General features: G+C 46.7%; 1 protein-coding gene across 8 annotated transcripts; it reads right to left on the reverse strand.

The window, feature by feature from the left end:
- Positions 1-2,425: 2,425 nt before the first annotated feature.
- LOC110198680 (scavenger receptor cysteine-rich type 1 protein M130-like) lies at positions 2,426-45,397 on the reverse strand. 8 transcript variants are annotated; one of them, XR_013485129.1, is made up of 18 exons: positions 45,240-45,397; positions 42,520-42,609; positions 40,280-40,600; positions 37,275-37,595; positions 36,294-36,614; positions 28,043-28,357; positions 22,422-22,736; positions 21,733-22,047; positions 21,315-21,407; positions 20,914-21,228; positions 18,648-18,968; positions 12,359-12,667; positions 12,003-12,032; positions 11,466-11,576; positions 10,675-10,767; positions 9,144-9,283; positions 7,241-7,305; positions 2,426-2,696 (listed from the first exon to the last, which is right to left on the reverse strand). XR_013485129.1 is itself a non-coding variant. In XM_078150655.1 (17 exons), exons 2-16 carry the CDS (start codon positions 42,597-42,599, stop codon positions 9,171-9,173), a joined length of 3,342 nt encoding a protein of 1,113 aa, XP_078006781.1. In that variant the 5' UTR covers positions 42,600-42,609; positions 45,240-45,397; the 3' UTR covers positions 2,426-2,696; positions 9,144-9,170. The 8 variants fall into 8 exon arrangements, 6 of the variants coding, with proteins under 6 accessions (XP_078006781.1, XP_020828745.1, XP_078006782.1 ...); XR_013485128.1 differs by having other exon boundaries at positions 7,241-7,341; XM_078150655.1 differs by lacking the exon at positions 7,241-7,305 and having other exon boundaries at positions 42,551-42,609.
- Positions 45,398-71,592: the final 26,195 nt, after the last annotated feature.

The raw sequence follows: 71,592 nt of genomic DNA on the forward strand, positions 1-71,592 counted from the left end.
CGACGTGACTCGAGCACATAACCTTTTGACCTAGAGTCAGGCGCATTACCATTGCGCCACAGCAATCTGTTTGGTGCGGGTCTTTAGGACGCTGGCTCATTCCTTGCCCCCCAGGTGGCCGCCAGTCCGCGATACTCCTGCATCCCCGGCCAAGCTCTCCTGCAAGTGAAGAGGCTGGGGGAGGAGCCCTACCGCCCCTCAGGCCCCGCATTCTCCCTCCCCTCTGGGAACCTCTCTCAGGCTCAGCCGCCTGTCTGTTAGCTCACAGTGGGGTAGGGGGGGCCGCTCCGGGGGTGCAGGCGGGGAGCAGCAACTGCCTCTGGTGTTCCTCCTGCTTTGTTCGGCGGAGACCGCAGTAACAGGCGCCTGGGAGGATGGGGCTACTTCTTTTCCCCACACACACATGCCCAGCTTCTCGTGAGCGTCCCTCTTAGACCCTGAGGGTGGAACTAGGCTCTTGGGGCCGGGGGCACCCCATAGAAGAGGCAGGGGGCCTTCTCCGCTGTCACCCTGTTGCCACAGGAAGGCTCTGCCACCCCAAGGCCACCCCCGTCTGCCCTCTGATCCTCTTGGCCCCCGAGTGCTGCAGTACCTAGGTCCATCCTGAGGCCTGATCCGGGCCTCTCGCTAGGTCCAAGGGCACCCCTTGGGATCCTCCGGCAACGAGGCCCTTCTAATAAGACTATCTGGTGCCACCATTGCTTGCCGAGTTGGAATTAGGACCACCTGAGGGACCTGACTGCAGCCCTGGTGGCTGAGCCCTACGGCACACGTGGGCAGGACCGGGCCGTCAGAGCTAGCGAGGGCCTGCTCCCCAGGCTCACTGAGGCCACCAAGGGGTCCCTTCTCTTCCAAGATTCCTTTGGCCTGGAGGCACAGCCCGGTGGTTTTCCACATTTCCCTTACCCAACAGTGCCGTGCCATAGAGGGCCCACTCCTGTTTTTTGGTTTTGTCAAGAGTCGGAGGCTTTCTCTTACGCATCTATTTTCTCCTGCTACGGGAGCTGACTCCAGTACCTTAGAGAGAGGGGGGTCCCTGCTAGGAGAGGGGCTGTCTTTGTGTGGCTCAGGAGGAAGCCAGAGATCTCTAGCCTCTTCTTTCCCTGGCCCCACCCTTTCCCAAAGACAGAAAAGCCGGAAGTTGGGACCAGTGAACACTCTGCTCTCCTCAGAGAGAGGGGGCACTGGGCTAGAATTCTATCTACGTGCTCCCATCAATATGAGGCAGGGGGACCCCATGGTTTATACCCAAGGCTTGATTACCTAAAGGCAAATTGCAGCTCCACCTCGAATACACGTCGGAAATAATACTCATCCAAAAAACCTAATTTACCCAAATTAGTAACAGAAAAGATATGAGAGAAGGTGGGTAAAGGAGAACATGGGCCCAGCAACAGAGTGAAGAGATTCTCTCAGTGTGCTCCGCCAGAGGCTTAGATCTCACCCAAGGGCAGGTTCCCCGAAGTCTCTGATGTAGCAAGCCTGGGATAAGGTATGATTTATCTATTTATTAGCAAGGCTGAAAAACCAGCAATAAATCAGTGGTCTCTCTAGGTGACCAAAGGAGCATGTTAGGCCGTTTTAAATCCACATCTCTTCCTTCGGACAGCGCCTCATCAGACCGCCCCTGGCAAACGAAGGCCAGCACTGATTGGCGGACGTTTAATGAGGAGGTGGGCTGAGTTCTCAACTCCGATTACTTCATCGCTGTGAGAAGAATAGCTGGAGAATGTGGCCTGGTCACGGGACTCAACCTGCCTCCAGCAAATCTGGGCTGGAAAACCCACCTAGCCAGGATCTCCCTGACTTCGGTTCCTCTATATAGACCGAGTCACCCCCAGCTCTGATTTGAAAGTAAGGGCACAAGGGTGGACTGGCCTTGGAAGGGGCTAGATTAGAATGGGAGAGGTCTTGCTAAACTATGCTGAAAGGTGGGGCTTCAGAAAAGGGCATGTTGTATTTTAATATTAATAATCAAAGGACACAGCATTAAAATCAATTTTCCTCAGTGGAAAAAAAGCATCCCCCCAAGGGGAAAAATGTTTACATACCGATAATGACCCCTTATGAGCAAATGAAAATGAGAATGATTCCACCAACAGAACACAGAGTGAAACAGAATAATAATAGCAAACATTTATGCAGCATTTTCTGTGTGTTTTACACCTATTATCTTACTTGATCCCCACAACAACTCTAGAAGATAAGTGCTATTCATTCCCATTTTACAAATGAGGAAACTGAAGCAAGCAGAGATTAAATGATTGCCCAGGGTCGCACAGCTAGGATGGCTGGATTTAAACTCAGGTCTTCCAGACTCCAGCCCTGGCACAGTCCTTATCCATTGTGCCAACCAGCTGCTCCCAAGGAAAGGACAGAAAAGATCTTATTTTGATTGAATTAAGACCATTTATTTACATGTAAATAGTTACCAAGGAATTTTATTTGATTGTATCTATGTTCTAGGAGGTCTAAAGCAATCCAGCCCCTTAGCTGCCCACTGGCCTATGGTCCCACCACATCTACAGATCACAAGGCAGCTGATTTTTAGAGAGTCTTAAAACAACCACTGTTGCTACTCCAAAGGTCAGCTCTGCTGCGAACTGTGTGTTCTGGTGTGTTCTTAGAAGATTGGAGCCATCCTTGGGACACGAAGGGAAATCATGGATCCTTGGAAAGATGTCTCCCAAGCCCACCTTGGAGAAGGAGACAAACAATTATATTGGCCACTTCCTCATCTCCTCCTCCAGGGTTCAAGGTGATGAGGAAAATCGAAAAGACCCAAATGAAGAGAATCACAGCTTATGCACCAACATCTGTGAGAGAAGGTACAGGAGAAAATGTGAAGATGGATTCCAACCAAGCCAGCAACATGGCAGCCATCATCACTGGGTTGTTTCTGCATTTGCCAGGCACTCCACAGATGGTGTGCTGTTCCATGGTGCTCAGTAAACCCTGATGAGAGAAGATTAACTCAGAAGCAAGGGCCAGAAGTGGCCAGAAGCCCCCTTTTCTCTCTCTGTCCCACTGTTTGTGACTAGCCCTCACAAAGGTTCTAGAAAAGCATCTTGGAAGAGCAGGGTGGATTCAGAAAATGAAAGAGGACTGTGACTCCTGCCCTTCTCTTCATTGTGAGCTGGGTGAGCAACCAACTTCAAATAGAAAAGGGGAAATGCTGTTCCCCAAAGGCAGGGCAGGACCAGTGACGTAGAACCATCTGAGACCAACATCCAAGTACCACAAACAAAAGCCAAAGTTAATAGGAAATTAGAAGTGCCTCAACTGGAGAAGGCCCTGAGCCAGGGGTGGGGAACCCGCAGCCTTCAGGCTCCCACCCTTGCCCTGAAACCGAGAGCCAAAGCTTCCCCCAAAACTTCCACCCATCAAACAACCTGCAGGAAAAGAGGGGCCAAATATTTCCCTCCATCACCGGCATTTCCTGTGGACTTAACCACCGTGAATAACAAGGCTCCTGGAAAGCCCACCATTCTTGAGGCCCACTTCTTCCTCCAAGATGACCCTCCTTCTCTCTTCGGTGGGCTTTCATTCGGCTGTTGCCAGGAATGCCATCTCCCAACGCTTGCAATCCCCAGCACTCACGATCACCAGGAGGCCTTTTCTAGTTGGCCCAACTGCTAGTTGCTCTCCCTCCCCACAGGCTCCTCTGTATTTATTGCGTTGGCTCTGCCTGGTTTACGTGGTCTCCCCTATTACAAGGGAAGTGTCCTTAAAAGCAGTTTTGAGGGGTTGGGGGGAATCTTTTACTTATTCTCTGTGTGATGTGCCCACAACTTAGTACAGTGTCGGCAATTAGTAAGCACTTAATGAATACTTACTGACTAATGTATTGATTGCTGGAACAAAGCTTTGGAAATGAACCTCAATGGTATAGCACTTTAGAGAAGAAAGACAGAAAGATAAGAGCAGTGAGCAAGGCCTGCCATCAGAATGCAATGACTGCAAAAATTATTATCATTATAATAATAAACATGTGGCCCTTAAAGCCCTTTCCATGTTACCTCATGTGGTCTTTACAACTATCCTCAGAGGCAGGTGCTGTTATTATCCTCATTTTACCAAGGAGAAAATGGAGATGAAAGGAGGGGCCGGTGGCTTGTTTAGCATCACATTGCCCTTTTGGGCTGAATTCAAACTCAGCCCTTCCAAGCTCTTAATACATACTCTATCATAGGGCTGCAGACTTAGTCCTTAAAGGGACTTCAAAAGCCACCGAGGCCTAGGTCCCCATAGTTGACTCAGCCACGCTGTCATGAGAACAAAAAGATGGAAAACACAACAAAGATTGTCATTTTCGCTACCCATGACAGCAGCGGCCACAGCCTGTGGCTGAACAATATGCTGGGCTGCATTACACCATTACACATTAAGGGGCTGTAAGCTCTAGCTCAGAAAGATGTGACCTGGGTCCCATTCTCCTTCATCTCAAGCAGGTGTTCACTGGCCACTCCCTGGCTGGGCATGGGTGTCAATAAACCTTTTACCAGATTGAGGGAAGGAGTCTTGACTCCTGAAAGGGTCTGTAAGGCAAATGATAATGCAGGATCTTGGGCACTGCTGTTGGGTCAAAAATGTGCCATTCATTTCTGCCTTCTCCAAGAAGGAGCTCAGTTGGGGGACTGGTTCTGGAGGAGCTGACCATTCCAGGCATGAGTACGTGACAATCTTTGGAGGAGGAAGTCCCTGAGAGCTTGTTGTGTCCGAGAAGATGGGAGTCAAGAAGCACATCTGGATCATCCCAAATGAACTCCCAGAAGACAACCATGTGGGAGACTGGCAGGGATGTTTCCAAAAGACTTCCAGGAGGGGAAGATGTCTACAGGAAGGAAACATTCATGGATGATAAGCTGATTTTAGGAAGGCAGTCTTCTGGCATCCCTGAAGCATGAAGCCTCTCTACAAAGGTCCCAGGTGAGCCCCAGCCTTTGCTTAATTGAAGCAAATCCAGTCTTCCCCTGAAACAAGGGGGTAGGCCAGGCCCAACTGTGAGCTGCTTCTTGGCCTCCAACACCCTGAAGTCTCTGTTCCAGTTTTTCCAGGGACAACCACACAGCTCCCATCCCTCTTTCCAAAGGAAGCAAGGATCATGACCCTTCTGTCTTCTCTTCTGCTCCTTGTCCTGCTCTTCCCCATATGATAGAACCACTGGACTCTGAGCCTTCCCCGACAGCTGCTGAGGAATGGCATCTCAGTGCCCCTTCTGGAAGGAGGAGCTCAGGCTCACAAGCTAGCTCCTGCTCATTGTTTATGCCTGTGTAGACATGGATGCCTTCTGAACTTTACTGAGCATAGGGGCTCACAGCCCAGGGTCTTCTTACCCTCATCTTAGACCTTGGAAATGCCATGCAAAACTTGATGGAGAGCCCCAGCCCTTGAACCCTGGGCCCAAAAGCCCAATAGATGTTCTACCAGCTGAGCCGGGAAGGGTTCATCACGTGGTTGGGGGGGAGGAAACTGGCCAGAGGGAAGCCCTTCATCTGACCACTGGCCACTTCTACTTTCCTACTTGAGGGCAAGTTCTTGTCCTGGACTTCTTTGTGCCCTCCCACTGCAGGCCTTGAGCCAATAAAATGGCAGCACATGGGCCTTAATGGGTCAAGGAGAGCTGGAGACTGGTCAGAAGGTCTGCCTGGAAAAAGGGCATTCCCTGACATTCTATGGTGATGATGACCAGTGGGTCTTAACACAAGATCATAGGGCACCTCCCTTACATGATGAACCCCCAGAAAAGTTGCTCTGGGAGTCTCTGAGCCTGTTCCTCTACCTCATGTATTTCTTTTCTTTAGTCAGCCAGAGGAGAACAAGCAATATAGTACAGTGGAAGGAGCTTGGGCTCTGAGTTCAAATTCCTTTTCAGATGCTTCCCACCAGCTCATTGCCCTGGTCCTCAGTTGGTACAATGGGGATGTTTGCAGGATTGAAGTACTCTTGGATTTGGAGCTAGAAGGAACCATAGAGGCTATCTTATCCAACTCCTCATTTTGTAGATGAGAAAACAGGCTTTGATCCCAGTCACATGGACTTAGCAGCGAAGTTAGAAAATCACCTAGAAAAAAAGGTCAAAGGACACTTTCCATGGACTCCTGAGAACTGAAATGAGCTTGAAGGCCTTGGAGGTCCTGGCCTCCTTGACTTTGCTACAGGATTTGAAACCCTAACTTTCCCTTTCCTAAGTTTGGCCTGACAGTTCTGTTCGGCCATAGCCAAGCTAAGAGTGGTTACACTGAAGACGCTAAGACCAAGTCTACAATGAGTGTTCTCTGTGGTTGCATCTAATTTTCAGCCCTCAGTCCAGGACAGCTCTCTGACCTGGGATCTGAAACTCACCAGTGCCTCTCTGACTGAGCCTTCAAAGTATTCTGCTCCAGAACCAAGACAAGGAAGGCAAAGCCATTGTTGCCCTCCCACCTGACCCAACTGCCTTCTTTTATTATGGGGATCCAGTCCCGGGAAGAGACCTCAACTTTTTACTGTTTTTACCCAGGAAAACCATCATTCTCTTTCTACAAGTGGATGGCTCCTAGATTTAGTGATAAGGCATCATAGCAGTTACAAAGGTCTTCTGGTACAGTGTCCTCCACCCATTTTTAAAAGATCCAAGAGTGGCTTGACCTGAATCATACAGAAAGTAAGTAGTAGAGCTGGGACATGCAAGGTGCTGTAAGCATATGTGGGAAAAGGGCCAGAGGGTTAGGGTTAGGGTTTGAGTCTGAGACGTGCATTTTAGGGTTAAAGTTTGAGTGTGAGGTATGAATCTCTGTTCTGATGAATTTAGGAGCAATGTTGGATGTGCACAGAGTGACCAGCCAGGGGGTCCTCAGAAACGTGTTTTCCTTAGAACAAAACTGAGGCAAAAAAAGAACTAAGAGACCTTTCGATTGGACATGTTTCAACTTTTGATTTAGCTGATTATACTATTATGCCAATGGAATCAGACATAGGGCTAGAGTGTCCAGATCACAGGCAAGGTAGAGGGCCATCTTCCTCCCCACCAAGGAGGGCTCTGAATCATCCTTGGGTCATGGACCACCTTTGGCAAGCTGGTAAAGCCTATGGACTCTTTCTCACCATAATGCTTTTAGAAGCATGAAATTAAATGTAGAGCATCAAAAAGGAAAACAATTAGATTGAAATACAATTATCAAAATATTCTAAAGCATAAGTTTGTGGACCCAGATGAAGAAGTTTGGCCACAGAGAAATAGTGCCGCTCAGCCCCTTACTTTCAGTATAAAGGTGGTGATGGCTCCTTCCGGTGGATAGGCCCTTGTGTGGTCGTTAAGGACACCTTCAGAAAAATACAGAGCAGTCACATGAAGGTCTTCTAGAGATGAGAAAGCAGGTCAGTGACTAGTTGTGTTCTTTCCATAACCTTTCTGTGTGGTCATCATTTCTAAAAACCATTCAGCATTTTACCCTTGGGAAAACACCTTATAAAAGCCATTCTCCCAATGGTTTCCTAATTTGTGGTCTCCATCATGAACCCCCTCTGTGCATCAGTGATCTGGCCCTGCTTCCCACTGTCAGAGATCAAGAAAGTTCATTGCTATAAAGTATTGCATTCCTCGTGGTCAGTTTGTTGGGGGCTAAGTTCATTTTTCAATGGTCCAGAGATGAACTGGCTCAGTTGACTCTCAGACCAAGCCTTCAAAATATCCATCTTCAGGGGCAGCTAGGTGGTGCGGTGGATAGAGCACCAGCCCTCGAATCAGGAGGACATGAGTTCAAATCTAGTCTCAGACACATAACACTCACTAGCTGTGTGACTCTGAGCAAGTCACTTAACCCCAATTGCCTCACCAAAAAAAAAAATCATGCAAAATAGTCATCTTCCCCTTCATCTAGAGGCCCTACTTTGCAGAGACACTGCTTGTCCTCGCCCATCATTTTCCTCCCAAATAAGTCTAACTTTTACTCGGGTGATGCTTTGACTACCTCGGAGCTGGGAGTGCCCAGTCTTTTTCTGGTCAAGAGCTTCTGTCACGCACTGACCTGCAGAGTCACCTAAAAGCCTTTGGTTCCTTTCACCCCTTTGCTGTCCCATGACTTCGTTACCATAGAAGTGAGGGCCTGTGCTTACTCTTTCTCTGTCATTTGAACCCCAGTGTCTCCCTCAGAGCCCACTCAGCCTGACAGACATTTAAATCACCAAGCAACCCAGACACAGCCGCACTGATGTGAGATGGAAGCTGGCACTGCAGGAAATGGAGCTTCACTGAAGCCAGGGATTCTAAGAGAGGAGAGAGGGGGAGGGGCATTCCAGGCATGGGGCGCAGCTGTGCAAAGACACTGAGCCTGAGATGGGAAGAAAGCAGCAGGCGTGTGGACGGCACACCAGGGAACCACAGATGAGTTGGAGAATGAAAGGTTTTTAAAGCCAACCTGAGAAATCAGTGGTGATCCTGTAGGCCAGAGATATCCTGCTCAAGGCCAAAGAATCAGGTTAAAATGGACAAGGGAAATGGTTAGCAAAATCATGACAACATTAATTTGGGTGGCCCTCAGGAATCCACTTCTTTTTGAGTCTGCCAGAATAGAAGCAGGGGCTGGGAGATCGATTGGGAGCTGAAGGGGAGCAATGGAGAAGAGCCTTGGAGAGGCTTCAGTGGGGGTGGGGAGGTTAGGATGAGACACAGTAGGGCCACACCCTGGGAATTGCATAGGAAGGAACAAGAGAAGCTGCTCAATGGCCAGAGGGTGGCCACCAAGCAGGTGAGGGACCCTGAGCTCATGCCCCACCCGGATTGCTCTGGGTCTGAGGGATCTGTGCACAATACTTCATGGAAGAGAGATTTGGTGAGGGTGGCAAAGGGATGGCGGCTGTTGTCAAGTGATTTCGTCTGACAATGGAAGAGAGAACATACTTTTTTTTCTGCTTGACTGCAGAGTGTAGAAGCCAGAGCAACGGGGACAAGCTTCAGAGACACCAGTTGAAGGGAAAGATTATAGCAATGTCCCAACCAAGCTGAGGGTCCTCAAGAAGAGGCAGGGAGCCCACTGTCTGAGATGTGGCAGAAGAATCCCTGGTATAAGTTCTGGACTCCCGAGGAGTCTGTGATTGGGATGAAGCCAGTGGGGTCTCAGTACCCTTGGGGAGTGTGGTAGGCAGGAATGGGAATTCCTCACCTGGAAAGACTTTCCATTTCTTTGGAGCTACCTCCGGAGCTGGATGTCCTTTTTGTTTCTCCAAGGAACAAGAAGAGTTTCTGACCTAGAGACGATATTGGAACTGCTCTCTGAAGTGTCATCACATCCATCAGGGACCTCTGCAAAGATTTAAAGGGTCAGATCTGTATGTTATCCTACAGCCATTTAGAGAAGGTGTGAGGAAAAGCCTTTAGCAATTGGGAAATTCCCAAGGAATGAAAACTATCCCAGAAAGGGACTGGTTCAGGCCAAGGACAATTAGCTTCAGGGGTGGTATTTGGGATTTACCCAGTGGGTTTATTGAGTTAGCAGCTGCTGACACCTAGGGAATGGGATAGGGGTTAGGGTTATGGATTACCTGCAGATCAAGCCCAGAAAGCCAGTCCTGCAGGGATCCCTGGTAGGGAGCCAGCACCCAGCATTTGGTGGGTGAGTAGAGTGAGGATGGGGGAAGGAACCAGGGAGAATAAATAAACTGAGAAGAAAGAGGAAGTGTCCCTGAGGAGCTGCCGGCCATGGGGCTGGGGATTCTGATGAGCTTGAGGCTGACGGCTTCAGTGCAACCAAAGAGAGCAGGGTGATTCCCAGCATTCCTCCAAGACCTGCCCACTGGCTTTTACTTACATTTAAGCCTTTCTCACCATACTGGTGTGGCCTTCTATGTCCCACAAAGTGATCCTGGGCCAGATTTAGGGGGAAGAAGATAAGCTATGATTTCATTAATGTGGAAAGATTCTCTACCAATACACATAGGCACATCACCTTTGGGTATCGTCTAAGGAGCATTATCTGCTACGTTAACAGGTTAAGTGACTTGCTCAGGGTCACATAATAAATTAAAACTCTCAGTTATAAAGTGCTTTAAGCTTCGTAAGGCATGTTACAAATATTATCTCATTTTATCCTTACAACAAGGCTGAGAGCTAAGTGTCATTATTATCCCCACTTTATAGATAAGGAGATTGAGGTAGGCAGAAGTGAAGTCACCTAGCTAGTAGGTGCCTGAGGCTAGATTTGAACTTGGCTCTCCCTGACTCGAGGTCCACGCATCAGAGGTGGGATTTGAAGCCTTTTTTCCTGGGAGCCCTACAGGGTGTCAGAACCCATCAAAACAGGGCAGAATCTTTCCTCCACAACCCCACCCCAATCTCTTCCACTGCCCCAGTACATGAACATTTCTAGGTGTGCTTTGTCCCTCAGTTCAATGTGAGCCCTTGGAAAGCCAGAACAGTCTCGTGTTTCCAGTTGTGTTCCCAGGGATTAACACAGGTCTTGATGTGGGGGTACTTCCTCATTCCTAGCTCTAAGGGGGTCCTCCACCCGGAGTGTCCAGGCTTTGCATCCCTCAAAAGCCAGGGCTTTCAGGCTGCACCAAGAGAGCAATTCTCCTGTTTCTGTGCTGGCCATTCATGCCTCCCCTTTTTGCTGATGGGGAGGGGGGATTTGGAAGTCCTTTCAATTGGGGGGAATTCCTTCACTTCTGAGGTAACAGCCACTGAGACCCACAGACCTGCATGGCTGAGCAAGTTTTGGTCATCCTTCCATCTGAAATCTGTTTTCTGGTACAGGGCCATGTGGTTCATGTCCCCTCCATTGGAGAAAGCTGAAAACAGAGGATCCTCCCTGAGATGGGGCTTGAGATGGGGCTCCCCCAAGCCTGGCCCTCTCATCATGCCACCTTTGTAGTTGGCCCCTTTGCCTCCTTGCTGGTGGACCCTGAGCCCCAGAGCTGCTCCCCTTGTCTCACATCTTCAGTCACCTCCATGACCTTATTTCCTGCCCAGTTCCTGTGTAGCTTTTCTGCTCTGAGAAAGTCAAATGACTGGTCAAATGAGTCGTCCCATTGGACTCAGCCTTCCACAGCACCTGTCCTACCCATAGCCTGTCTGGAGCCTGATTCTACATTCTTACAAGGCAAGGTTGTTTCCAACTGGAGACCTCAAACATTCTTCTCCCTACTCTAATTCTCCATGCTCAGTAAAGAATGAAGGGAGAAAATTAGTCAAAGATTCCTGGTATGGTATGAAGATGTTGGCAGCTTGGCACAGCTTCTCCTCCTAAGTTTCAGCTTCCCAACTCTTCCTGGCCCCTACACAGAAGCTGATACCCAGCCCCCAGCTCTGCATGATTCCTCGTTACCAGCCCAGGTGACCCCCAGCAAGGCTGATCCATTCTCTTTTCATCTCCCCATCCTGTCCATCAGTCCACCCCACTTCTAAGGGCCATCATTTCTGGGCTAAGCATCCTCCTGACTCCCAGAGACCTGACTGCCCTTCCTGCTGGTCTGGGGGTGCCCCACACCTCCAACTCGCTGTCTCCATCTTCTAGCCTGAGCCCAAAAGGACAGAGCAAAGACAAGCAGGACCAGAAGGAGGACTCCAAAGATCCAGGGCAACACAAAGCCTTTGTGTCCTGAGAAGGAAGAGAGAGAGATGAGCAACCAGGTCCCAGACTCCAGGTAAACAAAAATTCAAAGGCTCCTAGACTCCTAGGAAAGACAAAGCATTCCAATGATGAGCCTTCTTCCTCTCCTGAGGCACAGTTTGCAGATGTCACCAAGGCATTGTTTACCTAATCTGCCTTAAACCACAGCTATGGTGTGGGAGAAGGGGGTCACATCAAAGGTAGTTCTCATGCCCCACTACTAGTCAATGAAGCTGCTCAACAGTCATGGACCTTTGACTGAGGAATATCCCTGTGCCTGCTAGGAGCCAGCAGGCCTGAGACCTGGCCAAGGACAGTGGGCAATGCTAAACCTATTTTTCCCCCACTGGCTACTGGCATTATCAGCACCTCCCATCATGATTCATCACAGTGACTGGGTGGGCAAAGATGTACCTTCAGAATGTCCAGCGGCCTTGGAAACACCTGCAGGAAGAAGGAGAGGGGAAGCTGCAGTCTGGGCTCAAGGGTCAGGGTAGCCTAATTCCTGTCTGTGCCCCTAGGGTCAGTACAAGAGTACCTAAGACGTCTAGAGTCTCCAAGACTTCTAGAGTCCCCTGGTCTCCTCCCACAGGACTGAGAGGTTTAAGGAGAATACTGGCAATGGCAGCATCTCCAAAGACCAGTGGAGACCTCAGCTATGCAGGCAAAGGCCTCCTCCCCTTCCCATGACCCCAGGCCATCATGTCACAGCCTCCTTCCCCAACTGGGGGCCATTGTTCTCAGTCTCAGGCCAGCTTGTAGATCCTTACCTGAGCACTTCACACTGGCATCTTCCTTGTGCCCACACTCTACCTGCCCCCAAGGATCAGCAGGACAGTCCCACAGAGATGACTCATTTCCTTGGCAACCAACATTACTCAACAAGATGGGCCCAATCCCTTGGCCAAAGGCAGCTTCTGGTGGGGCAGCTAGAGCAGAGCCACAGCCCAGCTGCTGGCATACCACCTCTGCATCGGCCAGGTCCCAGGAGTCATCACACACTGTGCCCCAGGAGCCTTTGTACCAGACCTCCACACGTCCTGAGCACGGGGAGCTTCCTCCTTGGAGTCGGATTTTATCTGGAAGTACAGAAGCAACCCTTATTAATCCTGTGGCAGAAGAGCCCAAGAAGATGCACAGGAATGTCAGGGGTGACCTGCCTGCTTGGGTTCCAGTCATTCGGTCAGCCAGAGAATTAACCAATAATGTAAGGAAATTATTTTTCTCTAGCCAATAGCTCAGCAATGTTCAGACTCCTTAAGAGTCTGCCTAATATGATGGATGTTCTAATAAACCTTGTCTTTGGCTGAAAGAAAGCTTGGGTCAAATTCTTTCGGACAGGACCCCTGTGTTGTGATTTTGGGATCCCAACCTCCCCACACCCCTAAACCTCAACAGAAGCTAATGACTCCATGGGACACCAAGAAATAATTAGACAAAGTCAAAAGAATTAAAAATAAGAAGAAAATGTGAAATATTTCATTGGAAAAGGAATTGACATAGAAAATAGATTGAAAAGAGATAATTTAAGAATTATTAGACTACCTGAAAGCCATGATCAAAGAAAAATCCCAGACATCATATTTCAAAAACAATCAAGGAAAACTACTCTGATATCATAGAACCAGATGGTAAAACAGAAATCAAAATCCACCTGAAAGAAACCTCAAAATGAAAACTCCAGGGAGTATCACAGCCAAATTCTTGGAAAGGAGTAATATTAAGTGTATCTGTTTCATATCATAATGCAATAAAAATTGCATTCAATAAAAGACCATGAAAAGAAAAAAGGAAATTATTTTTCCTAAGATTCTTCTCCTGTTCCCCGGGTGATACCTAGAAAGGGGGAAACAGCTGCAGTCTCTGCCTCAGCATGCCTGATACTGTGAAGCCCCATCCTTTGAACATAGATAAACAGCTGTAGGTGCCTAACCAAGAATCCACACAGATTCCTCACACCAAGCCCCACCAGGATTTTCATTCTAGAAACTGATGGCTTGTGGGGAGTGGGGGCCAGGAGGGGTAACACGGAATTCCATTGCTCTCTCCTCTACTGCTGAAAGGTTTCAAAGAAGTCTGTTCAAACTGTGAAGAATTTAGGGGGTTTGCAGGGTGGGAGTGAAGAGAAGCCTAGGGAAGAGGAAAAAAGTCTTAGTGCCCAGATTTCCTGGTGTCAAGAGTGGGACCAAAAGTATCTTCCAACACACAGAGTCTAGTTAAGTGACTTAAATGGGGTGGGGGGGTGGGGGCAGGGGAAAGCATGCCAAGGGCATTTGAAATGAAATAGCAGCTCGCCAGGAGGAGTAAAACATCCCTAGCCTCAGGACCTTGGGTCCAGGATGACAGAGAATAGACAGATAAAACACACCCTAGGTCAAGAAAGAAGGTGGATTTGGTCATTATTCCAGGGAGAGTGCATTCCAGCGCAGTGGCCTCATGCCCATGGGAGGAGGGGAAGAGGTCTCTGAGTCCCAGAGATATTTTTCCTTCTTCAATCCCCTATACCAAATCAAGACAAAAGGGTGCAGCTCCTAGCTTTGGTCTACTCTTGACCCAAGATCTTTATGGCACATATGACTGTTCCCCTCCGGAGAAACCTAAGTGCCCTAAGACACTCAGATACCCTAAGTTCCCTAAAACCACAGCTGAAGGTTATCAGGAAAGGTCCATGCCAAGGGTCAGCACTCACACCCTAATACTGGGGAATAGGCTGGTCCCGGCCAATCAGTGAAAGCAGTGGAGCTGAAGCTGCTTGGACCATAAGAAATGGATCTCAGCAGATGTAGAAAAAGGGGAAGAAAACCGAGAGCTGAGCAGGGGTATTGAAGCCTCCCACACTTGATCCTGCAGCACAGATGAGGAATCTTTTTAAAAATCACATGTGGCCATTTATGCAAAGGGTGAACAAATAAAGACCCTGCCCAGAGAGGAAAAGGAAGGAGATATCCTTGTCTCCTCTCCTAGGGCTGCTAGCCATGGGTCCATTGTGTGTTGACCCTAGCTTTGCAGCTTCCTTTATCGAAAACATTTAACAGTATTTGTAAATGTCATTGAAATTCACATTTTTTTCCTCTTCAGAAGGATAATGGCTTCATATTAAGCGCTCTCTTTTTATCCATTTAAGTATTAGTGGACCAATTATTTGGGTAAGTGCTAGTCCAGTGCCTGGCACATCTTAGGTCCTTCATAAATGCCTACTTCTTTTCCTCTTCCCTGGAAGTCTAGAGGAGTCTAACCATCCTTGGTCCTCTCTGATAATGATAAAACAATTACATGAAGAGTGCTAACTTTCTCTAGGCTAATATTGGCCAGTTGGGATCATAGCCTGTTGGAGTCCCTCACCAATATGGCTATAACCTGGGCAGAGCCTGTGAATGGTGAGTAGGAATCAGAATAGAACAATATGAGAAGAGGGGGTTGTATTGCCCTTGAAGGATGCAGAACCCCTTGCTGCCCCCAAACATCTCCCTGAAATGAAGACCTGTCTTTGTCCTACCAACATTCTATCACTGTTACTGTGAGTCCTTGAAAACTCCTGTTTCTCAAGTATTAAATGTGAGACTAACAAAGATGTCAATGGGGTGAAGGATGGCATGCAATTTGGTGGGTATGAGTCAGCCATATATTTTCACTGATAAGAAATTACAAAGAAAAAACAGTATCTGGATATCAGAAAAAGTTGTGTGATTGAAAATGAATATGAGCTGATCATGTGATGGTCAAACTGTCAAAGGGCTGGTGTGATCCACTGGTGTGCGTGAAGAGTCAAGAGAAGCCCCAGCCCATTGGGAGAAGGACATATGGACAAGAGTCAGGTGGACGGGGCAGCTATCCACATTGATAATGAGATCCCAGGTCCACTGGACAGGAGGAATGTGGGAGCCAGACATTTCAGAGCTGTCCACAGATCTCTGATGGCCTGATCAGAATCCCTGGAATTGGAGACAATAGAGAAAGTGCTTCTCTGCCCTACAGCTTCTCTCTGGGTAGTGGGTGATAACTGTCCAATGCTACGCTGGCCTCTTTTCTTGAGAGCCTCACTCTCTTATCCTAGTGAGGGCCCTGTCCTGCTGAGCCACAGTCATGGGTCACTTCCACCACCTACTTGACCACTTTTGTTCCTTCTCAGGGGCTGCACAGTGAAGCCAGGGAAAATCACACAACTGTGCTGATTGGGTTCACTACAAGTTTCATGTGACACAACCTCAATTGGGGCCTCGCTACTGAGCCATCTGCTTAGAACCTCCTAATGACCTTCCTCTCCCACTCTCCACAGCAGTTCTCCCAAACCTCATCCCTCCTCAAACTTCCCATGGCTCTCCCTGCCCCTACCCTTTCAGCTGAAATCCTGGTCTCATATGTCTCTGGGGCCAGTCTCTGAGAGTCCAAAGTAGGGTTATTCCTCCTCATCTCATAGCATCCAGAGGCCTTCTGCTGCTCTCTCCTCCATGCCTGTCTCCTACAAAGAGGCAGACCTTTTCCTTCCTAAATCAACCTGCCACCTGTGAGAGTGATTCTGCTCCATCCCATCTTCTCCAGCATGCTGCCCTCCCACCCATCTGCAGTCTGTCTGCTTTCTGCTGCCCACAGACTACCTTCGTCTCCTCCATCCCTAAAAACCCATCTGTCCATCTTGCTGTGGTCTTACATGTCTCCTCCCCTTTCTCTCCTTTTCCAGACCCTAGGCAGGCTGGCTCCCCGCCTCATCACTCAAGGGAAGCAGCTCTCTCCAGTGGTCTCCTAATGGCCATATCTCCTGGCCTTTTCTCCATCCTTGCTCTCCCTCCATGACTTCTCTGCTGTCTATGACATTGGCCATCACCCTTTCTTTTTCTTATTTATTTTTTTTAATTAATTTATTTATATTTAGTTTTCAACATTCACTTCCACAAGATTTTGAGTTCCAGATTTTCTCCCCATCTCGTCCCTCCTCCCATCCCAAAATGGCATGCATTCTGAATACCCCTAATCTGCCCTCCCTTCTATCTCCCCCACCCTTTTCTTATCACCTTCCCATTTAATTTTCCTGTAGAACAGGATAGATTTATTTTTTTTAATTTTATTAATTTATTTTGATTTATCAACAATCACTTCCATATGCTTTTGAGTTTAAAATTTTTCTCCCCCTTCCTCCCCACCACCCTCCCCAAGATGGTGCACAGTCTGATATAGGCTATATATTTACATTCCTATTAAACAAATTTTCACGTTAGTGAACTTGTAAGTAAAAATTGAAACCAAGAGGAGGAACCATCAGAAAGAGGAAACAAAACTCAACAGAAGAGAAAAAAAATGATAGCGATTCAACTTGGCCATCACCCTTTGTTCAAGATACTCTCTGCTTTAGGCTTCCACACCATTATCTCCTCATTGTCCTCCATCTCCTTTGAGAGAGCTTCATCCAGTCATTCCCACCAACAGTCAGTGTCATTCAATGTTCTGTCCCAGGGCCTTTCTCCTTCTATACTCTTTTGCCTCCCCTGGATTCGGCTACCATGTCTATCCTAGTGACTCCCAGATCTACTTATCTGGACCTACTGTCTTTTGTGGCCTCTGTCTCAAATCTCTAATTGGCTACTAGATATCTCAAATTGAATGTCCTCTAGACCAGAAGTGTCACCAGCCTAAAGTGGCATTGGGAAATGTTTAACAAAATAAATAAAAATACAACCTAGATAACATGAATTTGGGGTCTTCTAAGTCCATCTGTGCTGGAATAAATCTTTTCTATTTGGGTTTCATACTCCTTGCTCTAGAAATTTTAGATTTAACACATCAGAACCTGAACTTATTCTCTTTTCCCCAAACCATCCCCTCTTCAGAATTATTTTGGATGGCCCCACCATTCTCCCAGCCCCTCATGTTCACAACTTAGGTGTCATCCTGAGCTCCTCACTCTCTCCCCCCTATATCCAATCCATTGCCAAGGCTTTCAAATACCAGCCCCCCTTGTCTCCTTTGAAGCTGCCCCCACCCTGGGGCAGACCCTTATAACCTTGACCTTGAACTATTGCAACAGCTGCTGGGAGGTGGGGGGGGTCCACCAGCCTAAAGTCTCTGCTCCCTCCAGTTCATCCTCCACTTAGCCACTGAAGTGATTTTTCTAAATTGCAGGTCTTAGCATATCACCCCCCTACTCAATAAACTTCAGAGGCTCCGTATCACCTCTAAGATCAAATACAAAATGCTTTCTTTGGCCTTCAAAGCCTTTCATAACCCAGTCTCCTCCTCCCTTTCCAGTCTTCTTCCACCTCCCTCCCCAACCTGTTTTCTGTGCCAGTGACACTGGTCTCCTGGCTGTTCCTTGAAAAAGACATTCCAACTCCCAACACTTTCCTTGACTATCCCTGTTCCTGGCTGGCTCCTACCCTCCCTATCTCCCTTCAGGTCCACCTAAAAGCTCACCTTCTCCAGGAAGCTTTTTAAGCATGCACACACACACACACACATACACACACACACACACACACATACACACACACACACACACACACACACACACACACACACACAAGCACACCCCCTGCTCCTCCCCCAATGCTAAATGCCTTCTCTCTGCTGACCCTCCCATCTCTATCTTGTTTCTATGTCATTGTTTGCACATTTCCCCCTTAAGACTATGAGCTCCTTCAAAACAGGGACTGTTTGTTCTTCTAAGCGCTTGGATCCTCAGTGCTTAGCAAAGTGCCTGGCCTATAGGAGTTAATGATTGATCGATTTTATTGACAGTAAATTTAATTATCTTAATAAAATTTTATTGACTGACTTACTGGATGATAGAAAACTTGAGTTGCCTTGCATTATTATAATATAACTAAACTAGAAATTCTCATTTTAAAGAAGAGGAAACTGAGACCCAGAGAGCATCAGTGACTTTGCCAATTCAAATATTGTGCGTCTGATTAAGAGAGAGAATTAGGGTCAGATGCCTAGTTGTCTGATCTTGGGATGTTCTCAAAGGTAAGTGAACCTGGCCAGGCTGAAAGGTGGGCAGAATCACTCTGTTCCCAGGCCTCCTGAGCCTCCCCTGAGCCTTCACCTGGCTACGAGGACACTCACCTGTGCAGGTGATCCAGGTCTCTTCCGCTGGGCTCATGTATTTCTTCCCCCACGATGCAGATGGGCATTGCCAGAGGGAGGCAGGCCCATCAGGGCACTGAATGTCATTAACCCAGGCAAACCCGGAGATTGCCTTGTGGGAAGGGGCATCTTGCACAGTCCCATTGTCCCCGCAGCCCAACTGACCACACACCAGCCCGGGGGTGACTGCAGTCATTCTACTTTTGCCAACACTTCCCCAGCTCCCATTGTAAAAGACCTCCAGGCGTCCAGCACAGTCCTGAGTACTGGTATCACTGTGCAACCTCAAAGCCAGGACCCCTAGAAAGAAAAGGCATTAGTGATGAAAGAGGTTTCCTGAATAATATCTGGGCGTAAGATTCCCTCCTTCTGCTCTGGTCGGTTCCCCAGGAGCTGAGACAACTGCAGCATGTGTCCCTGCATCATGATGCCTCCTGAAGGAGTTGGGGCTTTCACCATAGAAGGTCACTTCCATAGTCAGCTAAGCCAGCTTCCATACCCCTGACTTTACAATGACCTCATCCAGGCATCTTCTAAGAAACCTCTCCTTTTTCACAAACGTGAGGACAACTGAGTTTTGGAAAGACCTTGTTGCCTCACCCCTCACCCTGCTCGCCTTGGAAAATTATATGTTATTTGTTATACAGTTATTTCATAGAGAATTATTATACATGAAGACAGCAGTAAAACTCACATGAACTACATTGTAATGCTTTGCTACATGTAGCCTTATTAAGATAGCACACGTAGGTTTCATTTTTTTTTAAAAATAATCAATAACTGGTCTGGACATTTCCAAGTACAATCCTTTACAATGACTAGTCTGGGTCCATTTATTTTTTTACCCTGCTCTGGGGGTAGGGGCTGGTTGCTACTTTCTTTGATTCTGTATTAACCAGTGGGGATTCTTTCTTTTTTTTTAATGGCAGTTATAAGTGTTCTAGGAAATCATCAACTACAAGAACCTTTTTCCAAATGAAGAGACTAAAACTCAGAGAGTTAAGTCCAGAGTGATCCAGGGTTGTCCTCATTACAACTCTGCACCTCTTCAGATTCAGTCCAATGTCGTCTCACAAACACATACTAAGGACCTGGTTGGGGGGTGGGGAGGCTGACCAGGAATGATAGGAGGGCATTTCTCCCCATTGAAGTACTTGGTGATACCAGTTGGACAGATAGACTTCCTATTGAAAGAAGGCTGCATGGGAGGAACTGAGGAAAGAGAAAGAAAAGTGGGCAAAGGCATTGTGACCATGATCCAGACATCTTGGGGAACAGATTCCACTGGAGGAAGGGAACTGTAGCTGGACTTGGAGAGCTACAGAGAGAGCCAGAAAAATGAAAGGAAAACTCTCTCCCATCCAGCTCCTGCCTTCATGCTAGGGCATTTCCACATGCCAGCTGAGGCTCCCTCGAATAGCCAGCTTCCCAGTTCTTCTCCTCAGCCCCTTGACTCACTCCCCCAGTTCTCTCAGCCACATACAGAGATGGCCCCATCCTGGATCCAAGTCCGTGAACTCTGGAATTCCTTTATCTGACCACAAGTTTTGATCATTCCAGCTTTCCCAATGCCTTCAATCCTTAACGTTATTCTTCCTCTTCCTTGGGACCTCCATGTCCTCCACCTCTCAGGCAATCAATGGTTACTCTACTCATTTTTTTCAATTCAGCCCTTTGGGGAACCAGGGCTACTCTATACCATGCTCTACTCTCTAATCCCAAATTTCCCCTTGTCCAGTCACCCTTCACACCTTGCTAAACACCAGTCCTTAACCAGTCCCATCATCTGCCTCTTTCACTCCTATTCACGTGCACATATATAACCTATAACAGATGGCTTACCATGTTAGATGGTGGAGGGAAGGGAGGGAGGGAGGGATAGAACTGGAACTCAACATTTTAAAAAGAACAAATGTTAAAAATTGTTTTAACATATAATTTGGGGGGAAATAAAATATTACTTAAAAAACCAACAGAACACCTGCTCACGACTTGCTGCTGAGAAGGTAAACTTCTAGGGGGCTCTTTGTGTAAGGGCTAGAGCCACCCCCACTCGTCCCCATCCTGCCCAATCCCGGTGCTGTCAATCAGACTTTGCCCATGACTTCAGGGCTGAGGGGCTGCAGGGGGGCTAGGGTCCCAGAAACCCCGCCCCCAAGGTCAGGATTAAGTATAGGGCTTCTCCCTCTGCAGTGAGCCGTTCTCTTCCTCCCTCCCTCTGCCCTTCCTCCTTTCATTGACAGACCTGAGCAGATAACTCCTGCGTCTTCTTTATGACGGCAGTTATGGCGACCCCAGCCTCGAAAAGGACATTGCCACACCTGGGATTCATCCCCAGAGCACTTCAGATCATCGAGCCAGATGGGCCCTGATCCTCCTCCAAAGTGGGCCGAAACGGTGGCATTCAAGGCCCCTCCACAGCCCAGCTGTCGGCACACTACCTGGGCATCATTCAGGTCCCAGGAGTCGTCACAGACGGTGCCCCAGGAGCCTTCGTGGTAGAGTTCCACTCTGCCAGCGCAGCGGTCTCCTCCGTCCACGAGGCGGATCTCACGGATCTCTGCAAGGAACGATGCTTGGTGAGACTCAGCGCTGGCTTGTAGGGCCTCACACTCACTGGTTCTGAGGAGTTCTCCCAGTTCTCACCTGAGCATTCCGTAGAATTCCTCGAGCGATAAGTAGCCCCGGCTGGGCTGTGCAGGGAGTCGCTGCATGGGGCCCATGTTTGAGTCCGGTTTCCTACAAACATGTATCTGTTCAGCCCTCTGTCGGACATACATGTGGAGGGTGAACAGGTTGGCCAGTTGAGGGGAGTAGGAAGGGGGAGGGTTGAGTGGAGGATGTTGTCCAGCCCAAGCAAGAGCATTCTTGTTCTTCGTGGTCCGTCTGAATCTTTCCCTGCCACAGGGAAAGCCCCCTGCTCCTGGGAGCGACTCCCTGCCCTCCCGTTCCCTTCGCCTGTGATTCCCTGAGGCTCAGGCTCAGGCCACCCTTTCACCCTTTCTTCCAAAGGTGAGTCCTCTGCCCCTGGATTATGGCCCTCCAGTCAATTCCCTTTTGTTACCTGAACATATCACTGAGGCAGTGTCTCCACTGGTACACGCAGGAGCCCCCAGAGCAGTCACAGGACAATCCCCCAGGTGGTGCTCCATTCCTGAGCAGTGAAATATGTGACCCCAGATCTGGCCTCTTTCTTCTCCCAAATGGGCTCCTTTGGGAATTGAGAGAGCAACTCCACAGTCAAGCTGATTGCAAAGGACATTGGCATTAGCCAAATCCCAGGAAGAGTCACACAGGGCTCCCCAGCCCTCTTGGATCTGAATTTCCACTCGACCATCACACCTAGAGCTTCCAGCAGTCAGCCGGGAGTCCATGTACCCTGCAAAGGAGACAGTGTCTTGGACTAGAGCCCGGAGCCAAGTTCTGTTGAATGGGGCTGGGCCAGTAGTTCAGAGGGAGGTCTAAGCATAGGTACGGTTAATCTGAGTCAGTGGGGCTACCTAGAGAGTAAACCCCTCGTTCCCAAAGGGTCTGCGGAAGAAGGGAAGCCCTAGAAGGGGGCATCCCAGTGAGGGTACACTGGGGACGATGACCCAAAGCAAGCCGGCGGAGAATCACGAGACAAGACAAAACAGATATGGGAAGGACGGCGCACAGCAGTCCCAGATATCAGCGCCTGGGCCAACCAAGAACGAAGCAGAGGTGAAAGAGAAGAGGAGGGGAGAGAGAGGCAATGCGCTCTCTGATTCTCACGAGAGCAGATGACTCCGATGTCCCTGCCGTCAGTACAGCTGTCCTCTGGGAGGAGCACCCTGGGACACAGCGACAGGTGGGACTCGTTGCCTTTGCACCTGAGTTCTTCATCCAGTATCTGTCCGTTTCTTTCTCCAAAACGAGCTGCCTCCACTACGGAGACAAGGGCACCACACTGAAGCTCGCTGCACAGCACTTTGGCAGTGGGGAGAGGGAAGTCATGTGCACAGATGGAGCCCCAGGTGTCTTTGTGTTTCACCAGAACTCTTCCTGAGCAGGGAAAGTGCCCTCCAACCAGCTTCGGCTTCATGTGCTCTAGGGAACAAACAGGCTTCATTCAGAATTGGTCCTTGAGATTCCAGGGCCAAGAAAGCAAGATGGACAATTCCACTGGAGACATTATATGACCATAGGCAAGTCCCTGATATCTTTCTTTAAATATTTTATTTTTCCCCAATTACACATAAAAACCATTTCTAACATTCGCTGTAACGTTTGGAGTTCCAAATTCTATCCCTCCTTCCCTCCCCATCTCCTTCCTCAGGTGGAAAGCAATCTGATATAGGTTATATGTGTGTAATCATGTAAAACATTTCCATGTTAGTCACTGTATCACCTAATACCTTAGTCTCTGCGTTTGACCAAGCACCGGGGGTCCTTAGGACAATAGGTGGGAAAGATGAACCATAGCTAGAAATGTAAGTCACTCTCATTATCCTCCTGCACCTCCCCCACCCCATTGCTCCTGTTCCCTGCCAGGCCATGCAAGCTGAATTTGAGAAAGAAGGAATTGTGGGCCCTGCTGCCCTGTGTGATCACCTTCACTTGGTGCCATTTCATCAACAAGCATTTACTGAATAACCCCTCTGTGTGCAAGATTTTGAGGAGTGGGAAGAAATCAGTGTTCCTAAAGAGCTGACCATCCCATGGGTGATGGTGGATAAGCCAAGAGCCCACTCCTTATGCCCCTTCAGAATATGCTTAGCTGATGATGCCTCCCCTGTGAGCTTCTGAGCAGGGCACGGATTCTGTGACTGTTTTGGTTCCATTCAGCACATGGTGAAGAGAAAGTCTACTCATTGGCTTCTGAGATAGAAGTGATTATGTGTACACAGAGGGATGAGCCTCCTCTTCATGATGGTGAGTGAGCAATAATTTAGAGGAGCCTCTGGGTGTAGGGAGAAGTACAGCCACGGAGAAGGGTCATGAATATGTGGCACCTCTCTCCCTTGCCTATTTGCATTTGTTTGTCTTTGGAGTACAAGACTAGTCTGTGACCTTATAAGTCTCAAAAGGTCAAGAGAGTAGAAACTGACCAAGATGGTGGAGAAGGAGGAAGCACTGCAGCCCACAACTACTCCAACAAAGGCTTAGACAAGCTCCAGACCAAGTACTCATTGGGAAATCCAAGGAAAAATCATGATGAGTCATTTTTCCAGCCCAGACTGGCATGAGAATACAGACCAAGGAATACAGACATTGGAAGCAAGATTTAGCCAGGAGGGCACAGCATGGGAATACTAAGCAGGGGGGTTGGGACTGTGCATTGGGCAGGAGAAGTTAGAGCTACAGGCCAAGCAGGCCTGATACAGCACACAGAGAAGCTGGGTCACAGATCCAGTATAGAGAGAGGAGGAACCATGCACTTCAGAATGGTGAGCTAGACAGTCACAGGTCTGAGGCTATGCACCAGCCAAGAAGCAAGAACACAAGAGAGTAACAAGAATGTGACTTTGACCTAAAAATGAGGTCTTAGATTCAGCCCCAGGCCTGCTCTGAGACCTACAGTTGAATTACTGGGACAGATAGCTCAGATGAAAGGGGTGGCCTTCAATCTGTCTCTGAATCTGCCTCAATTTACAGATGGCTAATGGTGGCCGAGGCCAGCTGCAGTCTGTTGGAGCTCCAACCAGGGCCAAGCAGGTGGTTATACTGCTCAAACCCAAACCTTGTCAGGAACTTGTAAAGCTCGGATCACTAGGGCAGGGATCAGACCTGAGAGCTTATCAGAATAAGACAGCTTTGGACACACTAAAGGTTTGCAGGTCCCCAGACTGAATCTCCCTGAAATTCTTATACAAGACTCAAGACATTCCCTCTAGAAATTTACCAAGCCTGGACCTAACACAAAGTCCTAATTCCAGAAGTAAGGTTGGAAAAGTGAGTAAACCCAAAAGAATCTCACAAAGCGCTATTGGGATGACAGGGATAAGCCAGAAAAAGAGAGTGACTCCAAAACATCTACAAGCAAAGCCTCGAAAAAAAAAAGTTCAGACACAAGTTCAACTAGAATTCCATCAATGGGAGTTTGGTACTGGTTAAGAGATAGGCTAATTAGTGGAACAAATTAGGTACAAAACATACAGAAGTAAAGAAATATAGGAGACTGGTGTTTGATAAACCCCCAAACCCCAGTGACTTGAGCAAGAATGCAGTATTTGGCTAACCCTAACTGAAAACCTGAAAAGCATTCTGTCAGATATGAGGCATAAACCAGCATCTCACACCATGTACCAAGATACAAAGATACATGACTTCAACACAAACAGTGACATCATAAAAAATTAGTAGAGTTAAAAAAAAAGATTGCCTTTCAGATCTATTGATAGAAGAGTTCATGACCAAACAAGAGATAGAAAGGATCACAGAAGACAAAAGGGATAATTCTATTATATTCAATTATAAGGTTTTTCCACAAGCAAAACCAACATAGCTAGAATTAGAAGGAAAACAGTCAACTGGGCAAAAACATCTGTGTAATGCTAGGTGACACAGTGGATAGAGCACTGGGCCTGGAGTCAGGAAGACTCATTCTCCTGAGTTTAAATCTGGCCTCAGACTCTTACTGGCTGTGTGACCCTGGCCAAGTCACTTAACTCTGTGTGCCTCAGTTTCCTCATCTAGCAAATGATCTGGAGAAGGACATGGCAAACCACTCCAGTATCTTTGCCAAGAAAACCCCAAATGGGGTCACAAAGCATCAGACAAAGCCAAAAACAACTGATGAGCAAGTTTCTCTGCCAAGGTCTCATTTCCAGCACATATTATGGAAATGCCCCTGAGATGTCTGTTTTCCATAAGTTACCTTACCAGGGAGATGCACTGGATACAGAGTAAGTCTGTTTGCTGAAAGGAGCCAATCAAGGAGCCTGCAATGAGCCCAAGTTTTGCTCACTCCTAGATATCTTTGCTGGGGCTCATTAGCTGACCTTGCTGAACTGTGTCCCTCACTACCACCCCTCTATCCCTGACCAACTGGCCCAAATCAGCCTTGCATTCAACTGTTCCTGCAAAACATTCTGCTTCTCTGCCCACCTGTTCCTGGGAAAGATTGTCCATTCTTTTTCCCCAACTCTTCCCTGAACCTCTTCTTTGTGGCTTTCAAGCATAAATCAACCCTGCCCCTCCTGGACTATGGGCTCCTTTATACCTAGTAAGGGGGCAGGAGGTGGGCCTCAGCACTGGGGTCTGATTTCCCTCCTAATAAAACTTTTCTGCTTTCAACCCAGCTTACACTCCTCTGCATTTTGAGGGGTGGACTTCACCTGGCTGACTATATGTATATGTGTGTATACATATGTGTATATGTATGTGTATACACAAACATATATATATATATAAACATATGTATATGTATACATACATATCGGTTGGACAATGGTTAAATAAATTATGTTACTTGAATTTAATGGAATACGTCTGTGCTCTAAGAAATGATGATGGGGATAGTTTCAGAGAAACCTGAGAAGACTTGTATGAACTGATTCAGGGTAGAGTAGAATCCCTACAAATTTGTACAATAATGATGACATTGTCAACACAAATGACTTTGAACTTAAGAACTCTGATTGACACAATGACCACCTGTGATTCCAGAGGACCAGTAATGAGACATGCTACCCACCTGCTGACAGAGAGCTGATAGAACCAGGCTGTGGGTTACCATTTTTTTGGATAAGGCCAATATAGGGATTTATTTTGTTTGACTATGAGTACTTATTACAATGTTGTTGTTGTTGTTGTTGTTGTTGTTGTGTGTTTTTCCAATAGGAGAATGAATGTAGGAGGGAAAGAAAATGAATTTTTGCTAAATGAAAAAAAAGTTTTGGTGGTAGGGCACAGGTGCAGTTTAGGAGATCCATGAGGAATCTAGAAACTGGAGTCCATGCCAGAGTTTGCCAGCAGCTGAGGCAATTAAGGCAGCAGCAGCAGCTCCATAGGCATCAGTGGGTTCACTCTAGTCCACCAAGGAGAGACTCCTCTAGTGGCTACACCATCTTTAGAAGTGAACTGCATGGGGCAACCACTTGGTGCCAGCTGATTTAAGCATGATCCAAAAAAGATGTAATGGAGGGAAGAATGTGTCTCTGATGCTGGGGGGGGGGGCACTGTAGCTCTTACTAAACCCTCTTAGAAAATATCCTTTTCAAAAACTAATTGAGATTAGTTGACTAAATGACCTGAAGAGGAGAATCACCGAGTCAATAATATGGGACAGATAATGGTCATTTATATTGGGGAAAACACAACAGAATGGGGGCTCAGGCTGAAGCATTGCAGAAAAACCCCTTCAGATATATCCCCTAGAATCCTGAAGGAGAGTTGTAGCCGGCCCTGAAGAGCAGTCTGTGTGAGCTAGTCTGGCTAAAGCTGGTCAGGAGGCAGAGTAGTCACTCACTGGCCAACTGACCCAGGCCAGCAGACAGTTGATCTCTGGAGGCCAACATGCCATGTCATACAAGCAGGGGAGTGACCAGTGAGTGCGTGGGCTCTGCTGTCCCCAAAAGTGGATTTGGTGGTTGGAATGCCTCCCATCATTGACTGTGTCACTGTGTGTTTCTCCTTAACTGTGGGGTGGGGGTGGATGTGAGCACGTGAAGTTCATGCTCCATCCTGAGTGCCCTCCCTGCAAGTCTATCCTCCCTGTGTTCCATCCAGGGGGTGTATTGTCTCTTTCTCTGGAGGCCTGGAAATGGGGCAAGGCTGGGTCTGGCAGGTTCTTCCCGAGCTTCCCCTGAATCCTGCGAGCCACTAGACCGACCTTAAGTATACGCCTCCTACTCTACCGTGTCCCAGTGGGTGACAGCAGCACAAGCTCCTCCTGCTAAGTGTCAGGCAGGGGTGGGGCGCCAAGCCCTAGGCATCCAAATGGAAGCTGTGATGGCTCCCCAGTCCCTCTATCTGGGTCAGGCACAGTGTCCTGGCAAAGGGGGGTGTGGCGGCTCTTCAGGTTGCAGGGTATGGACAGGAATTTCTCAGGAAGGGCCAGGAGGTTTCTGCTTCTAGTGGAGGGTCTCTGCTCTACCCTAATGTTATCTGGAGCCTAGTTGACATTAACTTAACTTCCATAGCATCATCTAGGACCCTCACCACAAGTCCTGAGGCCTATCGATGTTTCAGATCCAAGGCTTGGGGTTGGGTTGTCTCTGAGGACTGTGGAAATGGGTCTGGAGAGCCAGCCCCAGGGCTCAGAAGAACAGTGGTCACTTTGGGGATTAGTTGCTATGCTCAGTGAGGCTGGAGCTGAGCAGGGTCTTAAGCCTCTGGCTTCTGGGTCCTACGGGCAGGCAGTGGATCGCAGACACAGCACAATCTCCTGTGTGTCTGGGACCAAGACTTACCTGAACAGATGACTCTGGATCCGGAGCGGCAAGGCTGTTCTTCCCACCACCAGCTCTTGCAGTCCCAAAAAGATGACTCATTCCCCTTGCAAGTGACGCTGCTGAGACCTCTGTGCATCATCACCTTTTCAAAGCCGTCCTTATGGGAGATGCTGACGGCAGACCCACATTCCAGCTGCCTGCACACCACCGCAGCTACTTCCATGTTCACTGCCGACTGGCACACAGTGCCCACCAGCCCCTGCATTTGGACCTCCACAGTCCCGGCACATTGACTGCCACCCCCAACAAGCCTCAGCTCCAACTCATCCTCATCTGTAAATGAGAGAGATTTCCATCATATAAAAGATCTCCTAGAACCAGACGTTTTAGACCTTGCTCCCTCCCTTATCCCTGCCCCCACATACACAAGCACACACATGAAAATTGGAGGCCCCACCAAGTCTTGGCACCTCAGGTGGGTTTCCTGATTGTGTCTGGCCTGTGGATAGGTGACCAGATATGGGGTGGATGCTTTTCCCCTCCTCCTTTTTTTTTTTTTTGAGGCAGTCAGAATCACACAGCTCATAACTGTCTAAGGCTGGATTTGAACTCAGATCCTCCTGACTACAAGGCTGGTACTCTATCCTGAGCCACCTAGCTGCCCCTCTCTTCCCTCTGGATAGTTGCTTCCTTCTTAGTTTAGGGACAGAGGATCATCACATAGAAGAAGCTTGCCAGATCCCATGATGGAGTCAACCAGCATCTCTGCATGGATAGTTGGTGCTGAATGTGAGCTTTGACTGTGCGGTTGGATTAGAGCCACAGGACTTTGACAATGCCACTCTGTGAGGGTGTGCTTAGAAAATATTGGTAGGATTAGATAGAGTTACACTTCCTCTACTTCCTCAGTAGAGTCAGGAGGTATGGGGAGAAGGGGGAGAGATCTGCATGGATTTGCCCTGAGGGTGCGATGCTGTCTGCCTCAGCCCAGACTGTGATCTCTGCACTGTCTTCCTCTGTTGGAATGGAAGCTCTTGGAGGACAGGCCTCCATTTGTATGCCCAGTGCTTATGCCTGGCATATAGTAAGTGCTTGGTAAATGCCTGGTAACTGGCTGACTGGTCTCCCTCCTAGAAGAGAGGTTGAAGGAACTGGAGGGACATCTCCCCCCACTCTTTATTATTCCTGACAAAACAAACCAGACCAGAAGTGAGATATCAAAGAAGGGAGTGAGGGTCTGCAAGGGGGAAGGCCGAACTTGACCTGGTCAGGAAGCTGAAGAGTTAATTTGGGGTCTTCAAGAGGAGGAGAGGAAGAAAAAACCAGCAGCATGAGCGGAGTGAACTAGGGGAACAGGAAGCTTATCCTGCCAAGGCAAAAGGTAACTGCTCTGAGGAGGAGGGAGCAGCTGCCTTCCCTCGTGGGGCCATGAAATAGAGCCCAGAAGGTGTCGGGGGCGGGGGGCAGACCGAGGGCGGATAGCCATGGCAATCCTGCCAGGGGCACCGAGGCAGTGGTTTGTGGCTCTGATAAGAGCAAGAGAGAGGGCTGAGGTGCATTTCCAAGACACCCCAGGGCACCTCTCCAGACTCATCCAAACAGCTGGTACCTACATGCTCCTGGTGAGTCATGTGGATAGAAAGCACACTCACTGCCAGACAGATCTAGAAAGTATTGTCGCAGATTGTGAAGTCTTGGGCAAGCAAAATGAAGATTACTTGGATCCAGGCTATAAAAAGAACACTGAATTGGGGGAGGAGAAAGGGGGTCACTAGTTGGCCAAGAAAGTGGGGTCTGGGAACTGGGTTTGGACCCGGGAACCACGTCTGAAGGCCAATTCATCATAGACAGGGAGAGAACGGTTTCCCCTGAAGTCATCCATCTGACAAAAGGGCTTTTACATCGCTAAGGCAGGGGAAGAAGATCAGCTATGCGACCCAGCAAGCTAGAAAGGAGCTACAAAAAAGGAAAAGGGTTAGCAGTTGATACCCCCAAATGTTTGAGAAAAAGCTCAGTAATAAAACCACTGGCTTCATTTCGCCTGAACACAAACGTCTGATGTTTAAAGAACCAGCAAGCAAAGGGCCTGGGGATTCTAATTCAAGGAGGCAGATTTGGTCTGATAGGCATCACTGAGATGTGATGGAGTGAAACCACTGCTTGGAAGATGGTTCCAAACAGAAGTAGCCTTGGCAAAAGAAACAGGATGGAGGCAGGGGGAGGGGAGAAGCATTCTCTCTTCAGAAGGCAGTTCAGGAACCAGAGTAGGGAGAGCCGGCGGAGACAGGTAGGTGAGGGTCCACAAAAGGAGAAACAAAAGTGATTTCATCATTAAATGATGCTCGAGAGCATCTAGGTAAGAACAAAGAAGCGACAAAGAGCTTAGGAAACAAATCCCAAGCCTGGCAGGGGAGAGTCCTGATGCAGAAGGTGGAAAGAGGAAGGGAACAAGCTTCTATTAAGCACCTAATGCACACTAGTTGCTGTGCTGTGCTTTACCATTCAATAGTGGATCTTAATTATCTGCTCATCTGCTGGAATTCTCTCTGCCAAAACCAGAATAGTTAATAATTCCTTGACTTGCCTGTGTGATCCTCTCAGCTAGGCTTAGCAATGCAGGCCTAACTCCCTGCTACCAAGGATGCTGAGGCTGCTGGCTTGCTTGCGTTCAGAGATTCTGGCCTGTAGTAGTGGGCCTAAGCTGATCTGTTGTCTCTACCAAGCTTGGCACCAACAGGGGAAGAAGGGGGGCCTAAGTCAGGAAGAACCAACCAGATCAGAAATGGAGCAAACCAGAGCTTCCAGGCCAAAGCAGGATTGGGTCTGGGAGGACAATCACTCGCTTGGACTTGAACTGGTTAGCATTGATCTCCATGATTTGGATTTGCTGGGGAGGATTACTAACATACTAGATAAAAGACAATCTTGGCAGCCCAGGGTACTGGGCTGAAATCAATCAGGATAATTGTAAGGTCTTAACCATGGTCCAAAAAAATCAACATCAGAAGTACAAAATCAGAAAATAGAGTTAGACCTAACAAAGCAGCTAGCAAGGAAAAAAAAGATCTGGGGGTTTGATTGGATTCAAGGTTGAGGCTGAGAGTGAGGTGAAGTGAATTCCCCAGGGTCACACAGCTAGCTAGCAAGTGAGGAAAGATTTGAACTCAGTCTTCCTGGCTCTAAGTCCTGTGCTCTAGTTACCATGCTCCCTTGAGGCCATAAGCTGGAGAGTAGCTAGAAGAGGCTCCCAGGATGGAGAAGGTCATATAAGGATTGGCTGAAGTAACTGAACCTACGTAGGAGAAGTCAGGGCGGAGAGGGGTCGAGGCAGAAGTGGAGTGAAAGGCCCACTCTGTGGAGGAGGACTCCCTTCCTGGGTCTCCAAGGATGAAGCCAGAAGCAAGGTATAGAAATGATGTCAGGGGCCCCACCTGGAATGGCCTGTTCCAGGACAGCATGGGCTCTCTTTCCCCAGCACAGGCTGCCTAGCCATCTGCAGACTAGGGAAGAGGGGCCACACCTCTAGATGATGTTAATTGGTGGCTTCCTAAGGAGGCCACTGGATGGAGGAACCTCTCAGCTCTCCATATCAGCCCTTCTTCTGATGTCCCTAATTTCTGGGGGACTCCTAAGTCTGTCAGGCACTGAGAAGTGGCTCCCTCCAAGAGATGAAGGGGAAGTCAAGCACAGAAGTGACCACAGGAGTGGGTGGTCCAGCTTCTCAGATGGTCTGCACAGTGGCTTCTGCTCTGTGTCCTCTCTAAGGTCATCAGGGGCCATGACAGTGGTACCTCCTCACACTCAATCCTTAGGTTCCTTAAAAGGCCATGTGGCAGAATAGACAAGGTGCCAGACTTGGAGACGCCAATCCTTCCTAACAATGGCACCATGGGCATGTCAGTGAGTGCCTTCCTCATCCACCATATACCTGTTAGTAACTGCCTCACAAGGCCTCTGGGAGGGGCAAATGAAGTGCTATCAGTGTGTCCAGTGTTATTACTTCTCCAGAGCATTTGGTGACTGAGTCCTGCTCTGACGTTGCCTTCCCTTCTGCTTCCTTCTTGTTGGCGCCACTGCCCAGCCCTGCTCTGTTTCCCAGAGATTGATGACCTCAGGCCTCCTGCACACATAGGTGTCCAATCTTCATCAGTTAAGGGATCAAAGGCCATTCTTCACTTAAGATCTGCACCTTAGGGTTACACTTTCCCCCTTTCTTAGACCTATGAAAGTTCATTTTTCCTGTCTTAAAGTAGGTGGTCCTAAGGTGAAATGACAGTGGGCAAAGTTTTCGGAGACACGGATTTGACTGGATACAAGCCAAATCCTGTTCCCCACGAGAGCTGTTCTGAGGTCCAGCACTCTCCTTCCAGACGGGGTAGGTTCTTCCTCCTGCGAGGTCTTCCAGTAGAGGTGAGGTTTCTGTGTTGTCGTGGAGATCCCTTCATGGGAGGGTGAGAGTAGAAGGCCACTACGGTCCCTTGCAGCTCTCAAGTTCTAGGGCAGGAGCAAGGTGAGGAGCTGAAGCAGGCAGCCACCTGGCCTGAGAGTCCGAGACCAAAAGGGAGTGGAAAACCAGCACACTCTGGCTGTTGGGGGAGATGAACTCAAAGAAAGCAGCATATGGAAGACTCAAGAAGAGAGGGAAGGTTTGAAAGCTGAAATTCCCAAAACAGATGATGAGACCAAGAGGAGTGCACTGAACAGACACCCTGGAGAGTGCTCGGAGACCCCATCCATCAGAGACATCTATGAGAGATGGAAGAAGCATCTGGGAGATAGGGACAAACGTGGGCTGGCCAAGTGACTTCACCACTTGTGTCTCGGCAGCTCCACACTAAGACGACAGATTATGATGAGGTGTTAATTGGCCGTACTGGAGAGTTTCCACACTGAGGGTCTCATGGACTCAATTATTGAGGCAACTAGTTGGTACAGTGGATGAAGCTCCCAGCCAAGAGTCAGAAAGACCTGAGTTCAAATCTGGCCTCAAACACCTAGTTGTTAGTTGTGTGACTTCCCGTCCCTTTATCATCTCTATCCTAATGATTCTCAGGTCTACTTCTCTGGCCCCAACCTCTCTGCTCACGTCCAATTTCTCATTTCCGACTGCCTTTCAGACATCAAGAACCAGACATTTAGTAGACATCTGAAACCCAACACGTGTAATAGAGAACTCGACCTTTACCCCAAACCTCCCTGGTCCAACCTTCCCTGCTACTGTGGAGGGTGCCCCCTCCTCCCAGTCACCCAGGATCCCTGGGTGTCACCCTCAGTGATTCATTTTTCCCCATTCCCATATCCAATCAATTGTTGCACCTTTGTAACATCTCTCCAATATGCCACCTTCTCTCCCATGTCACTCGCCCCCATCCTGATGCAGACTCTCACCATCCCACATGTGGACTATTACAATAGCTGTTGGAGGGGAGGCTGCATGCCTCATGTCTTCCCCCCCTCAAAACTATCCTCCATTCAATTGTCAAATCCATCCTTCTGAAGTACAGGTCTGACTCGTTACCCTCATCCTCAATAAACTCCAGGTGTCTCCCTGTCATCTCTACAATCAAATAAAAAGTTCTGTCTTTCAAAGCCCTTCCTACCCCAGCCTGTCCTCCCTTTTCAGTCTTCTTACACCTTGCTCCTGGACACATCCTCTTAGATCCAGTGCTCCCAGCCTCCTGGCTACTCCTGAACACAACCCTCCATCTCTTGATTCCAGGCAAGTTCTCGGCTGTCTCCCATGCCTGGACTATTCTCCCTCCTCATTTCTGCCTCTTGGATTCCCTAGATCCCATCAAGTCTCTGATACAATCCAACCTTCTACAGGAAGCTTTTTCCAACCTTTCTCATTTGAGTGGCTTCTCTCTACTAATTTCCCCTGATTTATCCTGTATCTAGCTTGTTTGTAAGTAATAATAATAATAACTTTTATATGCACTTATTATATGCCAGGCACTGTGTTAAGTGTTTTATTTGATTCTCAAAACAACTCTGGAGGAAGGTGGTATCATTATCCCCATTTTACAGATGAGAAAACTGAGGTTAAGTGATTTGCCCAGCCCTAGTTGTTTGCATGTTGTTCTCCCCATTAGACTGTAACCTACTTGAGAGCAGGGACTCTCCTTTAGGGTTAAGGCAGGGTTAAGTATTTCCCTTAGCACATACTAAGTATCCTAGAACATAGTAGGTGTTAAATATTCATTGACTGACTAATGAAATCACATCAGGAAAATAAATAACAGATGGAAGCAATGGAGAGTAACCAAGAGTGACCACAAACAGTCAGAAGCACTGTGCCCAGAATTAGCTGAGGCAAGAAATGAATGGGAAATACAAAAAAAAAAAAATTGTATGGCACCATACTGAAGATCAGGGGAGAGTCAATGAGAAGCCATTTCCTCCTTGGGGTGGATGGGCTGAGAACAGTTGATGACAGGGAGAGGGCTCCATCACTGATGCAGGCACTGAGGCTGCTGTGAATTTGGAGGGAAGTCTCTTGGAGGGAACTCCAGAGATGCATTGTTGGCATGCTGCCCAATATTTTTGTCAATGACTTAGATGAAGGCATGGATGGCAAGGGCGTCACCTCTGCTGGTAACACCGAGCCGCCAGGGAGAGTTAGTACAGCATTTTACATCCAGTGGGAAAAAATAACCATCACACACCTGAAGAGTGATCTTCTTAGAGTTGACTATTGGATTTTCACCCTCTCCCTGTCCCCTTAGTCTCACACCTTCTAATCTCTTCTGGGAGCTAACCCTTTCAAACATCCCTAACCCTCCCACTTTCACCCTCTGCTGCTTACAGGTAGAAACAATCCTACAAATAGGATCATTCCTCCACCCACACTCATCCTTACAAAGCCTTCAGCTGATGCCTGGGAGCAGATACCTCCACCCTCATATCTCCACTCTTTCACACTTAATCTCCTAGAAAACGTCATCTACATTCATTATCTCCTACTCACAACTCAATCTCTCACAATCTGGCTTCTGAACCAACCTCTACCAACACTGCTCCCCAAGGTTACCAACCACCCAGCCAAGGTTACTCAATAAATGAAGCCAGGGCCCTTTCTTAGTATTCGTCCTCTCTGACCTTTCTGTAGCTTCTGAAGTTGTTAACCTCCCCCTCCCCTGGGGACTCTCCTTTCCTTGGCTTCTGCCAACTGCTTCTCTGGTTCTCCTCCTGACCGGATGGTCAGAACCTCACTTTTCAGTGTCCTTGGCTTTATCTCGTCTGCCTCCCTTCTCCCTATGATGGGTTGATGCCAAATGCTCTGACCTTGACCCTTTTCTGTTTTCATGCTGCAAACCTCTCTCCCTTGATGATGTCATCTTCTTGTACAGATCCAATCATCTGTTTCTTCACTGGTGACTCTAAAATCTGTCTATTTAACCTTAACCTTTCTTCTGGACTTGGGCCGAGTGCCCTCAAATTCCTGCTGGACATCTCCACCTGGATGTTCCTCGGTGTGCCAAATGCAACATGAGAATTATTCCTGCTTTCCCCCATGCTCACGCCTCTCCTAGCTTCTCTATTTCCATCGAGGGCACCTCGGTCCTCTCAGTTACCCAAGCTCATCCATAAAATGGATACCATTCTGATTTCTCTCCTTCCTCAACCTCCTTGGTTAAACCTTTTCTCCACCCACACATTCAGGAGTTTAGGCCAAACCCTGACCACCTTTCACAGAGAAGAATCTCCTGTCTAATCCTAACCCCTCCCTACATCTGCCAACATAATTTCCTTAAGGCTCTAGGGAAATAGAGGCATAAGGTTGTAGTTCTAGGAGGCCAGAGTATGATGTGGATATGCAGGTAAAAGGTGGCTGGTCAATGGGAATAGATAACTCAGAGGTCAAGTGACCCTCTCTGGGTCTCCTATCTTCAAAAGATAAGAAAGAGCTCTAGGTAGGAACTTGGCTCTGAGGGGAGAAGCTAGGGGCCAACTCACAGATGGAATGATGGCGATAAGAGTGTATGCATACATGCACTATAAGGTTTGCAGAGCTCTTGACCAATACTACCTCACCTGATCATTATCACAACAACTCTGGGAGGAAGGTGCTATCATTATTCCCCATCCTACAGATAGGGAAACTGAGGCAGGCAGAAGTTGAGTGACTTGCCCGGTGTCACACAGCTAGTAAGCATCTGAGGCTGAATTTGAGCTCAAGTCTTCCAGCTAGCTGCCTCTGGGTAGAAGTAAGGTTAAAGAAAAGTTCTTGACCAAATCCCTCCCCACCTCCACCACCCAGGTGGCTTACCACAACAGATGACTCTAGCATGGTTCTGGGACTCACAGCCATAGTTGGACCATCCGTTGTATTCACAGTCCCAGAGGGCTGACTCATTCCCATGGCAGTGAACACTGCTGAACCAAATCTGCTCTACCTCCTCGCCACCATCAAACCAGCTCACTGCGTTCTGGGGGGAGGGGCATCCGAGCTGCCTACACACCACTCCGGCAACATCCTTGTTCCAGTTGTTATCACAGACTCTTCCCCACTGTCCGTGCACTCTCACTTCCACCAGCCCAGAACAATTTTTTGTTCCGCCCACCAGCCTCAGTTCCATATCTGCTCCTTCTGCAAGAGAGACATGGGGAGAGAGACAGCAGTGATGGGGAAAGCTGGGAAGGAGGAGGGAACTCCACAGTAATTCCTGTGGTGGGGTAGAGGTGAGGTTAGAGGAGGGAGGGGGAGAGGGCACAGGAGGTAGGGAATCCTGGTACAAAGCCTTGTGGGGTCAGAAGAGAACATGTTTCCCCTATGGACCTGGACTAAGTCTTAGGGGCAGAAAGTACTGTCCCTTGGGTCCTGAATACTAATGTTCTGGCAACCCCCCCATGTGTCAGTCCTTGTGGCCCCAGAAATGTTCTCTCTGAGGTTAAGGCTCTGAAGGCACAGGACAGGTCTGAACACTGTAAGGGACATTTGGAGCAGCAAGCTGTGCACTGGGCCCCTCTGTTATCGAAACCTGAAGGCTTGATCCAACCCACGCTTTGGGATCCCTAGAAAACATCTGTGAGTTGCTGCTCATTAGCATCGTTGTAACCCCAGAATCTAGGTCAGTGCCAATTAATTCAATTTAATATTAATAATCAATTACATGAAGCAGCCCCCTTGCCTACAGAGTTGTGCTGAGTCCAGGCCAGGTCAGAAGCTGGCTGGCTTTCAGGCTCTGCCTCTGCTCCACATAACCTTATGCCCAGCCTCCTTCAACAGGGTCCTCCCCATGGGCCTCACCTGAGCAGACCAGTCCCACATCCTCATGATGGTTACAGTTGTGCTGACCCCATCCTCGATGGCTGCAGTCCCAGAGAGACGACTCATTGCCATGGCAGCCAACGTCATCCATCCAGATGGTGCCAGTGCCGATGCCAGGACCCACCGGCTTCTGAAAGTGGTAAGCTGTTCCACAGCCCAGCTGCCGGCACACAACCTCAGAATCCTCCTTGCCCCAGAGGTCATCACACACGGTCCCCCACTCACCCTGGACCTTTACTTCCAAACGTCCTGTGCAGCGGTTGGGGCCACCAACCAGCCTCACTTCCAGGTCTGCTCTGTCTAGTTGGGGACAAAGCTTCTGTCACCAGAGAATATGTCAGGCAGATTCACACACATACACTTACTTACACACTCACACACACTCACACACTATACGCTCACACACACATACACATTTGCACACATTCACACACATATACTCTCACACATTTACACACACACACACACACACACACACACACACACACACACACACACACACACCAGGAACCTGAGCTGTCAGGTGAGGGTCCTGAATTCTCTGGTCTTTTTCCACAAGAAGTAGACTGAAAGCTTAGGGTGGAAGTTAAGGGCTGGAAGTGCCCAGAAGGTATCTCCCTTTCCCCTTTCCTTCCCCTCTCCTCCTAGCCACGCTTCCTCTTCTTCCTGAGACCCTGACCTTTCTGCCCTGCCCTTCCTTGGGATCCCACACCCTAATCTCATTTTCTAACCCCATTGACACCCTCTAGAACCTTCTGTTTCAGACTGGATCCTTCCAGCCTGTGAGTTCATCAGGTCTTCCCAGCTTTGACTTCAGAGGTACCATCAGAGAGACACCTAAGCACCCTATCAAACCCCTGCCACACCCACATGGATCCAGGAGTTCTGCTGAGACCTCAGGCATCTCTAGAGTAAGCCCTTGGGCACAGCCTTGCTCTGCCATCATGCCCAGAGAGGAGGAAGAGGAAGGCAGTGCACACTCACATAGAATCTAGCATGTGTCAGGCTCTGGGATAAAGGCTTTTTACAAGCATCCACTCCTTTGATCCCAGAGGCACACTCCTGGGTGCAGAATGCCCTGCCCTGCCCTGGCCATTCACATCAGGGAGGTATCAGGCAGGCATTGGCTGCCCTAGGATGGAGGTGCTGGTCCTAGACACAGCTTCCTTATTAAAAGCCTTCTCTCAGCTCAGCTTCTCTCTCTGTGTATTGAGGCTAATGAATTCCTGCCTCCTCTCCTTTCATCCTTAGGATTCAAAACCAACCCTGGGTTCCTCTGCCCCTTTTCATCCCCTCATCTATTCCACCCTCCCTGTCCCCTGGGCCATTTCAAGACTGCTTCAACTGACAAATTCTATTTCAGAGTCCATCTCTTCCTACCCAGTCCCTCCATCTTCTGGTATGCTCAGATGCCCATCTGTCTCCTGGCCCCCTCACCAAGGTGGCTGCTCCATCTTGTATCCCCAGCTTCAGGAAAGGACGTGGGTGGGCTCCTGGCTCCCCCAAGCCATGTTCAAATGTCCCTCTGCCACAATCCCTCATCACTCACCTCAGGTCCTCCTCATTCTTCTCAGACACTCGTCACCATCAGATCACTTCCCCTCTTCCCCAATTCATAGTCTTCTACAGCCCCCCCAGCATATCCTGTACCCCTCTCCAGTTCCCATGACTTCTCTCTTCCATTGCCTCACTCATGCACAAGGACAATCAGTCACACCTCAGACCTTCTTCAGCTCTTCCCTCCCACTTCAGATCCATGCTTCCCTCCATCTCCTATACAGCTACAGCTCAGCAGATTGTGTGCTAGGCCTGGGATTGCCCAGGTGGAGGTCAAGCTGGACCACATCAGTGAAACCAAACTTCTCCAGGACATGAAAAGCCCTCCCCTCTCTCCTTCCCCTGCCCCCAGCTCTTCAGTCTCAGAAGCATCACCATTCCAGGTGACCCAAAGGGCAATGAGAGAGTATTCTGCAACATCCCTAGGTATGATCAGTGAGAGAGGGTCTCACAGCTGGTAGGGGAGGCAGGTGACAAACGTACAGAGAGCCCAAGAATCACAAAGTAGCCTCAGGGTCCCAGGGTGCTAGACAGAGTGCCTGCCCATGCCCATGCTCAGGAGCCTCACCACAAAAGAAGGTAAGGACGAGGTGAGATCTGCTCCAGGGAAAGGAATGCCCACATCAGGGAGATCGTGTGAGTCTTTGCCAACATTTTATTACAGTATTTGACTGTAAACTCCTTAGGGACCATGGGCTGTCAGCTAATCTTTGGTTCCATCTATGGAACTCTCACTATAGAAACCACTGCAGCTGAGGGGGATTGGAAGCTGTGGGGGCCTCGTTGGCTTAGTGAGCCCACTGGGTCATGAGCCATTGTGTGTGTCTGGAGGAGACATGAGGACGGAAGGCCAAGGTATCATTATTGATGCTGGTGTCAACCAATGCCTATCCTGATGCTTTATTCTTCCTTTGGCTCCCTAAGAAAGTTCCTTTGAGCATACCCAACTTTGACTTAGCTGAACTGTGATGAAAGGAGGTTTATCCAGCAAGCTGGGCCAGAAGTGGAGGTGGTTCTAACTGACTCCCACCTACCAAGATTAGCCACAGGAACTGGGGCTTTTAGAAAGGTGGAAGCCTGGGAGAAGGAGAACCAGGGCCCAGCTCTTGGAGCCAGTCCCTTCCCACAGGAGATGATCTCCTCTTGACTCTGACTCATGAAAGTCAATCAAGAGGGAAGATGGGAAGATTGGAAGGAAGGGGGCCCTAACTAGGCCAGATCTTGGGCAGCCCGAAGGCAATCACCCAGCTCGGGCATGAGGAGAGGGCAGAGGGTTCTCTGACATGCTCAGATGTGGGCACTGTCTTGGTACTTCCCACTTTTCCCAGGTCAGGTCTGGGAGCAGGGTCTCTGGGTGAATGCATTTATTCCCAGGAAGTTGGCTTGTCCTCTTTCTGGGGATGTGGGAAGAGGCAGGTGAGTCTTACCTGAGCAGTTCACCCAGGCCTCCTGCCTAGGCATGCAGGGCTGCTGATTCCACTGACTGTGTCTGCACGCCCCAACAGCTGACTCATTGCCGCGGCAGGAAACGTTGCCCAACCATGAGTGTCCAGATAGATCACTAATATTAGACCAGCCTGAGCTGCTGACAGCAGAGGGACACCCCAGCTGCTTACAGACCACAGAAACCTCATTTCTGCCCCAGCTGTCGCTGCATAGTGTCCCCCACTGGCCCTGGAATTTCAGTTGCACTAAGCCCTCACAGGGGCTGCTTCCATTGACCAGCCTCAACTCGGGCTCTGAATTCCCTGCAAAGGAGAGGCAGACCAGAGTTACACGAGAGGCCAAAGGTCATGGGATCAGGATTCTGATGTATGAAGGCTTGGCACATGCCCCGTCCATCTAAGATGGAGTCAGCGACATGGAAGATGTGTGGACATGCTAGCTTAGCCTGTCACATGGATGCGGGCTGACTCACTGGAAGAGCCTGAATCTTTAGAACCATCTGTCTGGACCCTACGAGGGCTTTTTCCTTCTTCCATGTTAGAGGCTAAAGGATTGTTGCAATCAGCCCATGTGGTCAAGGGGGAGAGCCTCAGAATCACCTTTCTCCCTCTGCCCACCAGATCATGGGGCCCCAAGAAACAGGACTAGGTTTTATTCTTTTGGTCCCCATGCAGGGAGAAGACTCTCTGATCTGGTCTGGCCACATAAGACAGGACCTGGTGGTCCAGGGGCCCAGGCTAGATGTTTCAGCCAAACCAGAAGCTCCATCCTGAGGAGCAAGACCGATGTGGTCCCCTTGTGGACAGTGGGCTCTTGGCCAGCCAGCAGAAGCTCTGCTGGCTTGTTATGTGGGAACTGAACTTTGCACTCCCCACCAGAAGTGGTGTGGGGAAGGGGCAGGTATGGAGAGGAGGGCACTAGGGAGGATTTCTTCTCTAAAATATTAGGGGAGAGAGGGAAATGTTTGTTCTGGCTATATCTGTGCAACAAATATCCTTTGTAAAAGCTAATCCAATGCTGAGGGGCTCAAGGCAATTGGAATGCTAGTCACTATGCCCCCCTCAAAAAATGTGGGGCACAGAAGAGAGGCCCCCCAATCCCTCCAGAGCACATCCTAGAGAACCCTTGGGAGGGAGGTGTGGGAAGGTCAAATGTAACAGAACTGGCCCTGCAGGAATGGGGCCAGGGTCAAGCCACTTCACATGGGAATTCTCTAGGGTCTCTCAGGCTTCCTCCATTCCCTTTGCTCATTCAGAAACAGTTGTCTGAATTCTACCAGCTATCTCAGGCTCCAGGGCCAGGCTAGGACAGACACTGGGTAGAGCCCCAATATGATGCCCCTGCTCAGATGTGCTTCTCTGACTCCACTTTTCTCCCACAACCATCTCCCCATATTTGTATCTTTTTACTCTTCAAACCGGGGGCCCGAGGGTCGAACATTTAGAACCGGAAAGAACTCCAAAGTCCTCATTTTACAGATAAAAAACTGAGGCACAGAGCAAGGTCTGGTGGTGCAGGCTGGAAGCCACTGACACATTCCCATCCACAAGGCTGGCCAGGACTACCCACAGACACATCGGAAAACCTGCCTCCTTCACAAGCTCCCTTGGGATAGAGTCGGAGGCAAGGATACTTCATCACTCTAGTTATCACCTACTGCGGCATCTGCTCCCAGATCCTCAGAATCCCACCTGGCCTCAATATACTGCAACAGCAGCCTCCACAGCCCTCTGCCTGGCAGGTCTGGCCTTGGCTATTTTGTGGCCTTCCTCACACTGCACCCTTTCCTTCTCTTCCTTCCCAGGGAATTTTTTCCTGGAATTTTGAAAGCTGTCTCAACCCCTTTCTTCCTTTGCCAGACAACCACAGCTTTTTTAGGGTTAGAAGGGTTTGGAGGAGCATCAGGTCTTTTCAGTTCCTGAAGGTGTGACTTCTAGGCAGGGCTCATGAGAGAAGAGCCAAGGGCCAAGCAGACTCAAGACCTGGCTTGCTAGTTCCACCAGCTGGCTGCCCTACAATGCTGACAAAGGCACTGCATAAATTGGAGCTGATGACATGAACAGTCTACCTCAAAGGGCAGGAGTGAAGGAAGTGCCCAGAAACTGCCCAGTGCTAGACCAGGGCCAGCTGTTGTTCTGCACTGGGGTATGCCCTAGGCTCCCTGGAGCTTCTTCATAGCTCCAGGCTAGGAAAATGGGGAGCAGAGGGACCCAGAACCTACCAACACAGCTGCTGAGGAAGCAGGTACTGACCAGCAGGAGGGAAAGGCCACAAGTCCAGCGAGGCAGTTGGTGCCAGCATCTTCCAAGTTCTGTAGGGATGAGAAAACCCCAAGGTAGAATTGGAATGACCTCAGGGCCTTGGCACAGGGAGGCAGTCAGATCTAGGGAGACCTTCCTCCTCCTCCAAAACAGAGTGACACAGAGATACAGACCTAGACTGAGGAAAGTTCAGACCCAAGCTCATGGGAACTCTGGGGGCACCATGATGATCCCAGGCCCCGGTGGAGTCCTGGAGGAGAAAGGCTTTTAGGAATGAGACTGAAGGTGTGGGCTTCCAAATGGCCCATTACAGTCTCTGCCCCTAAATGCATTTATTGCTTCTACTAGAACCAGAACACATCATAATTGCTTCCTTATTGGCCAACTTTGAGAGTTTGGAGGGTGCTGCCCTTATTTGATTCACCACTTCTCCCCTCCCTCTTATGCATAGCCCCATTCCAACACTTCCACTGCTTCTTCTCCACATGGCTTCTCTTTCCCTTCCCTCCATCTTCTTTCCATTGACCATTGAACAATAAGCTTCTTCACTGCCAGGTCCGCTCAACTATCCCTTCCTTCCTCCAGGAGTCCATTTGTTCCCTTTCAAAATCTATCCATGAGTATGGCAGAAACTGGGCATAGACCTACATCTTGCACCCTATACCAAGATAAAGTCAAAATGGACACAGCATTTAGATATAAATACTGATACCATAAACAAACTGGGAGAGCAAGGATTAGTTTATCTGTCAGATCTATAAAGAAGGAAAGAATTTATGACCAAACAAGAGATAGAGAACATTACAAAATGCAAAATGGATCATTTTGATTACATTAAATTGAGAAGTTTTTGCACAAATAAAGTCAATGAATCCAAGATTGGAGGTAAGCAGAAAACTGGGGAAGAATTTTTACAAGCAATGTCTCTTTTCTCAAATATATAGAGAACTAAGTCAAATTTATAAGAATACAAGTCATTCCCCAGCTGATAAATGGTCAAAGGATATGAACAGGCAGTTTTCAGAGGAAGAAACTAAAGCTATCTATAGTCATTTGAAAAAATGTTCTAAATCGATTAGAGAAATGCAAATCAGACTCTGAGGCACCATATCACACCTATCAGATTGGCTAACATGACAAAACAGAATAATGATAAATGTTGGAGAAAATGTGGGAAAATGGGAACACTAATGCATTGTTGGTGGAGTTGTGAACTGATGTAACCATTCTGGAGAGCAATTTGGAACTATGCCCAAAGGGCTATAAAAATGTGCATAGCCTTTGATCCAGCAATACCACTTACTTCTAGGGCTATATCACAAAGAGATAAAAATGGGAAAAGTACAAAAATATGTGTAGTGGATCTTATTGTGGTGGTCAAGAATCAGAAATTGAGGGGATGCCCATCAAGTGGGGAATGGCTGAACAAGCTGTGGTACATGAATGTAAATGAGTACTATTGTGCTATATGAAATGATGAGCAGGCTGACTTCAGAAAAACCTGGAAAGACTTGTATGGACTGATGCCAAGTGAAGGGAGCAGAACCAGGAGAACGTTGTACACAGTAACAGCCACACTGTGCTGTGACTGACTTTGATAGACTTGACTCTTGCAAGGATCTAAGACAATTCCAAAAGTCTCACAGAGGAAAATGCTCTCCACATTCAGAGAAAGAACATGGAGTCTGAATGCAGATGGAAGCAGACTGTTTGCTCTCCTTTTCCTTTGTTGTTTTGTTTTATTGCTTCCTTCTCATGGTTCCTCCTATTGGTTCTAATTGTTCTTTACATCATGACTAATGGGAAAATAGACTTAATATGAATGTATAAGGAGAGCCTACATCAGATTGCACGCCATCTTGGGGCGGGGAGAAAATTTAAAACTCAAAATCTTACGGAAGTGAATGTTGAAAACTAAAAATAAATAAATAAATATTTTTTTAAAAGATGAAAAAAACCTATCCATGGCAAATATTATTGCCAAGGTTCCCTAGCACCCCCACACATACACCCAGAAGCTCTAAGATGATGGTGATGGTCAGAACCTAACACTCTCCCAGGCATTGACCCCCTCCACCCTCCCTCCTCTAAGCCTTGGAGCAGATGAATTTGCTCTAGTCCATTGCATAAAGTGGGTGCCCAGTAAAAAGGGCCTTCCTCCCTCCTGGGCCATCTGCTGCTGGTGAGAGAGCAGACACACTCTTCCCTCCTTTCTTCTTTTCTTCCTCTATCCTTTTCCTACTCTGTTCTCCCTCTTGCCTTGCTACTCCCTCTGGACCTTGTCCGGTTCACCAGATTGTGAAATTTTCACTGGGAATACTGACACATCAAAGTCTGATTTCTTGTTTCACTTTTTGCCTAGACTTAAGAAAGTAAAAACGTTAATAATTCAGTTTCCACTTCAACATGTTTCCTGCGATTTTGGAAAGCCAGTTGTTAGACACTGACTAGCACCACCTACCTCCCACTTTGTCCCTCAAGGCCAGCTTTGCTCCTGTTCTTATCATAGGCAGATTAATTCCTTGAAACCTTCTTATGCCTCCAGCCCTATTCTGAGCTCACTCGTACTTTCCCCATGTCTTCCACATTTCAGATCTTTTCTTAACCCCCATGTCCATGTTCTCTGGACTGTAAGAATTTCCCAAAAGACATCGATGGAGAGAAAGGAGGAAACCTTTACCTGCAGGTTTGGAGTGTTCAGGTAGCCACATTGTGGCTCTGCCCACCTCTGCCTTGTGTTGTCCACGGGCCCCCAAAGAAGGGGCACAGCTGAGCTCTGAGGATTCCCTCCAAGCAGCAACAATGTCACCTCAAAAGGAGAAGTTACCCTGAGAGCTGATGTTCCTTTTTATCCTTGCCTTCTCCCAATCATGGAACAAGGAACAACAAGAGGAAATTGAGAAACTTGGCAGCCAGATTTTGTTTAAGAATTAGGAAATTTTAAACTAAATACTGAATTCTGATGAATTTTCATATTTTCATTTCTTCATTTTATGTCAACACTGCTATGCCTTGGAGAAGGGATCTATAATAGTTCTTCCCAAAGAAAGGAAAACCTAAAGGAAACCAGGTTCAACCTTGACTACATAAATAACCCCTCTCCTCTTGACGGCCAGTGAGGAAAGTCACTTCTGTAGGAAAATGCTGGTTCAGCTCATCCCTGAAACCCTCCTTCAGGACAGGCTTACAGGAAGTTGGTATCCAGAAGAACCCGCTCCAGACTCCTGGAAGAGCTGGGTCAGTCAGAGATTTGGAAACAGTCACGGAAGACAGGAGAGACACATTAGGAATAAGCTAAGGCAAATGGGCCTATTTCCAGAAAGGAGGAAGAATAGAAAACTATGGGCCAGTGGTCTGGAATTCCAGGGAGAATTCGAGAGCATTCATTTAGAAGGTGGCTGATTACAAAGAGCCAGAAGAAGCTTGCGGAGGATGAGCACAGTCAGACCATAATAACCAGAGTTCACATCTCTAGGGCACCTCCAGGTCTGCACAGTCCTTTACAAAGATTCTCTCATTCAACTCTCGCAGAACCCTTCAGAGGAGCTGCTGTTATTATCCCCATTTTACAGATGAGGAAACTGAGGCAACCAGAAGTTAAGTGACCTCCCCAGCATCACACAGCTAGTAAGTATCTGAGGCCAGATCTGAACTCAGGCCCTCCTGACTCCAGGCCTAGGGCTCTGTGTACTCTGGCACAGCAGTGCCTTTGTCCCTGTTTCTTTTTTTTTTTTTCTGACAGGATTACTAAACTAGTAAATGAAAACATTATTATAAATCTAATTCATAATGATAATAGCTAATGTCTCTATAGCACTTACTCTGTGACAGGCACTTGACACATCTAATCTCATTTGATCCTCACAACAACCTTGCGAGGTGGGGGCTATTTTGTCTGAGTTTGGATCTGAACTCAGGTCTTCCTGACTCCAGGCCGTCATTGTGCCATGATTTAGCTCACGAGCTTTTGATAAAGTGTCTCTCACTCCTCTTGTGGAGCTGGCCCACAGCACGAGATGGATGCTACAGATGGATTCTGGTCTGGCTGAAGGGCCAGAGGCACAGAGGAGTCCTTCATGGGTCAGTGCCTCCAGTGGAGGAGAGCCCCAGGGAAGTCGAATCAGTGACTTGGATGGCAGTATGGGTGGCACAGCTACCAAGTGAGCAAATGGCATGAAGCTGTGGGGGAGAGCATACCTACCACGAATGATTGGGCTGGGATCCCAAAAGACAGGAGAGGCTGGAGCAGGTAGGATAGAGATAGATACAAAGTATCTGGAAGCCTTAAGATCCAGGAGGCATGGTTAGGGTGGTTAGGCTTGGGGGAGGGTGAGCAAACTACAACGAATTGGCCACAAGCTACAGTGACTACAGTAAATTAGCAAAGTGGTGTGGTAGCCTTAAGAGGAACCCAGCTTCCAGGAACAGGGAGGGAAATTCAGGACAACACTGGCAAATGTTTAACAGCTAACTGTCCGAAATTCAGTAGACAGTTCTGAGTTTAATCTGCATTATTGGAGTTGTCTACATCACTTTCTTAAGTCTAGACAATCAATAAAGCAATAAATCCAGTCCTGATGCAGCATCTGCCAACTTCAGTGGTGTAAATGCTCTCACTGAAATCGATGCGCTGGCTACAGTGCACCCTGTTGGTGATATGGTTCCCCACCCCAAGACTCTGACTTGCTCAAGCAGGTTCCATCTAGAATGTTGCTTAGGGCTCTGGGAAGCCCATTCATGAGCTGGAGTGTCCAGACAGAAATCACCAGGATGGAAAAGCGTCTCAAGGATGCGGCATCTGAGAATTGGTTAACGACAGAGTTGGAGTCAGGGGCGTAACAACCGTCACGTGAAACTGATAGGATTTGTTCTAGATAGCAAAACCAGAAGCCAGGACCTTTTGGCTTGAAGTCAAGAAAAACCTCTGAACAATTAGTGTTCTCTTAAAGTACAGCAGGTAGCTTCAGCATGTGGTGAGTTGATTTCTTTGGTGGAAGCTGGCTAGCCATGCTAAGAAGGGTCCCTTTGGGGAGATGGGTTGAGCTTGATGGTCAATGAAGTCCCTCCAAAATCTCAACTATTTGTGATTCTGTGATGGGAGGTTTGGTGTGACTTGGGTTACGAAGGGTTATCCAGGCAAAATTCACCCACTAAAAATTCTCTAGGTTGAGTACATGTCACCAAACATAATGTTTTTGGCTTTTAACCTCACCCTCTGCCTTCATTTACAAAACCCTAAGCTTCATCTACAACATGGCCTTGAATTCTCATATCCTTCAGATCTCTCCCAGGCCACCTAGCCACTCTGTCCTTTTGCCCTTTTTGACCCCTTAGAAAACCAATTCAACTCTACTCTATCCTCCTCTCTTGAAACCCTATCTCCCCCCATCTATTGGTGGATTATTACAAGCCAAGCCTCAGCCTTAGATCACCCCCACCATCCACTGTCTTCCCTTCTACCCACGAGATAAAATCACACAACTATCCTGACTGTTCACTACAAATTTATGCTATATAGCCTTACCTGGTCCCTCACTGTTGCGAGGCAATCCTTTTGCCCCTCCCTAATTAGCTTACCATACCACTCTCTACTGAGACTCTTCCAAGCCTTCTTATTCTTCCTCAAAACTCCCATGACTCTCTCTTCCCCCCTCCTCCACCTTCTCAGGTGAGAACCCTGCCTCATATTTTACAGAAAAAATTGATGCCATGATCTCTTCCTTATCTCCGAGCACTCAATTACCTTGTGCCATTCTTTCCTCCTTCACTCCATCTCCCATAGTGAAGTGGCCTTACTCCTTACCAAGGATAACCCCTCTACTTGCTCAAGTGACCCCCTTTCATCCCATCTTCTCCAACAGATTGCCCCCTCTGTCATCCCCGTTCTCTGGTTTATCTTCAATCTCTCCCTCTCTACTGGCTCCTTCCCTACTGTCTACAAACATGGCTATGTCTCCCCGATCCTGAAAAACCCTCACTCGTTCCTTCCAGCTCTGGTACTATTGTCCTGTATCTCTTTGGCTCTTTGTGGTTAAACTCCTCAGAAAAGCCTTTTACAATCAGTCCATCTACTTTCTCTCCTCTCACTCTTTTCTTAACCCCTTATAATCCAGCTTCTGACCTCATCATTCCACCAAAACTGTCCTCTTCAAAGTGACCAATGATCTAGTTGCCAAATCCAATGGCCTTTTCTCCATCCTTCTTCTCCTTGACCTTTCTGAAGCCTTGGGCACTTCTGGTCACCATCCTCCTGGATCCTCTCTTCTCTCTAGATTTTCAAGTCACCCTCTCTCTCCCTCCCAGTTCTCCTCCTTCTCTGACTGCTCCTTCCCTGTCTCCTTTACTGGATCCTCACCTACTTCATGCCCTCTAACCATAGACATCCCACAGGGTTCTGTCCTGGGCCCTTTTCTCGGTCTATACTACTTAGCTTGATGATCTCATCAGTTCCTATGCATTCAATGGCTGCCTCGATGCTGACAATTCTCAAATCTCCTTGTCTTAAGCTCTCTGCTAACCCCTAGTCTCTCATATTCAATTGCTTTTTAAACATCTTGAAATGGATGTCCAGTAGACATCTTAAATTAAACATGTCCAAAACTAAGAGTATTATCTTCCCCAAAACCTCCCCCGCCCCCGCCACTTACCTTATTGCTGTGGAGAGCACCACCATCTTCCTAGACCCTCAGGCTCACTACTTAGTCATCATCCTAGACCTGTCACTCTCTCATAACCCATATCAAAGCCAAGTCAAGGCCTGTCAATTTCACCTCTGAAATATTTCCTATATATACCCCCTTCTCTCCTGTGGCTCTGCCCCCACCCTGGTGCAGACCCTCATCACCTCACAATTGGCATATTGCAATAGTTGCTGGGAAGTCTGCCTGCCCCAAGTTTCTCCCCACTCCAATCTATCCACTAAAGTGATTTTCCTAAAGCTCTGGGCCAACTGTTATCACCCCCCCTCCCATAAACTCCAATGGCTCCCTATGCCCTCAAGGAGAAAATACAAAATCCTCAGGTATTCGAAGGCCTTTGTTACCTAGGCCTCTCCTACCTTTCCAGTTTTTTTACACTTATGTACTCTTCAATGCAGCACCATTGGCCCCCTGGCTGTTCCACAAACAAGACACTACATCTCTCTTCTCTGGGTATTTTTTCTGTCTTCCATAACTGGAATGCTCTCCCCCTCATCCTCAGCTCCTGGCTTCCCTGACTTCCTTTAGGTCTCAAGAAAATACCATATTCTCCAAAGGCTTTTCTAATCCCTCTCAATTCTGGTACTGTCCCTGGGTTAATTATTTCCTAATTATCCTGCATATAGCTTCCTTTGTGCATATTGTCTCCAACATTAGATGTTATTTCCTTAAGGTCAGGGACTGTCTTTGCACCTTTATGTATCTCCAGCACAGTACCTGGCACATTGTAAGAGTTTAATAAATTTTTATTGTTTGATTGTAGTTAACTGCAAATTTTGAAATGTCCACATGAAAAGGTTCTCAGGCTTCTAATTTGGAAGACGTAAGAGTAGGGGAGGGTTTGGAACAGTTCACTCTTTCAGCAGGAAAAGGCTTTCATAAATCTGATGATGAAAAAACCAGTGGAAATGACCCAGTGAGGAGAGCACTGTAGTCATCCAAGAAGTAAGGCTGAGCACCTTGGGCAGAAGCTATGAGATGGAGAAGAGTTAGATTTCTAGATGTGATGGAAATGGAATCACCAAGACCTGGCTTGGACTGCTTGGAGATGGGGGCTGAGAAAGATGCCAGAAGGACAATAGCGCATTCATCAGAAAGAGGGAGATGTTGACTGTTCTAGGAGGAAGGATTCATTTTGCACATGTTGATTTTCAGATGTCTGTGGGAAATATAGGTTGAATGACCAAAAAGTAGTCAACCATGAAGGACTCAGGAGAGAGCTCAGGAGAAAGAGAAAGACTAGATATGTAGCTTTGGATGCCATCTGCAGAGAAATCTAGATAATTAAATCCTTGAAAACTAATTAAATCACCTATTGAGTGTAGACAGAGAAAAGAAGAGGTCCCAGAACGGAACCTTGGGAGATAACCACCCTTAGTGAGCAGGGGAAGGGTCAACAATCAATCAATAAACATTTATTAAGTATATACATATATGCATATCAGGCACTGTTCAGGATTGTGGGGGTATACGGGAAAACAAAAGCAAAACATCCCCTACCTTCAAGGATTCAAGGTGACACGCACATCCTGCTTGCAGGCAAATACAAAACACGTAAAAAGCTGGTACAAGATCATCTGAATTGGGGATACAAGGAGATGAGGACTGGGGAGGGGGATTGAAAAGGAATAGTACAAGAGGGTTTTGGGAGAAGGGCAGTATGCTAGAACCTAGAGAAGCCTCGTTCCCCTCAATGTACCAGTCTAAAAAGAAATAAACATCACCTCTAGACTCCTCCACCCTGCTCAGGGATCCAGAGAAAGACCTCCAGATTCTTGTGCAGAACCTGAGATACATGAGCTGGGCTGGGATTAAAAACGGAGCACAAGATGAATGCTCTGGGAAGAAGCCCCTCAGCCCCTGTGGCCCAGCTCTGAGCCCGGTGTCTGTCAGACCTGGTGCCCCTGTAGCAAACCTGCGGCAAGAAGATGCCTTCTGGCAGAGCCCAGCATGAGAGCAGCCCTGGAATCCCTTTAAAAAGGGACCTGGGCTTGTTTGCCACACACAGGACCAAGCAGGCCCTGCCCACACCATTCAGTTGAGGAACTTGACACAAGAACAGCCCCCTGAAAACAACTGAAACACCAAAAAGAAAGAGTTCAAGTAGCAAGAAGCCCCCACAAGACTTGGCAACTGCCACAATCAAAAATAAGCCCTGGAAATGATAGTCTAAAACCAAAGGATAAAGGCTTGTAGCATAGCAGAGGCTCTCTGTCAAAACTAAGCATAATCCTGCCAGAAAGAAAACGAATCTTTGAGGGAGAGAGGATTTTCAAGTTCTCTTGATAAAAAGACCAGAACTGAGTAGATATTTTGAAATATCCATGTACCAAGAGAAATATAGAAGCATGTTTGCTTGATTGAAAATAAATATGTGGGAATGGAGGGTTTATGTTAATGGGAAATAAGAAACAAATATCTTCTCGGAATCCTCATGTATTTAAGGGATTTCGAGAATGGTAAAAATACCATTTCTGGTGGTTTTGTTTTGTGGGTGGTTTTGTTCTGTTTTGTTGGTCTAAGAAAAGATTAAAAATGAGAAGGACAAGGGAAATATACTGGGAAAGAAAGGAAGAGGAAGTGGAGTGAAATCATTATCGCATAATAGAGGTGCATTATATGAATATAATCACGGAAGAAGGGGTGGGAAAGAAAATGGGCATCCCATGAATCTCACTTTCCACTTAACAAAATAAAGATGAAACACAGTGTGAGAAAGAAAGACAAAGACAGAGCTACAGAGAGAGGAGAGAAAGACAGAGAGAGATAACGACAGGGGATGGGGGTCTAAGAGTGAGGGCAGGATAGGTAAGGATTATAAGTCATAAGAAAAACAAACTGAGGGGGCAGCTAGGTGGCACAGTGGATAGAGCACTGGCCCTGGATTCAGGAGGACCTGAGTTCAAATCCAATCTCAGACACATAACACTTACTAGCTGTGTGACCCTGGGCAAGTCACTTAACCCCATTGCCTAGCCAAAAAAAAAAAATGAAATGTTTAAAGAGAAAAAGAAGAGTAAAAACCTGGGATCGAGGGTGGGGAGGGGAAGAAAAGAGCGGTAAGAGAGAAGAAATGGGTCTCTTCATTTACGGAGGACAAGTGTTAAGCAACTGATCCATAAAATAGAAGACCATAGAAGAATGAATTAGAAAACAATCAGATAATGTTGTTTATAAGAAACCTATTTGAAACAAAATGATTCACATGAAGTCAAGATGGAACAAAATCAATATTATTTCAGCTGAAATTTAAAAGTAAGGGTCACGACCATCACTTCATATAGATCTACAATAAATATAGACATGATAAAAAGAGATAGGCGGGGAAATTACCTTACACTTAAAAGCACTCTAGATAATGAGTCAACGTCAAGACTTAACATATGTGTAGGGTGTTGTGAAAGTTTTAGTGCCGTGCAAAGTTATTGAGGCTTAACACTGAACTAAGACTTTTGGCACATCCTATGTATACATCAAATGTATTCACCTGAATATTTAAAGGAAAAGTCCATTAAGTTAGAGGAACAAGTAAAATGTAAAACTATAAGGGGTGGGGGCTTAATTACTGATTTTAGAAATTAAGAACATGAATAGGACTTTCAGGAAGTTAGAGATGATAGACCTCTGGCAATTACTGAATAGTACTACAAATGCATCCACATGTTTCTTAGCTGTAAGCACCTTTACAAAAACTGACCACATATTTGGGAATAAAGACCTTACCAAAAATGTAGAAAAGCAGAAATGCTATACACATAATTTACTGATCACAAAACAATAAAATTATATTCCATCAAAGGCTCTTAAAGAATTAAACAGTAATTGGAGATAGAGAAACAGAATTCTCAAGAAATAGTGAGTTAAAAAACAGGTTGTAGAAATAAAATAAAATTTTATTAAGAAAATAATAGTAATGAGACAGCAGACCATTTCTTAAGGGAAATTTTCTATCTCTAAATGCTTTCATCAACAAAAGAAAGAACAAATCAATGAGTCATACATTCAACTAAAAAAAAAAGAAGTTGAACCACAACAAATTCAAAATCCCTAACGAAGCAACAAAGTGCAAATTCTGGAAATTAAAAAAAGATTAATAAAATTTCATGCAAAAAAAAGCACATTAAATCAGTAATTAGGAGCTTTTAGGATTAAGGTCAGCTAATCTGATATTTAAAGAGGAAAACCAAATTGTTTGTATCAAAAATGAAAAGGGAGAACTCACAACAATTGAAGAAGAAGTCAAGGAAACTATTAAAAAAGCCTATTTTGTCCAATTATATGCTAATAAAAGGGTAGCCGGTCAGGTCAGATGGCCCAGTGGCTAGAACCCCAGGCCTGGAGTCAGGAAGACTTGGCTGACGAGCACCATCTCTGAAGATCGTAAGTGAAATAGGTGGGTTCTTCTGTATCACAACAAGGCACTGGCACGTGCAGAGAAAGGAAGAGCACATCTGACTTGGCCAAACCCAAAAAACCTTCAAGCTCAAAGGAATTCTTGAAGAGTCGTCATTATTGAAAATGTGTTTAAAAAACCTCTGCTGCCATTGGGAAGCCACAAAATGACCGCACTCAAACAGATGGGATTGAAGAGGCACAGAAGCAGAAAGACAAGAAACACAAACTTGTCTTAAGAAAACAAAACTCTCCAGAGACCAGAGGACAGACAGACTGGTGGGAGAGGTCCTAGTTCCTGGCTCCAACAGGCGGGGACCAGCCCTGGTCTACCAGGACCCGAACAGCTGTTTGTCCTACTCACTGATGCCAGTCTGGAGAGAGCGCTCCTCTACCAAAAGAAGGACCTTGGCCAGCAGAGGCTTGAAGGACCTATTACTTCATTCACAAGCTGGAGTTCCTCGCAATGAAATGTGGGAACTGAAAAATTCAAAGACAATGGACATGGATTGAAGTTGCAAGTCTGGACAGATAAAAATTCACTGTCGTGAATTGTGACCAGTGCCACTGGCTCAGGGTGATCTATAGATCTACAATTGGAAAGCTAAGCTCATGAGTCCCTACTGCTTTGCCTGAGGATAGAGAGCCCGAGGACATAATTCGCTCAAAGCAAAGACAGTTACTTCAATGGCAGAGTAAAAATAATAGTTACAAAAATACACATACATGCCTACATATATACATGCACACACACGTATATACACATATATGCATGCAACACACATGTACACATACATATGCATATGCGTGCATGTGTGTGAACATGTACACAGTGTGCTTGTCTACGCATGTACGTGCATGCACCTGTGTTTATATACACATGCATTATACACACATACACGCAACGCATATGCTCGTGCATGCACGTGTGTATGTACACATATGCACATGTGTACGCATATGCATGTGTGCAGGTACATGTGCGCACATACATGTGCCTGTGTTTACATGCACACGTATCCATACACATGTGCACACATGTGTACATGCACAAACACACACATATACACACCGGTCTGGGGTGTCCTATCCCACAAATACATATATTATCAGAGGGAAGATTGACAAGCATCGAGCAAATGCTCGTGCCTGAAGCAGTCTCCACCTCGGACACTCCAACAGTGTCTGTCCTTTTTGTGGTGGCTTTCTGTCACTCCCTCTGAGGCTAGCATCTCTGCTGGGTATGTGACTCCATGGAATTTTCTGGATCCTCTCCTCTCTCCTCTTCAGATGAGTCTACACCTGGACTCTCCCTGAACGTCCTCTCTGATAGGCATATCATCTCCTACTGAGTACGTTGCTGCACTGTAAGATAGCATTGTTAATGGGGGATCACCCTCCATCCCTGAACTCTGAAAGGGGTGAAAGTGGAAAAGGGAAGGACAATTATCTCTCAATAGCAGGATTTCTCATCTGAGCTGGCTCCCTTCTCAACTACCAGAAATGATTCCCCCTTTGGGCTTATTTTTATTTTTAATGACACCAAGCAGTCAGTGGCTGGTCCTTCATCCAGGCGGTGGCTTACAGAACATCTTGACTCCTGATAGCCCCTCAAAGCCTGGAAGAAGGGACCCCCTTTATAAGCTATGAATGGATCACTTTCAGAGCCTACAGTTTGTGTCTGGGTCATTCAGAGTCTGAGTTCTTTATACTTTCAGGCCCTGCAAGCTGTGGATACAACCATTCAGCTTAAAAGTAAAGTTCTGCAGGGGCAGCTAGGTGGCGCAGTGGATAGAGCACCAGCTCTGAAGTTAGGAGGACCTGAGTCCAAATCTGGCCTCAGACTAAACATTTGACACTTACTACCTGTGTGACCCTGGGCAAGTTCCTTAACCCCCATTGCCTAAAAACAAAAACAAAAACAAAAAAAACAAAAGTAAAGCTCTGCAAATCAAAACAACTCTGAGGTACCACATCACACCTATCAGATTGGCCAACAAGATAAAACAGGAAAATGATAAATGCTGGAGAAGATGTGGGAAAATTGGAACACTAATGCATTGTTGGTGGAGTTGTGAAATGATCCACCCATTTTGGAGAGCAATTTGGAACTATGTCCAAAGGGCTTTAAAAATGTTCATAGCCTTTGACCCAGCCAATAGCACTTCTAGGGCTGTATCCCAAAAAGATCATAAAAATGGGAGAAGGACCTACTTGTAAAAAAATATTTAGAGCAGCTCTTATTGTGGTGGCCAAGAATTGGAAATTGAGGGGATGCCCATCAATTGGGGAATGGCTAAACAAGTTGTAGTATATGAATATAATGGAATACTATTTTGCTATAAGAAATGATGAGCAGGTGGACTTCAGAAAAACCTGGACAGACTTACATGCTGAGGAAAGTGAGCAGAACCAGGAGAATGATGTACACAGTAACCGCCACACTGTGTGGTGATTAATTTTGATAGACGTAGCCCTTCTCAGCAATGCAAGGGTCTAAGACATCTCCAAAAGTCTCATGATAGAAAATGCTATCCACATCGAAAGAAAGAAAGAGTTTGAATGCAGATCGAAGCAGACTATTTGCTCTTTTTTTCCCCTTCTGTTTTGTTTTGTTTCTTCTTTCTGGTGGTTCTTCCTATTGGTTCTAATTCTCATCTACAACACAACTAACATTAAAATATATTTAATAGGAATATATATGTAGAGCCTATATCAGATTGCACACCATTTTGGGGAGAGAGGTGGGGAGGGAGAGGGAGAAAACTTTATAACTCAAAAGTGTATGGAACTGATTGTTGATAAATCAAAATAAAGTGATAAAAAAAGAGTAAAGCTTTGACATTTCACTGTCCCTGTCATCTCCCTCTGCCATCCAGTTACTTCATCAAGTGGTTTAGGTGAACTCACTTGACCAGAGATTGTCTGACTGATCTCCTGCTGCAATGTGGATTGTCTCCCGTACTGAGCTAGAATGGACCTCAGAGGTCATCTAACCTAACATCCCTATTGCATAGATAAGGGGACTGAGATTCAGGGAGGTTGTAACTTGTCCACACTTCCATATATCATAAGTGGATGAAGTGGAATTTGAATCCCAGTCCCGACTCCAAATTCACACCTGCAATGTGTGACCTTCCCGTCTCTGTCTGTTAGATTTCCTAGTTTCCTTCAAAACTCAACTCCAGGATAGAGCACTGGCCCTGGATTCAGGAGGACCTGAGTTCAAATCTGGCCTTAGACACATAACACTTACTAGCTGTGTGACCCTGGGCAAGTCACTTAACCCCATTGCCTCGCCAAAACAAACAAACAAACAAAACTCAGTTCCAGCACCACCCTCTACATGACCCATTTCTTAACATCTCTAACTGCTGGTCCCAGTCCATCCTGGAAGAATCTTGCTTTTACTTTGTGTATACATAGATGTATATGTAATAATTCCTTTGATAGAATATAATCTCTTTGAAGACAGGCAGAAACTCTCATTTTTATCTTTGTGACCTCATCATGTAGTACAGTCACTGGCACATAGTAGGTCCCTAACCATTTTTGGTTGAATCTCTGGTGTTACTGCATCCCTCTTGAGGAGGTGTGAGCTGTTCGTTGGTGCACCCAACTCCCCTGTTGCTCTCTGTCACACTCCCTAGCCTTAACCCACAGATGGAAAGAATTGCCTGAATTACCCAATGCCTCACTACATCTTGCTAGAGTTCTGAGGCTGAGTGTCTGAGTCTCTTGGGTGATATTCACAAGGTAGTCATAGCCATGGATTCTTCTCACACTTGTTCATCTCATCAGAGCATCTTCCATGCCCTTCATTGGTCCTGTACCTCTCACACTCCAAGATGGACTTGCAGAGGAACTGCGGGCTTCACTCAGTTCTTTTCTCTTTCCTCTCTTACCAAGTACACATTCTTGCTGCTATCAACAAGAGCCCTGCTACCCTCATTTCCTTCCTCCTCCCCTATATGTTGTCCACATTCTTCCCAGCTTGCAAGCTGCAGGATTTCTTATTACTAAGTTCTGCTCCAGGCAGGAAGCTGACTTGATTCTACCACTTAACTGGTCCTAGAATCAGCAAAAACTCATAGTCATGCATAGGGTAAGGGGCTAAGAGTCAATATTTCCTCCATTTTATTTACATGGTGTGTGTAGGATAAGCAAGTCCATGAAAAAAAAAAGGGCTGCCCCCCCTCCCTGAAGACTAAGCATCCATAAATGGTTTGGTGGCGTAATCAAAGGACATTTACCACTTGGGCTGGCAGGTTTAGTGGCATTCTTCAGGCTTTTAAGAAAGACTGTATGTCCAGTTATTCAGGACATTGATGAAAAGATACCTACCCATTTCTTAAAGAACCTCATCAGAGGACAAATTATGCCATCCAAAGAAAATCAGGGTAAGATCTCACTTGAATAAGAAAATGGGGGCTTCTGCTAAGATGGCCATGGGCAAAGTCATATCTGAGCCAATTCCAACAGTAAGAAATAGGTTAAATAAAGTAAAAGAAGACAAAAATGAGGAAAATGACAGGAATCATCACAAGGAAAACCCCAGTGGAGAAAAAAAAATACAGAAAACAGAAAAAGTAAGAAGAAAAAGAAAAATCCCAGCTCCTATGGCATGAGGCCGCACAGAAAAAATATACAGACACTAGTTCTGAGACAATGGCATCTAAAGCCTTCCCTCTCCCCATGAGATTAGAGCAGCCCCAGGAACCCCAAGATTCCAGTTAGGGAGCTGAAGGAAGCCCCAGAAGGAGGAACACAGAGGAGTCGGGTGCCCATGAGGTTGAGCTTGGAGGTACAGAGCAAGGGCAGAGCTAAAGCTGACCAGGTGTCCTCTGCATGAAGGTGGGGGGAGCTTTCAAGATCAGGGGACCACCAGGCTACCTAAGGAGGGGGTGAAAGCCCCCCTGCTAAGCAGTAGTGGGATAAAGCCTATTTGTGACTGCAGCATTTCTAGCATAGGCAAGACAAGGAGAAAAACATGGCGAAGCACTCCAATGGTTTTGCCAAGAAAACCCCAAATGGGGTCACAGAGGGTCAGCCACACACAAAATGACTCAGAAAGAGCAAGTTTAGATTGCAAGCTCCTTGAGGGCAGGGACTATCTTTCTTTTTCATATTTGTATCCCTGTGCTCAGCATTGTGCCTGACACATAGTAGGTACTTAATAGAAGTTTATTAATTGAGACCCTGAACCTTAGAAGGAAGGTAGCTAGGTGGTGCAGTGGATACCATGCCAGGCCTGGAGTCAGAAAGACTCCTGTCCCTGAGTTCAAATCTGACCTCAGACACATAATAGCCACGTGACCCTGGGTGAGTCACTTTACCTTATTTGCCTCAGTTTCCCCATCTGTAAAATGAGCTGAAGAAGGAAATGACAACCACTGCAGTATCTTTGCCAAGAAAATCCCAAATGGGGTCATGAAGAGTCGGACGTGGCTGAAAAGCGACTGAACAGCAAGTCTAGAAGGAGCAGACCCTGATGTGCCCATGATCCAGCCTCTGCTTGAGCCAGCCCAGCTGAAGAGCTTGGCGAGGAACCCCCTACTCCCCAGGGCAGCGAGTTGGTGGGTGCCACTGTGACTGTTCTTTACATACCTGCTCACCGTTTCCCCTTCTGGACTCTGGGCATATTCCTAGGAGAGAACGCTCCTGGTTTTGGGGGGGTTCAGTAGAGAGTGCTGGAGAGTCAGGGAGACCTGAATTCACCCTGGGCAAGTCACTTGACTGTTGTCTGCCTCTGTTTCATCATCTGCAAAATGGTGATGATAAAAGCAATTTTATCAGGGGTTTTGTGAGGATCAAATGAGGTAACACACTTGTAAAGTGCTTAGTACGATGTCTGGTGCATCGAATATGCTATATAAATGTTAGTTATTATTATTATGGCTATGGCATTTGAGTCAATGCCTTCACCAAAGAATGGACTGAGTCTACTGGCCACCATCAAAGGGGAAGCACTGGTGAGTGTAGGCATTCAGAAGGATGGCCACAGCCCACTCTAGGAGCCTGGGAGCAGTGACAGGTGTGCCTCTGAGGACCCAGCCAACCAGGAGTAATGGGAGATGGGTGAAGAATCCCACAGGGGGCATTGGGCTTAGTTTAGCCTAACTATGCTTCTAGATTTCCTTTTCTTATCTAAGACTGAAGCATGTGAGCATAAACACACTGGTTTCTCTATTATTGGCCATGAAAATGATCACTGCAAAATTCATTCATTCAATAAGAATTTATTGTACTGGGGATACAAGATAAAGAGGGAGCAGTGCCTTCCTGCTCTTAAGGACCTTGGTTTTCACTGGGTATATACAGTCCATGAGTTTTTTGGTTTGGGGGGTTTTTTTGTTGTTGTTGTCTTTGTTTTTGCAGGGGATTGGGGTGGGAATGGGCCTGGCCACTGACAACATTAAGAAAGGCACCCCAGAGGAGACGGCACTGGGGCAGAGCCTTGCAGGAGACATGGGATTCCAAGAAGTAGAAGCAGAGAATGGCTGGACCCTGGGCAGGCAGCCCAGTCCTGCAAAAGCATTCAAAGGGGCCAGGGAACTTCCTCTACACATAATATCAAGTTCGGCCAGAGCCCAGGTTGCTCTAAGCCTGGAGAGGTGGACAGGACACAGATTGGTGAGGGCTTTCAGCGCTCCCCAGAGGACTTTACAAATTATCTTGAAGGCAAGAAGCACAAGAAGCACCATGAGGGGGCTCCATCCGGCTCTGGAAATACCAGTTTAAGCACTGGCCCTGGAGTCAGGAGGACCCGAGTTCAAATTTGGCCTCAGACACTTGACACTTACTAGCTGTGTGACCTTGGGCAAGTCACTTAACCCCATTGCCTACACCAAAAAAAAAAGAAAGAAAGAAAGAAAAAAGAAAAATACAAATGCCAGTTTATTAATTAGCTGCAGGGAGGATGGGCTCAAGATGGAAAAGATTGCTCCATCTGTGGCTTCTCTCTCTGTTTTCTATCACAAGTTGAATTTATGAACACTCAGCATAATATGCCTTCCTTAGGTCTCATGCCAAGTTTCCTGTAAACCCATTTCCCAGAGATTGCAATTCACAAAATCACAATATGGGCAAACAGCTCTGGGCTACATCAGTCCCACCCATATTTGTTCAGGAATAGGGAAAATGGTGACTGGATGAAACCATGAAGTTACCCCTAACCTCCACTTGAACAGAGATTAAGTGACTTACTCAAACTGCTACCTAGTATCTGAGGGAGGATTTGAACTCAGATCTTTCTGACTCCAGGCCCAGCTCTCTATCTACTGTACCACCTACCCGTGTTATAAGGTTAAAGACTTGTCTTTATAAGAATATGTTGGGGAGGGGGGCAGCTAGGTGGTGCAGTGGAAAGAGTACCTGCCCTGAAGTCAGGAGGACCTGAGTTCAAATCCAGCCTCAGACCAAACAGTTGACACTTACCAGCTGTGTGACCCTGAGCAAGTCACTTAACCCCAATTGCCTTAAAATGAAAGAAAGAAAGAAACAAAGAAACAAACAAACAAACAAACAAACAAACAATGTTATGGGGAGGAGATACAAAAGGAAGCCCAGTCCTTGGAGTGTGTTCGATGTTCTCTATGGCTACAGATCCATATGGAGCCTTGGAAAACCCACCTGCAGACCTGTGTGATGCAGGGTCTGTCTGCAATTGTGAGTGTGGTTAGGTGACGTCTTTTGACAAATATTACCTGTTAGCTGGTTAGATGATGGCAGAGAGACTTTTACTGATTTTTACTTTTACTGAGATATGACTGATCTGCTGAGACAGATCTGTGTGCTTATGAAGGGCAGACCTAAATAAAAGCTCTTTCTTCTTTGCTGGTGGCTTTTGGGTGGGAAAGTACTATTGCTTGTTTCCAAGCCAGAAGAGAGGCAGTGGCACCCCACCCACGCCAACCCGTCTTTCCTTGTCTTGGGTAAATACATGTTAGGGGACAGAATGAACCAGATCATGACCCTGTGAGCCTCAAAGTCCAGGAGAGTCCCCAGAAGTCCACATCTGGAGTCAAATTTGCCAGACAAGGAACCATTCAGTTGACCCATTCGAGTAGTGAATTAACCTGGCACCATGTCTTGGAAGCAAGGGAGTGTATCATTGATCAGCTGTGCTGGCACCCAGAAGTGAACTTGGAGGGGCCAACATTTGGAAGTCACCATTCTAAGCTTGAATTTGCTCTTCTTAGGAACTGAGTGGGAAGGGAAGTCAAGTAAAGGGAAGAGTATGCCCCAATTTGGAGGGAAGGGGTAATACTTTCGTCTTTATTGTACTTTCTTTGTAAATATTCATTAGCAAAAGGATTACTCAATACATACATTGATATTGGGGGTGGCAAATCACTGATTAAGTTATATTGAGAAGATATTAATTAGTTGATTGATATTGGGGGAGCACACCATCGCAACTCCCTGGAGCCTCCCTAGGAAACTGAGAAGTACCCAAGCTCTCAAGACCCTCCAGCCTGCCAGTCCTGAATGTGGTTAGGAGAGTGAGCCCAGTGCCTGGAGGCTAGAGTTTAATTTGAAGAAATTTTAGTTATACTGATCCCCCCTCAGAAATCTACACTTCTGAGATTGTCTTACATCCCCGTGCTCAGTTGTGTCCTTCTTATGGGGATGAGCTGAACTGTGAAATGCTACAAACCCATAACTAAGAACTGTCCACCCTTTCCTCACTTCCCGTATGAACACTGTGACTTATCTTAGCCACTACGCTGCCTACCATTGTTTGCCTCCCACTTCATTTTCCCCATAGATAGAAGCTGGGAAACCCAAGAAAAGAGCCCTTGGGGGAGGGTCTTGCCAGGGTCCCGCTGCACCAGGGCTTGCGGTGTCCATGAAGCTAGAATCCTGCATGAGAGTTGCTGCTGTTCCTCATACTACTTGCCAGGAAATATGAATGAGGAAGTAAGGACTATGAATCTGGGAAAGATCCGAGGTTCTCCTTCCCTCCCTTAGGTCTCCCTCTCAAAGGAGGGGTGTAATAATGTCAAAATGCCTTAGGCTGCACGAGCCTTCCTAGAAGTCCTGCTTAGAAAGATCCATGGCTGCTGTGGGCAGCAGAGATTGCTTCCTCTTTTTTTCAGCAGTTGTTTGCAAAACACAGGAACACCAACTCCAAAGCTATTTGGAAGCAAAAGTTTCTCAGTTCAGCTTTCTGCAAGGCGTGGTAGAGAGCAAAGAAGATGTGGACAAGTCTGAATCCCACCCTCCAGCCTGGGTCAAGACTGCAGGGTTCTCTGCCTCGCAGGAGAGAAAATGAGCCTTATCCTGGCTCCATCATCGGCTAACTGGCTGAGCCTGAGTAAGACTCGGTTCTTTTATCTGGAAAAAATGGGGTCTATGAGCCGGACCTTGCCTTCCTCACGTGACTGTCAAGACCCAAATAAATCCCACCTGTGATAGGGCTTTAAATTCCCTGAAGTACCCTGTGGTAGAAGGTATATGCATATACCCTTTGGTACAGGTATTATTACATTTTACCTCAGGGCTTCAAAAGCCCGGAGATTTCATCACTGTGGACATACTCCAGAAGTTCCACCAATGCAAGACCAGCCCATTGGTGCTTCAACAGAGAAAATCAGAACTCCTGGGGTTAAGGGCCTCATTTAATCTCCTCTAGGGCACATTTTTAGCTAGGTTGGTCACTGGAAAATAGACACAGCATCTGTCGTTGGGAGAGCACTCAAAATCCTTTTCAGGTTGGTGAGATCTACCAAAGTTTGCTCAATGGTGATAGAACCTGTGTCTTTAAAAGCTTCGAGTTATAAAAATGTGATCACTTGGCCCCCATATCCAAGTTGTTACCAAGGCTATATGATTTCACCTCTGCAGCATCTTTCCTCTGACACTGCCCCCGCCCTGGCACAAGCCCTCACTATCTCATAACTGAGTTATTGCAATAGCTACTGGAGTGTCTTCCTGCCTCACGTCTTTTCACATACCAGTCCATCCTCCATTCAGCCACCAAAGTAATTTTCCTAAAGCTCTGGTCCAACTGTATCACCCCTCCCTCCCACTCAATAAACTCCAGTGATTGCCTCTCCCCTCCAGGATCCAATACAAAATGCTCTATTTGTCATTCAAAGCCCTCCGTGCAGCCCTTTACAATTTTCTTACACCTTCCACTGCCCCAGCCCCAGCCCTTGTGGACTTTTCACTCCAGGGATTCCAGCCTCCTGGCTGTGGCCATCTCTCAGTTCTGGGCACTCTCTCTGAGCATCCCCCAGGCCTTGAGCTATCTACCCACTCTGCTCCAACTACTGACCTCCCAGGTGTCCTAATCTCCCCTTCCACAGAAGCCTTTCTCACTCTCTTTTATTTCCAGTGCCTTCTTTGGGTTCATTATTTCTGATTTGGCCTGTACTGAGCTTGTCATCCCGTTGTCCTGGTTGTCTCCCAATTAAACTGTGCTGCTCAGGAGCTAAGAGTATCTTTGCCTCTCCCAGTATCCATAGTGATTAACCCAATCCCCAACACATACCAGGTGCTTGCCAAATGCATATCAACTGACTGATTGATAAGGTGATTTGAGCAAAACTGCCCTGAGGGACTGGTGCCTAAAAAAGCAATATAAGCTACCAAAGGGATTGTGTTTGTGCCCCATGAATGCCTAAGGCTTAGAGAGAGATGCCTGGATGAGGAAAGGACAAAGACACCAAGAGCCCCCCAGTGCCTCCCTGGATGCAGCCAGGAGTGACCTGGGCTGAAATCCTACCTCAGACCCTTACTAGCCATGGGCAACTCACCCTACCTCCCTGAGATTCAGTTTCCTCCTTTATAAAATGGAGACCATAATGGTTCCCTCACAAAGTTCTTATGAGGCTCAGATGAGAAAAGCTGAAAAAGAGGGTTCTATAAAAGCCAATATTATTAACTCCTCATCATCTAACCTGCCCCGGTGTTCCCCTCACGCCACCTAATAGCTTAGGTCTGGCCTATGATATGTGTAGTAAGTCTAGAGAGAGCCAAACTAGATAGAGCAGCTCTGGTTTTCTGTGACAGCCCTCTCTATAATGGCGAAAGACACTACACAAAAAGAAACTAAAAGGGATAAGGCAGGGAGCGGGAGGAGATCTGGGAGCAGAACAGCGGATGGAAAATGAAGAAATAAAAAAAAAGAAAATGCAGAAAGGCCCCTTCAGAGGGGGCACTTGGGTGGAAACACTTCCCTTCCCAACTTCGAGCATTAGAGAGGGGATTGGGGAAGAGTTGAAGCCCCTCCACAAGCCAGCTCCAGGTGGCTGGGCTAGCCTTCAGATAACAAACACATGGCCTATGGGACCCAAGACTGGACTTGAAATCTTTCCACTGAGGTAGCGTTCAAAAGTCCATGGTTACCCAACCACCATGATGAGGCATCAGAGGCAAGTGAGATAATTAAATTTAAATTCTTTGTCTGGGGCTTTCCAGCTGGCCAGGAGAGTCTCAATGCATGGACAGGAAGTGCTGAGCTTGAGCTAGAAGTACAGAACTCCTCCCACAAACATCTTAGACAATGAACCCACCCTAACCCTGACCTCTCCTGCTCCTTCTGGCCCCTAGACTGAAGCCCTCCTTTCTCAATCCTTCCTCACCTTGGGCAGACAGCACCATCTGGTGACTGGTGTGAGGAGTTATCTGACTCAGATCATTCACCATTTCTTTTGCATCCAACTCTTCATGACCCCATTTGGGGTCATCTTGACAAAGATCCTACAGTGGTTTGCCATGTCCTTCTCCAGCCCATTTTACAGATAAGAAAACTGAGGCAAATAGGGTGACATGACTTGCCCAAGGTCACACTGCCAGTAAATGCCTGAAGGCAGATTTCAACTCAGGAAGATGAGTCCTCACCCTAGGCCTGGTGCTCTGTACACTGTGGTGCCACCATTTCTTTGTTTCCCTGCAAAGGGGGTCCTTTCCCTACCATGTTGTCCTCCTTTCTTCTGTCTTCATATCTCATGGATCAGCTACTTTTACCCCTGGCAAGCACTTTCTCACACATCCACAAACGTCCTCATCCCTTTCCCCTTTTCTATCCATCTTCTTACCAATTACCTAAGAAAAATGCCTCTCTCATCATTTCATGTTCCTGGGCCAAGAATAGGTCACATGTAAAAGAAGATGCCAGAGGCTAGCTTCCACAGACATCATTAGAGGGAGCAATCCCTTTGGAGACTGGGTCCATCTTCCCTGCTACCACCACCAGCTGCAGACATGCTGCCACCCACCAGCAGAGGAAGGCGCCTGGGAATGGCCTCACCCTCCCATCCCCATCCCCACCTCCAACTAGTCCAGTCTCCAATGTCATCAGAAACCATCCATCCCCACCAAGTGTCACCTATGAAACAGCTGATGCAGGAGAGACAGGAGGTAGCAAGTGCCAGGCAGGTCAAACCACCACCATCTCCTCCACTCAGGCTGCAGTGGATATAGCTCAGGGTGCTGAAGCCAAGACCACCAGTCCTTCTTGGAGCCCAGCCCCCACCGCCATCACTGAGGGAAGCAATCACTATGGAAAGGGGGCCAATTTTCCTCACCACCACCACCATCAACCGTTGACCAACTGCTCATGGCTGACAGGCAAGCCTAAGTGGCATCAATCTCCCTACAGAACATCAGCCCTGCTTCCAGCCTAGTGTCCTCAGCCATCCTCTTGGGAAGTGATTTGCCCAGGGTCACACAGCTAGTAAGTGTCTGATGCCAGACTTGAACTCAAGAAAATGAGTCTTTCTGACTCTGAGCCCAGCACTCTATCTACTGTGCCACCTAGCAGCTAATTAGAGTCTAAGGTCCTTCTGCAAATTTGTCCAGCCATTCTGAAAAAGCTGTTTGAAACTAGAGCTTAACAAAATGCCGGACACATAGTAGACACTTAATAAATAGTTATTGACTGACTGACTGAACTATCCCTTCAAGCTACTGCACCAAACATACTCCAGGCCCATGCCCCAAAGTGATCAAAGAAAAAGGAAATGGTCCCATCTATATAAATGTATTTATAGACACTTGTTCTGTGCTGGCAAAGAACCAGAAACCCAAGGGTGTGCCCATTACATACAGAATGAATGCAGAAGTTGTGGCATATGAATGTAATGGAACTCTCCTTGGCAACAAGAAAAGGTAGAACGTATGGTTTCAAAGGAAACAGGAACAGTCTATGAATGGATGCAGAGCAAAGGGGGAATAATTTATACAGTGACAACATTGTAGAGAAAGACTTGAGGCTCTGACCAAGACAATTCCAAAGGACTCGACTGGACCAGAACTGGCCTCTAACCTGACTGGCCAGAGCCAAACAAAGCAGGCCAGAGGCAGGTGTGTCCAGAGGCAAACAGAAGTTTAATCAATCTCAGAGTGAGGAAAACACTTGCAAGTGGACACACTCCTCCCGGAGCCCCCATCCTGAGAAGACTGCATGCAAAGGCAGAGCTCATACACATGAAAGGGGCTGAACACAATCACTCTTCGGTCTTGAGGAAGCAGTTCCTATGATTGACATTTCTTGGGTTCCATTGGAACAATCTCTCAAGTTTTAAGGGTCATCAAGACTTGTGATCAATAAGCAGGGTACAGAACCAGAGTTAGCATGGCAGAAACAGGAGTGCAGTACCTGGTCCAGTTCACTTGGCTGTTTCATAAGTACAAGGATTGTGAGAATGTCCAAAGATGTGGTGGATGGCTTTAGGCTGCTTCTGGTTCTTGGTTCCCTGGGAAATAGTGGGAGCTCCAAGAAATCTGAAAAGTTATTGATTAATCTGAAAATCATAAATCCCTCAGTGAACACCTGGTGCTGGTCAAAGTAATACACTTTGCCAGAGGATGAGATCATCCAGAGCACAAAGGATTGTTGTTATGCCAAGCTCAAGGCACTGCCTGCTTGCTGAGCCTTAGCTCTGGGAAATGGGGTGTCTCCAAATACCTTCACAAGACCCATGATAAAAACTGCTCTCCACCTCCAAAGAGAGAACTGAAGCATTTTTTTTACTTCCTTTATTTTTATTGTTTTATCCTGTTTGTGTTTTATTTTGCAACTTGGCAAATATGGAAATATATTTGACATGACTTCATATGTATAATCAAAATCAAATTGCTTGCCTTCTCAAGGTGGGGGGCAAGTGGGAGGAATAGAATTTAAAACTCAAAATTTTTAAAAAGATTATTTTTTAAATTTTATATGTAATTGGGAAATATTTAATGAAATAAATAAAAATATTTTTTTAACAAAGGAAAAATGAGAAGTCTAGTCAATGTAATGACTAACCCTGGGAAGGAGAGTTTGTTGGTCAGGGAAGCATCAAGAGCTGCCTAGCCCTTGGGGAGACCTTTGCTGATCCCAATGAGCTGTTTCAAGGACAGACAGAGGACCAGCCAGCACAGAGTTCTGGAGACCAGGGCAACCACATGGAACATACCCAGGCCCTAGCTGACCAAATTCTTTGGGTTACTCCAGCAAAATTTTATTTCTGCCCCCCACACACACCCTAAAAACTTATTCCAAAACATTCTTTTCACAGAACAGTCTTCAGCCAGGGTGTCATTTCTGCAGTTTATTCAAATGGTCTTTGACTTCTTGGATACAAACAACAGTGTCTGTGAGGAAGCTGTGGAATAATGGAGAAAGGATGAGAGTTCTAGGGCTTAGCAGATATCATGGTGGACTTGGAGCCAGGAAGATTTGGGTTCAACTATGCCCAAAGGGCTACAAAAATGTGCATACCCTTTGATCCAGTAACAGCACTTCTAGGGCTGTATCCCAAAGAGATCATACAAATGGGAAAAGGACCCACATGCACAAAAATGTGCATAGCAGCTCTTTTTGTGGTGGCAAAGAATTGGAAATTGAGAGGATGCCCATCAATTGGGGAATGGCTATGCAAGTTGTGGTATATGAATGTAATGGAATACAATTGTGCTATAACAAATGATGAACAGGCTGACTTCAGAAAGACCTGGAAAGACTTTATGGTCTGATGCTGAGTGAAGTGAGCAGAACCAAGAGGACTCTGTACACAATAACAGCCATGTTATGCAATGACTAATATTGTTAAACTGAACCCTTCTCAGCATTACAAGGATCTAAGACATCTCCAGAGGCCTTGGGATGGAAAATGCTGTCCACATCCAAAGAAAGAACTATGGAAGTCAAATCACTATCACTTATTTTTACCTTCTGTTGAGCTTTGTTTCATCTTTCTGATGGTTCCTCCTATTGGCTTTAATTTTTACTTACAACTTCACTAATGTGAAAATATGTTTCATGGGTATGTAAATGTAAAGCCTACATTGGATTATGCGCCATCTTGGGGGGGGGAGAAAAATTTTCAACTCAAAAGCATAAGGAAGTGATTGTTGACAAATCAAAATAAATTAACAAAATTTTAAAAAAAGAAAAAAGAAAAAAAGATTTGGGTTCAAATCTTACTTCTGGCACATGCTAGCCATGTGACAGTGGCCAAGTCACTTCATTTCTAAGCCTCAGAAATGGGGAGCATGCTAGCCTTTGCCTCCCAGGGTTGTTGCCTTGAGGCTTGCCTCAACGCAGCCAGATCACCTGACATGGAGGCAGCTGCTTCCCTGGGTTCCACAACCCCATTGGTACGTCTTTACAAATGGACAGACTAGACAATCTCTCTTTTTCCTGCTGCTTCCCTAGGATGAAAATCCCACTAAGTTTACCCCAAGCATGGTCACAATAAATTGAACCAGAGTCGGGGTACCTTCCCCTGATTCTCTCTTTTACTCGGGATCAGGCTTTAAGAAATGTTCCTGGAGGTGTTAGTTTCTGATCTGTCCCGCTTGACCGTCTAAGTTTCAGGTGACAGCTGTGATCCTCATGGACTAGACCTGGAGACCTTGAGACAGGATGAGTGAAACAGGATGGTTTACATCCCTGCATTCCTGATATAAATCCCACTTGATCATAATGTATAATCTTTGTAATATATTGTTGTAATCTTCTAGCTAGTGTTTTATTTAGGATTTTTGCATCCGTATTTATTAACAACATTGGCCTATAATTTTCTTTCTGTTTTTACTCTTCCTGGTTTAAGTACCAGTATCATATTTGTTTCATAAAATGAATTTGGTAGGATCAATTCTTTGCATATTATTTGAAATAACTCTTTAAAATAACTCTAGCTAATATAAAATACCTGGGAGTATACCTGAAATAAACCCAGGAGCTACGTAAACAAAATTAAAGAAAACTTTATACAAATAAAATAAGATTTAAATAGTTGGAGACATATTCATTATACATGGGCAGACAGGGGCAATCTAATAAAAATGACAATTTTACCTAAACTAATTGAAATATTCAATGCTATCCCAATTAAATTACAAAAAAAAAATATTGAATTAGAAAAAAATTGGAAGAACAAAAAGTCAAGAACATCAAAGGAACTAGTGAAAAAAGTAAAAAAAGAGAAAAAAAAATAAAGGAAGGAGGTTTAGCAGTACCAGATCTTAAACTATATGGCAGTAAATTATCAAAACTAACTTGTATTGGCTAAGAAATAGAAAGGTAGATCGATGGAACTGAGTAGGCATACAATTTACAGCAGCAAACAAATATAATAATCTTGTTATTTGACAAGTATAAAGACTTAAGACTTGGGGATAAGAATTCATTATTTGGTAAAAAAAAAATGTTGGGAAAACTGGAAAGCAGTATGGCAGAAACTAGGCATAGACCAATATCTTACATTATTTTGAGAGAAATTATTACTAATACTAGATCTGGGGACAAAGTTCCCTTTATTTTTTCTATTTTCAAGACTTCAGTTTCTGAAGGTCTAGTTAAATTTTTCCTCTATCTGACCCATCCCAACTCTGCAAGGTATCTCTAGTCTCAGGTGAAGTCCATTCATTCAAGCTTGGGTGGAGACAGATTCTTTCCTCTAGAAGGCCCAAGGCTGGGGGTGGTCTGAGCACAGAAATAATTTCTTTGTCCAAGGATGACATACCACTCTCGACTCTCATTTTAATATAGCTCACCTCCTACTGTGTTAACCAATCAGAGGTGATGACCACTCCTGTTCCAAAAGAACACATAAACCCTGAGCTGCTGCCATGATTGTTTTTGATCTAAGAGAGATGGCAAAATGGGCCTCCTCTTATTAATAACGTGCTGGCCTTATGAATAAAAGGATTAAATTACCCAGAAACTATGTCTCTCAAATTTTTTAATCGCCACCATTTACCAAGATAAGGTCAAAATGCATACATGACCTAAATATAAAGAGAGATTAGAAGAAAATTAGAAGAACATGAAACATATAACATATCAGACTTATTTTGTACAAATAAAACAAATGTAGCCAAGATCAGAAAGAAAGCAGAAAATAAGGAGGGGGGATTTAAACAGTTTCTCAGATGGAAATGCTTGTTTTATTCCATAAATTAAAAATAAAATAAATAAAAATAAAGTATCATTAAACATCAAAAAAGAAAAAACCCCAAGATGAGCACAGCCATTTTGGCAGGGAAGCCTGGAGGAGCCAGGGGGCCAAAGACTTGAACTTCGGGGGGGGGGGTTGAAGAGAGGTTGGATTTGGAACTGAGACTGTGTATTCTACAAGAACTCAACTAAATTATGTATCTAATCCCTTTCCCCTCCACAAAGACTATGGTAAGTATAAGAGGGGGAAGGAATATGCCTCCCATGCATTGAGGGGCCATAGGTTTGAATAATTGTGATTATGGTTTTGAAGTCAATATCCTTTTTAAAAAGCTTATCTATTTTAGTAGTTAATGGAACTGGGGGTGCAAAGACCACCTCCTGCACTTGGGGGAACACCTTCTATGGGTGGCAGGAGTCATTCAGAGATCTAGAGAACCTGGGGGCGAGGTTAGTGTTAGCAATCTCCCTGCCTTCAGTCACTGGGGGTCAGGGTAACACGAGTTGCAGCGTCTCTCTGACTGGTTAGAAGCACACATTTAGGC

This window comes from Phascolarctos cinereus, unplaced genomic scaffold, assembly GCF_003287225.1.
Source record: "Phascolarctos cinereus isolate Bilbo 61053 unplaced genomic scaffold, phaCin_HiC Scaffold_3;HRSCAF=262, whole genome shotgun sequence".
In the NCBI taxonomy this organism is placed as follows: Eukaryota; Metazoa; Chordata; class Mammalia; order Diprotodontia; family Phascolarctidae; genus Phascolarctos; species Phascolarctos cinereus.

Excerpts from the sequence above, each read along its gene's own strand:
- LOC110198680 (XM_020973086.2), bottom strand. The coding sequence starts at position 45,270 with ATGTGGCTACCTGAACACTCCAAACCTGCAG. Across the intron at positions 42,610-45,239 it reads TGAACACTCCAAACCTGCAG|AACTTGGAAGATGCTGGCAC; the intron begins GTAAAGGTTTCC and ends TCATCCCTACAG. Across the intron at positions 21,408-21,732 it reads TGCCTCAGTGATATGTTCAG|GAAACCGGACTCAAACATGG; the intron begins GTAACAAAAGGG and ends ACATGTTTGTAG.